Source organism: Cyanistes caeruleus, chromosome 7 (genome assembly GCF_971803275.1).
Source record: "Cyanistes caeruleus chromosome 7, bCyaCae1.hap1.1, whole genome shotgun sequence".
NCBI classification, from domain to species: domain Eukaryota; kingdom Metazoa; phylum Chordata; class Aves; order Passeriformes; family Paridae; genus Cyanistes; species Cyanistes caeruleus.
In genome coordinates, this window is record NC_141707.1 from 5368235 (window position 1) to 5438047 (window position 69813).

General features: G+C 50.1%; 2 protein-coding genes across 12 annotated transcripts; both read right to left on the minus strand.

The window, feature by feature from the left end:
- Positions 1-24431: 24431 nt before the first annotated feature.
- LOC147652140 (maestro heat-like repeat-containing protein family member 6) lies at positions 24432-32363 on the minus strand. 4 transcript variants are annotated; one of them, XM_086898315.1, is made up of 16 exons: positions 29754-32363; positions 29357-29421; positions 29087-29239; positions 28809-28916; positions 28584-28732; positions 28179-28326; positions 27785-27972; positions 27565-27702; positions 27161-27275; positions 26851-26988; positions 26442-26618; positions 26154-26309; positions 25901-26002; positions 25472-25574; positions 25131-25191; positions 24432-24819 (listed from the first exon to the last, which is right to left on the minus strand). In XM_086898315.1, the coding sequence occupies exons 1-15, from the start codon at positions 29869-29871 to the stop codon at positions 25133-25135; spliced, it is 1917 nt and encodes a 638-aa protein (XP_086754441.1). In that variant the 5' UTR covers positions 29872-32363; the 3' UTR covers positions 24432-24819; positions 25131-25132. The 4 variants fall into 4 exon arrangements, 2 of the variants coding, with proteins under 2 accessions (XP_086754441.1, XP_086754440.1); XM_086898314.1 differs by having other exon boundaries at positions 28809-28919; positions 29754-31861; XR_015289431.1 differs by having other exon boundaries at positions 25472-26002.
- Positions 32364-51300: 18937 nt separating this feature from the next.
- LOC111945211 (maestro heat-like repeat-containing protein family member 7) lies at positions 51301-60162 on the minus strand. 8 transcript variants are annotated; one of them, XM_086898316.1, is made up of 17 exons: positions 57144-60162; positions 56809-56979; positions 56436-56500; positions 56046-56318; positions 55848-55958; positions 55623-55771; positions 55218-55365; positions 54821-55011; positions 54601-54738; positions 54218-54332; positions 53908-54045; positions 53499-53675; positions 53210-53365; positions 52949-53050; positions 52526-52628; positions 52189-52245; positions 51301-51871 (listed from the first exon to the last, which is right to left on the minus strand). In XM_086898316.1, exons 2-16 carry the CDS (start codon positions 56924-56926, stop codon positions 52217-52219), a joined length of 2013 nt encoding a protein of 670 aa, XP_086754442.1. In that variant the 5' UTR covers positions 56927-56979; positions 57144-60162; the 3' UTR covers positions 51301-51871; positions 52189-52216. The 8 variants fall into 8 exon arrangements, with proteins under 8 accessions (XP_086754442.1, XP_086754443.1, XP_086754446.1 ...); XM_086898317.1 differs by having other exon boundaries at positions 56809-57017; positions 57144-58798; XM_086898320.1 differs by having other exon boundaries at positions 55848-55955; positions 57144-57854.
- Positions 60163-69813: the final 9651 nt, after the last annotated feature.

The window sequence follows — 69813 nt, forward strand, 5'->3', positions numbered from 1 at the left end:
CTAATGAAAAACTGCAGTATCTATTTTATAAGTTTTAGCCTTTTAGTTAAGTATAGTGTACCCTATATTTTACTGAAGTTTATAATATCTGCTTTTAAAACTTTTTATAATATAGATAAGTTAGGCAAAGTGTTTAGAGATAGATATATAGAAAATAACGTTAGAACTTTTTAAGACTAATACACCTTATATTCTAGCAAATTAGTTATGCATAGAGAGGGGGGAATATGTTGAAGCAGGGTCTAGCGCTCGGAAGATATTGGGATGTAAGGGAAAGATAGTAACCCCCCCCCCCCCATCTTTAGTGTAGTAATTAGCCCTGCAATTAGCCAGTAGCACCTAGCTGTGATGAAAGCAGATGGGAGTAACACAGGGACCCTAGGTTATAAAATGTCAAATTCTCCAGCAATAAACACCATTTGCCATCCATCACATTGATGTCTGTGTGCAGTGGACCGAGTGGCCTGGGTGTTGGTCACTGTGCTGGCTCCTGAACCAGGCAAAGGGTCTGCCTTGCTTTAAAAGACAACAACACAGTGCAGGAGAGAACGGCAGGAGGGGCCTGTGTGTCACAGCACTCTGGATTTGTGACCCTTCAATTCCGCAGAGATGCAGGTTTAGTGAAAAAGCAAAACTGTTTATTGATGGGATGCGACACAAAGGGATGAGCTGAGGTGCAAAAAAGGGGATGGGCAAGGTCTGAGGGCGGGGGGATGGAGCTGTGAAAAGGGATGGAAACCAGTGGGAAAAAGAAGGGATGGGCAGTGTCTGAGGGTTGGAGGCATGGAGCTATCAAAAGGGAAGGAGAATGGAGGGAAAAAGAAGGGATGGAAAGTGTTTGAGGGCCACAGGGAGGGAGGTATTCAAAAGGGAGGGAAACTGAAGGGAAAAAGAAGGGATGGGCAGTTTCTGAGGGCTGCAGGGACAGAACTATCTACAGGCAGGGGGAAAGGGCTGAAGCCATGCGAGCTTCCCACAGGCTCAGCTGTGCCAGTTGTCAGCTGTGCCTGGAGCTCCAGCTGGTCTCTTCTGGTTTCAGCATAGTCTCGTCTTCCATGGCATCTTATAGGAAGACTGGTTCTCCTAAAGCAGCAGACGAGCGAACTTCTGCTGTTCTTTCAATAAATGTCTGCTGAAAAACTGTGCTCCTCTGAGAAGGGTTGTCATCTCTTCTCAGGGCTTGAAGTGCTGCAAGAGAGGGGAACAGAGCCACGATCAGAGCCCGGATCTGTGGCAATTCTAGGAGAAAGTCCTGCCAGAGCCATGCCAGCCTGCTCTTGCTGTGGCCACGAGAGTGAAGAGGCCAACAGGATCAGCTGCAAGGTCCTGGTCACCCCACCCAAATCTGTCCCCCATGTCCCTGAAATCTCTCTGTGATATTCCCACACCACCAAGGTGTCCACACAGGGAGAGAAGCCGTCCGAAGCCGGGGCACGGACTGCAGCTCCCTTCCCGGGCACTGCAGATACCCCAGTGCCAGCCCCTCACTGCCAGCTCTCACTCACCCTCGATGAGGGCCTGCAGCTCTTCTTGCTACGCCCTCAGGTGCTCCCCGGCCATCCCTGGGAACACAGAGCCTGTCAGGGCCCTGGCAGCACAGCTCCCTGCCAGCGGCGCTGCCAGCCCTGGGGCCACACGGTCTCCCGCCCCGGCAGGGCTCAGCCCCAGCCCTTGCCGCATCCGGACTCAGCCCAAGGGCACGGCTGCCAGAGGCCGGCAGCAGCCCCGAGGGCAGCCGGGGCTCCAGGGCGCCGGGCCCGGGTGCCGCTGCCGGGACAGCAGCAGCCGGGGCCGGGGCCGAGCTGCGGCGGGGCGGGGAGGGAGCCCGGGCCCGTGGCTCACCGATGAACCTGATGGCTGCCTCTCGCAGGGACTCCTGTGGGCTGTCCACGTACGGCAGGGCCCGGCGCAGGTACTCGGCCGCTCGGCTCTCGTCCTGTGCCAGCTGCAGAGAGCGGCAGGAGGGAAGGGTCGGTGCGGGCTCTGCCCCTCGGCCGGACGCTGCCTGCGGCCAGCCCCGGCCTCCCGTGCCCGCCCAGCCCTGAGGCACCGGGCAGCAGCCACTGGGCTGGGGCTCTGGAGGGGGCAGAGGGCCGGCTGCTGCCCGGGGAGCCGCGCTGCCCCCCAGGCCCGCAGCCCCACTGGGCTGGGGCTCCATCGGCACCCGGCTCGTGGACACAGGAGCCTGGAGAAGAAGCCGTGCAGCCCAGGGAAGGGAGCGGTGTGTGGGGCACAGGCTGGCTCCCATGGGTGCAGCACTGGGCCACAGCTGCCAGCTCCACACACTGAGCACTGGGGGCAGGGAGTCTCTCAAATTTGGGCTTCTCCAGGCCGTTCTTACCAGACAGTCAGCAAACTTCCACAGCTCCTCCTTCATCACCAGCTGCTTGAGATTCCGCCTCTTGAGGAAGTCGGCCACACGGAGCAGCGTTTCCCGAGAGGCCTGGAGAGCAGCAGAGATGCAGAGATGGCACTGCAGCCAAGGGCACAGCACTCTTGTCTGGCTGACAGGGCCCAGAGGAAGCTGCAGCCTGGGAGGTTCCACGACAGGAGGAAGCCGATGCCCCTCCCAGGGATGCACCGGCATCACAGCAAACCTCACCTTTGCCACACGCCAGTTCTCATCATGGCAGTGGATGAAGAGTGGAAGCAGGCTCTGGTTCAAAATCTTCTCCAGAGGCTTCTTTCCCTCATCCACAACCAAGCCCATTGTCATGAAGAAGAGGTCAAGGGAGAGCAACTGCACATGGCTGTGGCCCTGGAGGAAAAGAAATGAAAAAGACCTTAATACCGATTCCTCCAAGCTCGTCTGGACAAAGGCCCAGAAATCTGTAAGACACAAAGTTTCTGGGCAGCAGCCAATGCCCATGGCTGGGGGCACAGAGCCTTACGTGATCAAAGAGCAGCATGAGTGCCTGAGCCAGCTTTGGAGCAGTGGTGCTGCATACCACGATGTCTTTATTCTTGAGCATATTGATGAACACACGGAGGGTCATGACAACCACATTTCCATCTGCATCACCCAGCAGGTCCTGAAGGCGTTGAGACAGGCTGCACATCCTTATGGCCTGTTTGGAACACAAGACTGTGCTGGGAAGCCCTGAACGGCTGCAGCGCCAAGACCGCCCTGGCACTGCAACCCCACCCTGCTGCTGCCGGGCCCAGAGGTCAAAGGCCTGTCCCAAAGCACTGAGGCCGGTGAGGCAGGAGAGCTGGGAGCAGCTGCCTCAGCTCCTGAAGCCCAGCCAGCCCAAGGGCCTGCTTTGCCCAGCACAGCTTCAGCCGCTGCCCCGTTCTCACCATCGAGGGATCCTTGCTGAGCACCACGAGGCCTCTGAGCGCCAGGCGACGCCTCTGCCTGCACTCGCTCTGCAGGTGCTTTGACACCATCTCAAGGATACCGTCACCGTATGTAGTCAAATCTAAGTACTCAAGGACCTGAAAGGCACAGGGCAGTGACAGCGGAGCCGGCTGGCAGGAGCCTGGAACTGCGCAGGGCTGGGCCCAGGCAGCAGCACAGGGCGCGGGCACCGTCCCAGGCAGCTGTGGCTATGCAAGGGGACAGGGCTGGCAGGCAGCTCCGCGAGGTAGTGCTGGCCATGGGGCTCACCTCCACAAGGAATGCCAGGGAGGACAGATCCCAGGGTGGCTTATCCCTGGCGAGTGCCTTGAGCAGGTGGATTGCAATGCGGGTACAGAAGGGGGCCAATCCATGGCACATCTCCCTGTCAGGGGGAAAACAGCACCAAGACTTGAGGTGTGGAGGGGCAAATCTCTGCCATGAATGACTCACAGAGATCTGGCCTTTCCCCAGCATCCTTGGAGGGATCATGGGTGCTTTGGGAGGTGGCTTCTTTTGGGCACCCTCCTCTATCAGCCGTTTCCAGTCTGCTCAGCCATCCCTCAGTGATGAGGCCTTCTGGCCATGACCATGGGGACTATGAGGGGCACAGGGCACACATTTCAGAGGCCGCGGGGGGAAGGGGCTCTTACCTGGCCAGCAGACCCACGGCATTGTGCTGGGTGTCAGCACAGAGGAGCGTGTCCCAGCCACCCTTGCGCTCCATAGCCATCACCTCTTTGGAGCACCCCAGTCGGCAGAGCAGAGCCTTCATGGCCTGCACTGCAAAGCTGTGTGCAGAGCAAAGGCCAGGTCACACTGGGTGCACTGGTGTCAGCCACAAGGGCATGGGAAGGACAGGAGGACTGGCACCTGTTGGGGTTGCTGGGAAGGTGGTGTTCCTCCTGGCATGCTCTCCAGAAGCTGTCAAATTCCTCTGGTGGCATCTGCTGTGTGGTGATGACAACTTGGAACAGCAGAGCCGCAAAAATGCGAGGGGTATAAATGACCATCGCCTCATGGCACTGAGGCATCTGGACCATCACCCAGAGCACCAGAGTTGCCTGCAAAAGAATCACACCAAGACAGCGCTCAGTGCCGAGGTGTCCGTGGGGCAGGGCCCGAGGGGAGATGCAGAGGGAGCAGTGGGCCCGGTGCCCCCTGAGCCTGCCCCTAGCCCAGGTTTCAGCCCGGTGCCTGAGGCAGGGAGAGGATGGAGAGTTCCTGGGGAAGCAAGCTGCAGGTGATCAAAGGTCAGCTCCAGAAACTCACACTCAAGGGAAAAACATCTTTGTTGTCCCCATCAGAGGTGCAGATGTTGCAAAGTGGCCAGTTCTCCATCACACAGAGCAGTATTGGCACCACTCTCTTCACTGCTGGTCCTGATGAGGCTATGGCTTGCCACATCACTGCAGCAGCTCTGTGGGATCAGAGCTCTGTGTCAGGGGTGTCTCAGTCACAGAGCCATGCTCTGTGTAGCTGTGGGGTCCCAGGTGATAGAGCCCCAGTGCCCTGAGGGGCAGGGAGGGAGCACTGGCAGCAGCCTCAGGAAACAGAGGGGCCCGAGGCTCCTGGACCTCTCTGCCTGTTGGGCAGAGCCCATTGGACAGGCTGTGCAGGGCAATGGGCCCTAAAGGCCGCTGAGCCCTGAGCTCTCAAGGCACGTGGGCCCCATACCTGTCACACGATGGGGCACAGCACAGGAGGGTCAGCACCACATCAATAGGGTCTTCTTCAGCCAGCCTCACTATGTCAGTTTGCTGACTGACATCCACAAGGACATGGGACACCAGACTCTGGTAAATGTTCCTCACAATAGCTGGCACCTGGAGGAGGCATGGGGAAGACTTGGAGCGCTGTCCAAGGCAGCAACTTCCCCAGCTTCCCCCAAGAAGTGCTTACCGTCCCATCACACTCTGCTGGCCTCAAAGGCTGAGGGGGCCCTGTGGATGTGGCTTGAAGGGGCACAGGATCCTGGGAGACCTCCAGTTCTGACCCCTGGCTGGCTACCTGCTGGTCAGAAGAAGCAGCTCTCTTGTCATCAATGTCAGAAGAAACACGAGCTTCCTTGAAATAATCCCATATGAGCTCTTGGCTTACAGTGGGAGTGGGTGTCCTGTCAGCATTTGCAATGCCCTGAGTCTCTCTGGTGTCATCATCTGGAATGGCCACGTCCTCAGTCTCTGCCATGTCAGCCTCTGCCCTGTCATTCTTCACTTCAGTCTCAGAAACTTCTGAGGGCTCAGCTGAATCTGGGCTGACATCAGGCTCTGCCTGGAACTCCTCCAGCCCAGAATCAGGCTCAGCTGTGCCCTCTGTTCCTGCTGTGGTGGTGTTCTTTCTATGCCCAATACTCAGGAATTTGCGGAACCTCTGTGCAGAATGAAGAAAGGACAGGGAAGAGGGGCATGTTCCAAGGAGTGCTCCATTTGCAGAGCTGGGCTGAGCAGTGACAGCAGGCCCAGCCCAGGTGGGGATGGCTGCAGGTACCTTCAGCGTTTTGCGGAAGCGGCCCTGGGCAGGCTCCTGCTCTTGTCTCTTGTCCATGGCTGCATCTGGAAAAGAGCAGCCAGAGCTGAGGGACTGCGGGAGAGGCCGGAGAACACAGCCCAGCCTTGCACTCCCTAGGCAGGGATAGCCCTGGGGTGGCTCAGGGAATGGAGCACGGCCACTGGCGGGGGTCAGCCCCAGCCCCTCTTCTCTCCTGTCCTTGGGCATGTCCACATGGGATGGGATGGGATGGGATGGGATGGGATGGGATGGGATGGGATGGGATGGGATGGGATGGGATGGGATGGGATGGGATGGGATGGGATGGGATGGGATCTTGCTGTCTGCAGCCATCAGCCCTGTGGCCCAGCTCTGCCACTCACCATCCTGCAGTGGTTGGAACTGCTCCAGCTCTTCAGGGTGTTCTGCTGAGGCAGCTCCACGGTCTGTGTTTCTGTTCCGTCGGAACACTTTGAACAGGTTGAGGAATCTGCCTGCCATGATGGAATCCTGCCTCAAAGGCACCTTAAAGCGAGATGCCTTGGGAAATCAAACTGAGAAAACAAACTGTGCAGTTGAGCCTTGAATGCACCTGTGAGAGAGAAGCCTCAGGAAGGCTACAGGACAGCAAGTCCTGCAGTCTGGTCTCGAGGGCTCCGGCCACAATGACTTGAGGCTCCTTGTAAATGACTGTGGTCACCAGGTCCCACAGTCTCACCTTGAGGACAGAGGTCAGAAGGATGGGAGATGCCTCAGAAAAGCTCCAGGTCACCGAGTACCGGAGTCTGGCCTTGAAGGCACCTGCAAAAGAAAAGTCTTGGGAAGGCCACGGGCCAGGAAGGCCCACAGTCTTGCCCCGCAGGCACCTGCAAAAGAAAAGCCTCGGGAAAGCCACGGGCCACCGAGGCCCGCAGTCTTGCCCCGCGGGGACCTGCAAAAGAAAACCCTCGGGAAAGCCACGGGCCACCAAGGCCCGCAGTCTTGCCACGAGGTCACCTGTAGAAGAAACGCCTTGGAAAATCTCCGGGTTAGACACAAACGAGTGCGCTGTGTGGGGGCTCCTCACAGCACCGCTCTGGCGCGTCCTGTCCCGTCGCGTGCACTGAGCACTGGGGCATGGCCCTGTCACCGCACTGGGACAGCCCCTATGTCACCATGTGTCACAAAGGGCCCTTGGACATCCTGTCTCTTTCCATTCCACGGTTACCATTCTGCACCATGTCACAAAGGGCCCGTGCACACACTGCCACCTGCCCCGGTTCCGCCCCCATCCCCCCCAAAGTGGCCCAGGTTGGAAGGAATCCCTTGCCCAAAGTGTCTAAGACAGGATCTTTAGGAACACCTCAAACCATCAGCAAACACTGCCCTGCTCTGCAGGCTCAGGGCAGCAGAAGGAGCCCCCAGGGCTGCCGACGCAGGCGCAGCAGGAAGGGCACGGGGCCTTGCACAGAATCTGTACAGGGGCCTGGCAGCACTGAAATCAGCAGGTGTGGCAGAGTCCCCACCGAGGCAGACCTGCCACCCCAGCCGAGCCCTGGCAGTGCTGGTGCCCTTCTCCTGCCCCAGAGACCTGTGCCCCTGGGGGGTTTCTGTGCCACAGGGCCAAAGCCAAAGCCCATGTGCATTGGGGGCTGGGCTCCTTCCTGCAGGGGTCTTGGCAGGAACATTTGGAACAACTGCTGGCAACTCTTAGTCTTGGTCAGATTAATTACATTAATTGGAATTATTTTCCCATTGAAGTCATTTCATGCACCTCAAAAAACATCTTTGTTGGGAAGGCACAGAAGGATCTGGCAGACTTCACCAATTAATTGGAGTGGCCGGAGAATGTGAAAGATGTGCAAGTTTGCTTCCCATCTCAAAGCAGCAAGTCCTTTGCCTTAACATCATCCTTTGAGAGTCACATTACAAAATATAACACTGCACAGAGGCTAAAAAAAGGCCATTCTTTGATTTGCAAACCTTTGCTTTTCTATGGAGGGATGATAATATCCTAATTCTCTGAAGGATTAAAGCTCTCAAGGAAACAAAGTCCACTCAGTATTACAAAAGTAGTCCAAACAATTGAGTCGACTGCAAAAAGGCTAATCCTCCCCCTGGTACAGATATCTAGGTGGCCAATAAATTTCAGCTCTCCCCTCTTCTTTTTTGCATGAGAACCAGGACCACTAACAGGAAAAGTCACACATATTCCTTATGTCCTCCATAAGCAAGGCTGTGCTAAACCACGGATGATGCTGTTAAACTGACTCAAATTCCAGCCTAGACCTCTCACTTCCAGGCAACTCCTTCCCCAACACACCCACCAATACCAACACCCCCCAAAACATGCTCACAGAACTCCTCAACACCCCACCAGGACCCCCAGCTGTTCCCATCCCTCCACAGACCTTTCCCACCCTCCAGCAGACCCCCTGGTTCCCTGCACATGCCGTGGCATGGCACTCAGCAGGATCTGCTCCAAGGCCTTCCACGGTAGCAAGCTCAGGCTGCCAGGCCAATGGTTCCTGGATCATCCTTCCCACTGACCCTTCCTGTGCACGGCTCTTCCATTTACACATTTGAGCTCAGCTTGGACTTCTCCCCTTAAGCAGGATTGCTGGGAAAGGATGGAGAGCAGCCTGGCAAGCTCTTTCTCCAGCTCCCTCTTTACTCTTGGGGCAGCTAGAACATTGCACAGGAAAGCAACTGGTGCCACAAGGAGTGGGTGACGTCAGGGGAGATCACTCAGGACTGCTGTATCCTGAGGGAACACCGCTGGGCTTGGCCTCTGGGTACCTGCACAAACGTCAAGTCAGCTGCCTTAGTTTCCAGGACAGCCCTGTGCGGGCCAGCATCCTGATGTGGATGCAGGACTGCTGCAAGGCGCTGCTGGGAGCCAGCAGGACAGGACTGGCTGTCTTGTTTACATGTTGAAAATGAGTGAGATTGTATTTAGCTAGAAATTTAGGGATCCCTGAATTTGATAAGGAGCTAAGCCATTATAAACTAAGAATTTATTTTTTTTTTATTCTGTATTTTAGCTAATTTTTAGCATTTGATTTTGTTTCAGTACAGCAAAGTACAGGCCCTTCTTTTGGTTTCGATGCTTTAGGGAATTGTTTCCCATCTGAAAGGAAGACTCTGTGAAGGCAGCGGTTGTCCGGGCCACAAATACAGGTCATGAAGAAACAAAAGACGTGGCCGAGGCCTCCTACATCCCACACTAAGGAGTCAGCCAAGGGAAGGAGCTTTTGGGAGTCGTGCCTGGGGGAGGAGGGACAGGCAGTGGGGTTATGGCTGTCTCTTAGCTGGGGGACACGGCTCAAAGGGCAGATGGTTGAGGTTTTGGTGTTGGACTGCTGCTGCCCAGAGGATCCACTGCTACTGCAGAACTTTTCCATCTCTGTGTCTCTTTAATGTGGGTGAGCCTCTGCTCCCAGGTGTGGCCATGTAACTGGGTCCTTTCAATACCCAATCACTCTGGGAGGGATCCTCACCATGTGCTTGGGTGCCTGAGGGGAAAACAGGGACCCCGACCACCTCTGTAAGGGAGCGTTTCAAGGCTGCTTGTGGGAGCCCAGCAGCTGCTGCTGTTGCCAGGGCATTACACAGGTGACAGCCAGGGAACACCCAAAAACAAAGCCCCCCTCCACCTTTTTTTTCTCCTTCCAGGGCTGCCCAGACCCTGCTGTTTCTGCTGCTGCTCTGGATTTTTAGTACACTTCTAGCTCAACATCTCTGGGTCTGCCCAGCCTCATGCTGCTCCTGCCACAGCTTTGAGCTCATTGCTAAACTGTTTGCCACCCCGGGCCTGCACTCCTCTGCAGTTCCATCCTGGCTTCTCCAGGTTCCTGCTATAGTCCATGTCACCAACTTTATATCGCCCCACATTTGGGTGCCTAAACGACTGCAGTGGGTCGACCCTGGCTGGGTGCCAGGTGTCCACTGTCGCTCTGTCACTGTCTTTCCCACTGGGACGGGGAAGAGAATAAGACAGAGAACAGCCAGCAGGGTGAGATAAGGCAGTTTTATTACAGTAAAATAAAGAACTAAGCAGAGATCTGTGCTTGCACGGGCTGAAGAGAAAAAAGTCACTCTCTACTTCCCATCTGATGTTTGGACATTTTCTGAAATGAAGGGCTTCAGCATGCGTAACGGGTCCTCCAGAAGGCAAACACTGAAAACTCAGAAATACCCGCCCCCTTCCTCCTCTCTCTCTTAGATTACCTCTCTGAGCTGCTGTCATAAGGTATGGAATATCCCTTTGGCTACTTTGGGTCAGTTGGCTTGGTTGTGTCCTCTCCCAGGATCTTGCCCACTCCCATCCCCTTTGATGTGGGAAGGAATGTCAGAGGGACAGCACTGCCAGGCAGTTGCCAAAACACTGGTCTGTTCTCAACACCCACCCAGGTACCAATGCATAGCACAGCACTGGAAGGGCTGTGAACTTTACCTTGGTCAGAACCCATACAGGTGCTATGGAAAGTTTTGGATTCTGGCATGTGAGTGCCCTTCTGCACCTCAGACCAGACCATCCTGACAAAACCCATTAAACGACCAGCAGAATTGCATATTCTAAAAACAGGGGAACCTACCTCAACCCCTCCATAGTCAGCTAAGAATATCTGCTGCTGCTACAAAAATTGACTACTTACCAACAAAACACAAACGTGCAGATGAAATGATCCCAGCCTCTGCAGAAAGGATTCTTAATGTGTTAAGACCTTTTCTGAGAGTGACCCCAGCTGAACTAAGAGATTGTTTAGTTGGGACATGACACAAAGTCCGGGAAGATGTAGTGCGCAGCGATGCTTTGAACAGCCTGCAAACCCCAGGAAAATCAATCCCAACATGGGGAAACCTCCTGTATCTCATGATGTCTCATTCACCGACACCTGAGCCAAACACATGAAGTTGTGTAAAGCTGAAGGTGGAGAGCTGTCACTGTGAAAACAGGAATGGAAACAGTAGAAGGAAATACAAAGGTAGAGGGGTAAGTGTGAGAAAGAAGCAAGGCTGAAAGTGCAGAAAATTGCTGGGAAGCCTGGAAGAAAGTAGATTACACATTATCTGAGAACAGGAAAGGCGTCCTGTTTCTTCCCAGCTTGCAAGCCTTGAGAAAAGTAACAAACTGTCAGGCTCATGGATTTATTAGAGGCCTGCAGCCGTGTTGCTTGTGAAGGACTGAAGAGATTGTCCCACTGTTGAACGCCGTCAGCTTCATGGGTGAGCCAGGAGCCCGGGCTGGCTCCCGGCCCCGCCGCAGCTCGGCCCCGGCCCCGGCTGCTGCTGTCCCGGCAGCGGCACCCGGGCCCGGCGCCCTGGAGCCCCGGCTGCCCTCGGGGCTGCTGCCGGCCTCTGGCAGCCGTGCCCTTGGGCTGAGTCAGGATGCGGCAAGGGCTGGGGCTGAGCCCTGCCGGGGCGGGAGGCCGTGTGGCCCCAGGGCTGGCAGCGCCGCTGGCAGGGAGCTGTGCTGCCAGGGCCCTGATAGGATCTGTGTTCCCAGGGACGGCCAGGAAGCACCTGAGGGCATAGCAGGAAGAGCTGCAGGCCCTCATCGAGGGTGAGTGAGAGCTGGCAGTGAGGGGCTGGCACTGGGGGAGCTGCAATCCGTGCGTGAGCTGCAGAGAGCTTCTGTCCTCGGGTGCACACCTTGGTGGTGTGGGAACATCACAGAGAGATTTCAGGGACATGGGGGGCGGATTTGGGTGGGGTGACCAGGACCTTGCAGCTGATCCTGTTGGCCTCTTCACTCTCGTGGCCACAGCAAGAGCAGGCTGGCATGGCCCTGGCAGGACTTTCTCCTAGAATTGCCACAGATCCGGGCTCTGATCGTGGCTCTGTTCCCCTCTCTTGCAGCACTTCAAGCCCTGAGAAGAGATGACAACCCTTCTCAGAGGAGCACAGTTTTTCAGCAGACATTTATTGAAAGAACAGCAGAAGTTCACTCATCTGCTGCTTTAGGAGAACCAGTCTTCCTATAAGATGCCATGGAAGACGAGACTATGCTGAAACCAGAAGAGACCAGCTGGAGCTCCAGGCACAGCTGACAACTGGCACAGCTGAGCCTGTGGGAAGCTCGCATGGCTTCAGCCCTTTCCCCCTGCCTGTAGATAGTTCTGTCCCTGCAGCCCTCAGAAACTGCCCATCCCTTCTTTTTCCCTTCAGTTTCCCTCCCTTTTGAATACCTCCCTCCCTGTGGCCCTCAGACACTTTCCATCCCTTCTTTTTCCCTCCATTCTCCTTCCCTTTTGATAGCTCCATGCCTCCAGCCCTCAGACACTGCCCATCCCTTCTTTTTCCCACTAGTTTCCATCCCTTTTCACAGCTCCATCCCCCCGCCCTCAGACCTTGCCCATCCCCTTTTTTGCCCCTCATCTCATCCCTTTGCGTCGCATCCCATCAATAAACAGTTTTGCCTTTTCACTAAACCTGCATCTCTGTGGAGTTGAAGGGTCACAAATCCAGAGCGCTGTGACACACAGGCCCCTCCTGCCGTTCTCTCCTGCACCGTGTTTTGTGCAGAGACGCAGAAGAACGAGTGCAGATCAGGCTGGAAAGGTCCCTGTGCTGAAGGCCCCGTTCCACAGCATTGTGGAGTTAAAGGTCTTGCTTAGCACCCTGAAGGCCTTGGATTTTGGAAGAGCCAAGCTGAGTGTGCCCTGAACCCGGCTGTGAAGTGTCGCACTATATTAGAAATGGAGAGATATATGACACAGACTCTCTGGCTGGGTTGATCAAGACAGAGATTTATTATTTTTGATCTTCATTTATAGACATCTTTGAGAATGTCCGAGTGGTAAAACTCTTACTGGGCATTAAACTTACACATCATTATCATTGGACAAGTGCAACGCCACCCCTTGACTGCTTCTTGCAAGTAAACAGCAAGGATCCTAAACAACACCTGCAAAGATTGTTGTCTTTCTCCACGGATTGTTTGGATTCTTCTTTATGCTTCCTCAGGCCAGAGTGAGAAGCTTGTGTGACCTAGTTCCACACAGGCTGTGTTCCCTGCTTGCTTTTTGCATTTAGCAGCCACAGCTCCTCTTTTTCCTTTTAGGGCAGAAAGGCAGCATTTGGAATGTCCTGCTAGGCCCCTGCAGGAAAGAGAACAAGCACAGCATCAGAGGTCCCTTTAGTAACTTGTTGATTACCAGATGGAACCTGAATTGGACACTGACTTAGAATGGTCAGGGAAGTTCTCTGGCACATGCTGTCGAATCCTTTATGCATTACCATCAAGTCCTGTTGTTCATTCTTGCAAGGAATCAGTTCAACTTGGCAACTTGGAGTTGATTTACTAAAATATGGGTATGATCTAGTATCAGTATCCAACTATAACGGAGAAAGACTCTTTAACTGATTACGGTTAAAAAGTGTGTGTTTATTGGCAGTGCTGGGCCGATGGGCAGGGTCACCCCTTAATACACAGGGCCCCGAGTACAGGTGAATAGAGGCTTTTATTTACCGAGATATTGAATATAAATACATATTCATAACTCAGTCACTCCTCACTCCCCGGTTCCTATGCCAATTAAGAAAGAAGCAATTAAGCATGCACAGTTTGTTCCTTGAAATGAGTTGATGGTCTTCTTATGGGAAGTGGTCACAAAAGGAGGAAGGAATATATTTCTTCCTTATTGTGACCTTTCTACCTTTTCAGTCCAAAGTGAACACAAGGTCGACAGACAATTAGTTATTGGCTAATGATTACCTCCTCATTCTAGTAGTGCCGCTCTATTAAATTTAACAGGGATTAGTTTTTTATTAGATTTAACAAAAATTACTTTTAATTAAGGTCTTAGCTTTTTGAATATCTTAAATTTTTCAAAGTTTATGCTTCATTCCCCACTTCCTCTTAAAAATGAGTGAATTCTTTTACTCAATATACAGACTCTTCATCCATCAAGGCTGTATGGCCAGCGTCTTTCAAGACTAAGCCATATGCTGTTGATAGCCATGTCAAAGCTGTCACATTTCATAATATCTTCCATTTCCAAACAAGCATTGCAATAGATAAAATCAAACTAATGCCTACTAAAATAAGCAAAACGACAATAGGGGGAATCAGGGTGTTAAGTATACCAGTTGCTGTTGGTGACCATCCAAAAAGCACATCCCACCACTGATGAGACAAGTGTTCTTCAAATCACTTAAAACTCTTTTGATTGTCTCAGTATCATGGTGTATAGTAATCAAGGTCTTTTTCCCTGCATCTTGAATTTCTTTTAGGATCTCTTTCAATTCTTGATGTTTTAACAATTGGGTGAGTAAGGCCAATTCAAAATTCATTCATTCATTCAAGGCAAATTCATTCCTATAGGCACAGGTGATATTTCTTGCACTGTTGCCAAATTTGCCTTTAGGTATTGCTGTGACACTGCAGGGGCTTGATAGGAAAAATCACAGCCTTCAATTTCAACAAAGTTACAAGCACACAAGTTAAACTGAGTTTCATTCCCTATTTGATTGTCTACCATTATGGTGGGACATGCTGTCCTGAGACAGACACAACCTTGTCCTACATATGCAAGCAAGGTGGTTTGGTTCACTGAATGCATTTCAAAGTGACAAGTGCTCTGATCTGTGTCTAAGCAAGTGTCTTTATCATCTGCCAAAATTCCTTCACATATGGACCCTAATTGTTTCCTCATAGAACAGGCTTTCGAATCGATGGTCCATCACTTTCCCTCAACCTCTCGTGCCAACAGAACAATTCTGTGTTCTGAAGGATATAACACTGCTTTCTCATGATTTCCTCCTCGGGCCACTACTGAATAGATTAAACTCACTGACACATCAGACATGGTCAGGACAAAGGCTGTCACCACACTTACCATAAAATCATAGGTGAAATTAACTAAAACCCACCAGGCTTGCAGTTCCCTTTCCGTATTGGAAGCATTGTCCCAAACAATTTGACGAATTTCAACAGGGAATATCCCCTCTCCTCCTTCTCTAATGACTGCAGCAGCCACTGAGTGCATCCACAGCAGTGCCTGTGTGCAGCCAAGAGCCAAAGAAATGTCTTTACTAGCTCTGCCTAGTGCCTTAATCATCCATTCATGGTCTCCTTCTTCTGTGTTTTCCCATTCGGGCAACGCTTTAGTCAGCTCCCAATGCTTCTTGCCCAACGCCAACAAGGACGATTGCAGAGGCTGCTGTAATTTGACTAACTCACTCCCTACTGTAGTCAGCTTATTCGTTAATAATTCTGATTCTACAGTGTTCAAAGCTCCTAATCCTGTCCAGTTAGCTCCTAATAGTCCAGTGAGGTCTCTTTTTCTTTTAGGAGACATATGTTTTTGAAGCCAATTGATCCAATCTATGAAAGAATTTTGAGAAACGGGACACGCTCTGGCCAAACAGCAGAGACATTTACTTGCATTCCCATTCTTATGCTTTTCAGAGACCATTTTACGTTTGTCAGCAGCCTTTGAACTCCTGTCTTTTTAATGGCATATGGTCCAATCTTTGTGATCATGGGTGTTATTTGTTGTTTTTCTTCTTTTTCTGAAATTTTTGGCACTTGGGTGCTCACAGTCTTTCTCAGCACTTTGGGGGTGGTTTTGGCCTTGCTTCCAAGGGCAACACATACCTGGGTGATATTAAAATCAATATCATACCTCTTCACTGAACCCCCTTCTATCTTCATTCTGAACTCAGGACACTTGGACAAGCATTTGTCACAACACTCAGGACCCATCCGGATGATTTTCATGGGCGGATGATGAGCCTCATGAAACCCATCTTGCACAAATTCGTACTCACGCCCCCAAACATTTCTCCCTTCCCACAAACTCACCTTTGTGACTTTTAGCATCATGCTCAAAGCTTTACGTGCATGAGGATTGTAAGCTTTTCCATAGCAGCCGTTTATCTCAGTTATATTGTGTCTACGTGGTGCTGTTCAATAGTAGCTGCGGCCAAAATGACAAAAAGTCCCAACTTTCCACATTATGTGCATAATGACTAAGAGTTTGTTTGCTCAGTGTTCTGAATGAGTTTCAGCTTCAACTCTTCTTCACCTGGTGTGACTTTCCAGATTCCTTTGGGGGCTTTCTTCACTTGGGAGTGATGAATCCAGGCTTTCTGTTCCCTGATCTTGATTGCAATGAAGGTGGTGAGGAGCAGCTGGAATGGTCCTTCCCACTGAGATTCTAGGGTCTTTTCTGCAAAAGACTTAACATACCCATAATCCCCAGGCTGTACATCATGCACTGGCCCATCTAATTCCCTGTTCTGGGCTCCAGCCACACACTTTCCAGTTTCCTGAAGTTGTTTATTCAAGGCCACCATGTAGCTGTACAAGGTTTCTTCCCCAACTTGAGTAGGTGTTGTTCCCTCTTGGACTGCATGTGGCCTCCCATACGATATTTCAAATGGACTTAGTTTCAATTTGAATTTCGGTTTTCTGTGGATTCTCAACAATGCCCGTGGAAGAGCTTGAGGCCAGGTTAAATTTGCTTCTTGTCCCAACCTCACGATGTGTTGCCTAATCAAATGGTTCATTTTTTCTACTTGGCCGCTTGATTGAGGATGATGTGGAGTATGCACTTCCAAATCTATTCCCAAATGGTGGCTGATTTGTTGTCCAATTTTTGAAATGAAGTGGGGCCCTCTATCTGAGGAAATGGTGGCTGGAGCTCCAAAACGTGGTATTAATTTTTGCAATCATGCTTTGGTTACCTCTTGAGCTTCAGCTGTCCTAGCAGGGAAAGTTTCTGGCCACCCTGAAAAGGTATCAGCACAAATAGATATTGATACCCCACTTTGCTGGGCAATTCTGTCAAGTCAATTTGCCATTGCTGCCCAGGTCCACAAACTTTCCCAATTTGTCCAGTTTTAGGTTTTGGGATATTCTTAGGATTAGTTTGGAGGCAAAGACTACATTGGTGAGTTACTTGTATCACCATACCTTGGAATTTTCTGGCTATAATTCTTTCTTTCAAGTAATTATATGGGGCATCTACTTGCCAATGTGTTTTCTCATGTTCTTTCTGTGCTAGTGCTCACAACAGGTAAGAAGGTACCACAAGTTTCCCTTCTGTTGTTATAGCCCAGCCCTCTTGATTGTAACTTGTGCCCTCTGCTTTAATAAGTTTTTTGACTTTTTTATTATACACTGGCTTACCTTTAATGGAAATTTTCCCATCCGGTATTAATGTTGCCTCAACTGCTTCTTTAAGTACCTTTGGCTGCATCTTTTGCCTCTCTATCCACCATTTCCTTCTTCCAATTCAGAGCTCACATTTTGGTGTGCTTTGATAAGCAGGATGGCCACCTTTTCAGGTAGCTCTACTGCATCTAACAGTCTCCGTATTTCTTGTGCATGTTTGATATTTTTCCCCTGTGAGTTCAACAGTCCTTTTTCTCTCCAAACAGCTCCGTGTGCATGGACTACCCCAAATGCGTACCTTGAGTCAATGGAGATGTTAATTTCTTTTCCTTTTGCCAGCTCCAAGACCCAGACTAAAGCTATTATTTCAGCTTTCTGTGCAGAGGTGTTTGTTGGGAATGATCCAGACTCTATTCCCTCTCAGCTTGTGGTAACTGCATACCCAGCGTGCCTCTTTCCATTGATAATGTAACTGCTTCCATCAGTGAACCAGGTCTCAGCATTCTCAAGAGGAGTATCCCTCAGCTCAGGGTGACTGGAGTAGGTGGCTTCGATGGTCTCCAGGCGGTCGTGGATCACCGGTTCTCCCATGCTCCCGCTGAGGAATGAAGCTGGGTTCGCAGTGTTAGTTACCACAATCTCAACATCATCCTGTTCTACCAATATGGCTTGATATTTCAGGAACCCCTGTGGGGAAAGCCAATGTCCCCCTTTTGCCTCCAGTACTGCAGATACTGTGTGGGACACTGGCACAGTCATCTTCTGGCCCAGGGTGAACTTGCATGTCTCTTGAAGATTGACTGCCACTGCTGCGACGGCTCGGAGGCATCCCGGCCACCCTTTGGCTGCCGTGGCCAGCTGCTTGGAGAGGTAGGCGACTGCTCTCCCGTATGGGCTGAGGCTCTGTGCCAGTATTCCCAGGGCCATCTCTTGTTTTTTGTGAGAAAACAGAAAGAATGGTTAACTCACTTCTGGAAGTCCCAGGGCCGGAGCTGACACGAGGGCCTTTTTCAGCTCATCAAAGGCTCGCCTTGTTTCTTTTGTCCATTGAAGATCCTTGACCCCCTCCGTAATCAAAGCATACAGAGGTTTAACAAGCAACCCATAGTTATAAATCCACAGCCTGCACCACCCTGTCATACCTAAAAAGGTTCTCAATTCCTTCACCATCTGGGGCTTCGGGGTTTGGCATATTGCTTCTTTACCATCTTGCCCCAAAGGTCTTTGTCCAGCACTCACTTCATATCCGAGATAAATAACTGTTTGTTTTACCATTTGGGCTTTCTTCTGGGATACTCCATACCCTTGCTGGACCAAGAAATTCAGAAGACTTACTGTCCAGTCCACACATGCCTCTTGGCTCCTGGTGGCTATTAAGAGATTGTGCACGTCCTGGAGTAGCTGTCCTTCTCCCGACGGGGGGTCCCATTCGCGAGCCGACCTCCAAAAATAGTAGGGGAATTCTTGTACCCTTGTGGCAGCACTGTCCATGTGAGCTGAGTTTTTCACCCAGTCTTGGGGTTTTCTCGTTCAAATGCAAAAATTTTCTGGCTGGCTTCATGGAGAGGGAGGCAAGAGAACGCATCCTTTAAATCGAATCATAAACCAGGATAATTCAGATGTGAAATGGGTTAACAAGGTATAGGGATTGGCAAGCACCGGATACAGATCCTCAGTTATCTTGTTAACAGCCCTCCAATCTTGTACTAACCTGTACGACCCATCTGGCTTCTTCTTCACTGGCAGAATAGGAGTGTTAAAATCAGATTGACACTCCTTCAATAGCCCTATTTGTGAAAAGGTTTCAATAATTGGGCTAGTTCCTTCTTTATCCTCCATCCTCAGGGGATATTGTTTGACCCTCACTGGATATATTTTCTCTTTCAACTTAATTTGGACCGGTGGTGCGTTCTTTGCTCTTCCTGGTGCATTAGAAGCCCATACCCCAGGAAATACTTCATCCATTATTTTCCTAAAATTTTCCTCTTCATTATCCCCTTTAATTTCTTTAGTTATTAGCATTAAACTTTATTAGCATCCCACATACTGTCAGTCTTTTACCTCCAAGCTAATTTCTCCATTTTGAAAAACTATTCTTGCTTCCAACTGCTTCAACAAATCTCTGCCTAAGATGGTAGATGGAGCATTTGGCATATATAGAAACTGATGAATTGCCCATTGTTTTCCCAATTTATACTTCAAAAGGTTTACAAAAATATGCTTTTTCAGATTGACCAGTTGTCCCCCTTACCATCACATAATCTTTTGTTACATGTGTAAGGGTTCAGGAACACACATAATCACAGAATGATTATATGAAGGTGCTTTATTGAAGAGCTCTGGGTGTCAGGGGTACACATACCCAAATCTGACCCATCTTGGTTTTGAAATTAACATGTTTTATACTCTATCGTTATATAACTTACATCTTAATTATTAAACTTCCATTGTTCTATTGTATGCATTGTTTTTACCCAAGCAAGGATTACTCATGATGACCCCCAGCCCCCTAACATTGTTTCTCATGTTCTTTAAACAATAATAATTTCTAATCACATCTAACAATTGTATCATTTTTCATATATTGATTACACTGGTGCAGTTTGACATGATCTTTAGCAAGCACAAGGCCTAACATTTCCCAGGGCCTACTTTTCTCGAGGCTTGCCAAGCCTAACTTTCTTTCCAAGTCCCTGAATTTTCTAAGATTTTAAAACCTTTTACTATCACAGGTATTAGAGCCTTATTCAACACTGAAAATGTTGCTCCTGTAGCTCTTAGAAATTCCACTTCTTTTTCTTTATTCCCTCAATTGGGAGCTATAACCAGAGGGTCCCCTAGGGTAGGGCACTCTGGTCCTCTTCAGTCTTCTTTAACATGAGCAACCTCCCACTTTCCTTTCCCATCATTTCTCCTCTGTTCATCACTTTTTCTTACTTCTGGGCACTGACTTTTGCAGTGTCCAGATTTCTTGCAAAATGCACTTTGATCCCTTCCCAGTTGGGGTGGTCCTCTGTCGTGGTTTTAAAACAGTAACTAAAAAATTACTTATTTCTTGCTGTGAGATATGGATTAGAGTAAGAGCAAAACAGGCTTAAAACTTTAAAAGGAATAAAGAAAGTTTATTAACAAACTACAAGAATAAGAACACCAGAATAAACTTCCAGAAAACCCTTTTTATCCCCTGCTACCCACCATTCTTTTGTTCACATGACAACATTGAGACAAAAACTTTGGAACTTTGGTGTTTAAAACAGTCCCAATTCCTGCTAGAGTCTTTTCATCAGTCTTTGAAAAGAAACAGAAGTCTTCTTCTGCTAATCTATGGAGTTTCCCACAAGAAGCTATTTCTGTTATAGCTTTCTATTTTTCTGATGCCGGCTGCCCAGAAATCTTGTCAACAGTTCACTCCTCCCATTTCACATCACTCTGATGTGTGTATGGGCCATGAGTCTAGGGATGTCATTTTAAGGATGAGTTATTCAAAGGCAAAAGTTCTCTTCATCTCTCTCTGTGAGCTTCTCTGGAAACAGTTTTCTCATTGTCTCTCAAGGCCTCAAATCTTCAACTATTACTCTATCTCACTCTGTTCCAGCACCTCGCTGTATCACAATTACTCCACCTTTTGCTCAAAATCCAAACTTTGAACACTCTATTCCTCCCTATATACTCTGTCATGAATTAAAGGAGTTTTTTCAAGACCCTATTGTCCATCTCCATAGCTTTAACAGAAAAATATTTCAGCTAATAAAGCATCTCCTTATTCTCTACCTTTTCTGAAGCTTAATTCTTTTCTTTACTGTCTCTGATAGTATATAAAGTCTATTTACATGTTGATTACTCTCCTTTTCTCTCTCTGGATAAAAGGATTAATCTGCAAGTCTCATCTGGGTGATGAAAGGGTTAAAATCTTGCCTTGCTTAAAAGGCTTTGTAGATGGTTCTGTGCTCTCTGACCGAGCAGGAGCTGGAGTTGTCTGCAATGGAAGATTCTCCATGGCTGCTCTGGAGAGTGTGGTCACTGTCTCAGCTTGCTGCAGGTCCAGAGCTTTTTTTCTTTTTTACTTGGCAGTCCCTGGTGAATTCAGTCACAGCAAAAACTGCAGCCGAACCAGGGACCAGCCTGGCCCGGCCATAGCCCGGGGCAAACCCCGCAGGCCCCATCTCCCGGCCGGGAGCCGCGGCAGGCCCAGCCCGGCCCCTGCCCGGGCTGCATGGTCTGGGCAGGGAACGGGAGGCCAGCTGGAGCTCTGTTACCTTTCACAGCCAGGAAACAAAGAGAACAAGAGAGCTCTGGCTTTACATCTTAAGGGGATGTTCACAGGTTGACTTAACTTTTTAATGGTCAAAACTGCAGTCAATTCTTAGAAATGACTGATAATTTGTCAGGAGAAAAGACTCCCATCAGCCACCAGCAGTTTCAACTTCCTTAGCTCCCAAAGCTATCTTAAAGGTAAAGCCACCCCATGACCTCCTCATTTTAGTGGACCTTGCTGACGTTTTTCTTTCTCCCCCTCCTTCACTAATGCCACCAATTTTCTCATCCCCTGTTTATATCCTTCTTCTCGATTGCTAAAGACCCTCCAGGCTTCATCCACCAGGGTTTCCAGATTCTGGCTCTCTGGGACTCCGATCTTCTGGAGCTTCCTCCTGATGTCCTCTGTGGATTGTCCTAAAAACAAATTTATTAGCTACTGCATTCCTTCACTCCATCCTGGGTCCAGGCTGGTATGTTTCCACATTGCATCGTGCAGTTGATCTAAAAATTCAGAAGGTGTTTGAGAAGGACTTTGTTTAATAGCATATAGAGCTGATTAATTTATAGTTCTGGGAATTGCTCTTTCCAGTCCTTTTACTGTTAATTTCTGATATCTTTGTAACTGTCTTAGTCCCCCTTGTTCATTGGGATTCCAGCCAGGATCTTGAAGGGGAAATACATCCTTAACATCCTCCTGTGTTGTCCTACAATCATCCTCAGCTAGGTCTTTAGCTACCTTTAAAACCATCCAGTCTATATAGTGGCCACCATTGTGTACAGAACTTAACAAGCTCCCTCTTGCTTTCTGCATCAGCATATCCCACTAGTTCTTTCCAATGTGTTAAAAGCCATCCCAAAGGACTACTCCTAGGAATTCCTTTACTCCCATTTGCTCCCATCCTGGAAGTTCTTTGTCTCACAATGTTTCTTTATCCCAGCTTCGGAGTTTCATTTTGTAATATTCAGGTACCCAATTATCTTGGGCATACTCAGCCCTAAGAATGTCAGTTAGTTTCTTTAGGGTCCCCAAAATTCCATTCTCTAATAACTCAAATATCTCACTGCTGCCATGGGTTACTTTACCAGTTCCTAGTAAGATTTTTATCGCTATCTGGGTGGCTTTATTTTCTTTATTCTCTTTTGTGTTACAAAGGAAACAGAGTCCCCACTTGGGGATCCTCCACCTAAATACCTTTCAGAGCCAAGGCTCCTGACAGACTGCACAGCAAAACACAATCCAAGGGTTACAATCACAACCTTTCTTTAAAAAGAAAAATTCTTTCTCCATGGCTCTCCAAGGCCCCTGATTCCTAGGCATGTAAGCTTAATTAAGAAACGGTAACAGTCAGCAGTTTAACTCCTGTCACTAGATGGTGGCATCTCCTCAAAAATGCTTATCACAACCCAACCACGGGGAGACGGGGAGATTTTATTAAAGGGGTTTCATACAATCAAACACACACCCCAATCACCCTGTCCTTTTCTAGCTGCTTGCAGTCGCCCAGAGCGAATCCACAGATTGGGATTCCCCACTCGCCCTGTGCTGATAGCACGTCTCAAACACGCACTTCCTCTGGCCTTTCAGGGCACGCACACACACGCAATTTATGTCTCATGCTACGCACATTACTGGCTCTGCCACTCAAGCCTCTCCTGGTTCCAAGCCTCTCCCATTTCAGAATGTTACAAATGAAATTCAGCCTCATTTTATCAATAGGGATTTTATTGAAAAATTTGTAAAATCGAATTATGGAAACAACCACAATCACTGTCAGCGTCGAACCCGGGATTGGCAATGGGTGAACTCTGAATCAGCCTCTGCCACACTGATTCCCACAAGTTCACAACTTGTCTTTGGGAGAGCGGTGTTTTATACAGGTTTTTTCAGCTTGAGGCTATGCAGTTTCAGTTTCTTTCTTTTTCTTGTGTTGTTACATATTCCTATTTGTGCTGCTGGACTGCTGATGAGTTTTCTGAGAAGGAGATGATGTTTGAGTGGTTTTTCAGGAAGAAGGCTTTGAGATGTAGAATCGTGGTGAGCTTTTTTTTTAGTCTGTGTAGTTTTTTTTGGGAAACCGACACAGAGATGTATGGTCCTGGAGAATCACATCAGGTCGGTATCAGGCGTTAATCACCAGGTCCTTAGAGCACTTATTTTGCTTGGGCTGGCCCAGCTCTTCTCATTATCTCTTATGATAAGTATTATCTTAATTTCTGGGTCATTCTCTTGCAAATTCCTGGATTTCCAGCAGTTGCTTTTGCAATCTTAAGTTGCTTGTGGTTTTTATTTTACATAAAACATGCATTTATACTTGATTTTCTATGTGTACAATAAAACACAAATTATCCCAACATATATTACACAACCATACGCTCCACTGCCCAAACCCTGTCCCTCTTCTCTTACCCACACTCAAACATGTGTCCATTTTTCACTCACACGTGCTCCAAACACCATGGGTTTTTGTGCTCTGGGCATCCCATCCTCATTGCCAAGAACATCATGGGTGCTGGAAGATGCCCGTGCACCAAATTGCAAAGCAACTCTTATTTTATTAGTTGCTGTTGCAAATAAAACCTACCAACCCCTGGATTGCTGAAAAGCCACGGGGCAGCGGCAGGAGATGGAGCATGGTGTTCCAATGGGAGGGGCAGGCAGGCCATGCACCTTCAGGACATGCCCTGCATCAAAAAGGCGTGCATTTAGTCCTTCTTGCCTCTCCTCTGCAGAACCAAGCCTCCTATCTTCTCCCCTGGAGTGGAATTTTCCCAGTCACCATGTCATCTCACCCTTGGCCAGTACATGAGGTAAGGTCACCATGCCAATAACAGCCTCATTGATACTGCTCCTCTTTCACAGGTTAACTTCCCATCAATTGATCAATCCATTGTTCCTCTTAAGGGTCAAATTCCTTGCAGTTAACCCATAAGGTTTCCTTCAAAGTCTGTTCTTCGCCATCCTGTTGACGTGCACAACAGAGGACAGAACACAGCAGGGCCTTAGACACAACTTTGGACCCTGACACACCCAGGCTCCTTGTCCCACTACTGGCCTTCAGTAACACCTTGAACTCCACAATGCTGTGGAGCCGGGCCTTCAGCACAGGGAACTTTCCAGCCTGATCTGCGCTCCTTCCTCTGCGTCTCTGCACAAAACACAGTGCAGGAGAGAACGGCAGGAGGGGCCTGTGTGTCACAGTGCTCTGGATTTGTGTCCCTTCAACTCCAGACAGATGCAGGTTAAGTGAAAAAGGCAAACTGTTTATTAATGCAAGGTGAAGCAAAGGGATGAGCTGGAAAGGGAAAGAAGGGGATGGGCATGGACTGAGGGCTGGAGGTAAGGAGCTGTCAAAAGGGAGGAAGAATAGAGGGAAAAAAGGGGATGGGCACAGTCTGAGGGCTGGAGGGAGCTATCTACAGGCTGGGAGAGGGCTGAAGCCCCGTGAAAATCCCACAGGCTCAGCTGTGCCAGTTGTCAGCTGTGCCTGGATCTCCAGCGGCACTGGGAGGTGGTGTCCTCTTCAGTGTCTCCTGCTGCTGTTCTTGGGACACTTGTTCACTGGCAAACCGAGCTTGGATATTCAGGTTGCTGTGGGATGGAGTGGTGTCTTTGTCGGGGCTTCAGTGGCTGGAAGAGAGAGGACAAGAGGCACGGTCAGGGCATGCATCTGCAGGGATCCTAGGAGACATTCCTGCCAAGGACATTCAACCTGGCTCTTGCAATGGCCACAAGAGTGAACCAGACAACAGGATCAGCCAGAAGGTGCTGGCCACAACTCCCACCCCTGTCCCTGAAATCTCTCTGCTCTCTGCCCACACCGCCCTCACCCAGACAGGGAACGAAGCACTCTGCAGCTGGGCCAGGGATTGCAGCTCCCATCCCAGGCATTGCAACTGCCCCCTGCCAGCCCCCAGTGCCAGCCCGCTGCTCTCACTCACCCTCACTGAGGGTCTGCAGCTCTTCCTTGTGCGCCCTTGTTCATGAATATCCTGGCCATCCCTGGGAACACAGAGCCTGTCAGGGCCCTGGCAGCACAGCTCCCTGCCAGCGGCGCTGCCAGCCCTGGGGCCACACGGCCTCCCGCCCCGGCAGGGCTCAGCCCCAGCCCTTGCCGCATCCGGACTCAGCCCAAGGGCACGGCTGCCAGAGGCCGGCAGCAGCCCCGAGAGCAGCCGGGGCTCCAGGGCGCCGGGCCCGGGTGTCGCTGCCGGGACAGCAGCAGCCGGGGCCGGGGCCGAGCTGGGGCGGGGAGGGGAGGGAGCCCGGGCTCGTGGCTCACCGATGAAGCTGACGGCCGCCTCTCGCAGGGACTCCTGTGGGCTGTCCAGGTATGGCCGAGCCCGGCTCAGGTGCTCGGCCGCTCGGCTCTCGTCCTGTGCCAGCTGCAGAGAGCGGCAGGAGGGAAGGGTCGGTGCGGGCTCTGCCTCTCGGCCGGGCGCTGCCTGCGGCCAGCCCCGGCCTCCCGTGCCCGCCCAGCCCTGAGGCACCGGGCAGCAGCCCCACTGGGCTGGGGCTCCATCGGCACCCGGCTCAGGGCCACAGGAGCCTGACGAGGAACCCGTGTGTCCCAGGGAAGGAAGCAGTGTGTGGGGCACAGGCTGGCTCCCCTGGGTGCAGCACTGGGCCACAGCTGCCAGCCCCACACACTGAGCCCCGGGGACAGGGAGCTTCTCCAGGCTGAGGCTGGGGTTTCCAGGCCGTCCTTTACCACACATTCGGTAATCTTCGACAGATCCTCTGTTGGCAGCACACACAGGAGCTCTGTGCTCTTTAGGAAGGTGGCAGCACAATGCAGTGTTTCCCGGGAGGCCTGGAGAGATGCAGAGATGCCATTGCTGCCCAGGGCACAGGAGTTGCATCCCTGTGCCAAGGCCAGGAGGAGGCCGCAGCCTGGGAGGCAGCAGGGCAGGAGGCAGCCCAGCCGCCTCCCAGTGGTCCACCAGCATCACACAAAACCTCACATCAGCCACGCGCTGGTTGTCATCGTGGCAGTGCAAAATGAGCGGGAGCAGGCTCTGCTTCACAATTCCCTCCATTGCATTTTTTCCCTCTTCCAGTACCAGGTTCATCGTATTGCGGAAGAGGTGAATGGAGAGCACCTGCACGTGGCTTTTGTCCTGGAGGAAGGAAGGAGGAAAAGATCTCAGCGCCAACTTCTCCAGCCCACCTGGGCAAAGGCCTGAAAATCCACAGGCCCAAAGTTTGTGTGGGCAGTAGCCAGTGCCCATGGCCGGGGCACAGAGCCTTACATGGTCAAAGAGGAGCACAAGTGGCTCAGCAAGCTTGGGGGCAGCAGTCCTTGATAAATGAAAACTTTTTCTCTTCAGCACATTCGTGAGCACTGATAGAGACATGCCGACCACTTCTCCGTCTGCGTCACTCAGCAGCTGCAGGAAGCTTTGACACAGGCGGCGTATAGGTGTGGCCTGTGTGGAACACAAGGATGTGCTAGGAAGCCCTGAACGGCTGCAGCGCCAAGACCGCCCTGGCACTGCAACCCCACCCTGCTGCTGCCGGGCCCAGAGGCCAAAGGCCTGTCCCAAAGCACTGAGGCAGGTGAGGCAGGAGAGCTGGGAGCAGCTGCCTCAGCTCCTGAAGCCCAGCCAGCCCAAGGGGCTGCTTTGCCCAGCACAGCTTCAGCCGCTGCCCTGTTCTCACCATCGAGGGTTCCTGGCTGAGCACCACGAGGCCTCTGAGCGCCAGGCGACGCCTCTGCCTGCACTCGCTCTGCAGGTGCTTTGATGTGATCTCAAGGACACAGTACCCACAGTCACTCAAGTTCAGGCAATCCAGGACCTGAAAGGCACAGGGCAGTGACAGAGGAGCCGGCTGGCAGGAGCCTGGAACTGCGCAGGGCTGGGCCCAGGCAGCAGCACAGGGCGCGGGCACCGTCCCAGGCAGCTGTGGCTATGCAAGGGGACAGGGCTGGCAGGCAGCTCCGCGAGGTAGTGCTGGCCATGGGGCTCACCTCCACAAGGAATGCCAGGGAGGACAGATCCCAAGGTGCCTCCTCCCTGATGAGCCTCCGGACAAATTGGTGTGCCACATGGTAACACAAGGGCGTCAAGTCACGGCGCATCACCCTGGAAGGGGGGAAATGGCACCAAGACACAGAGGTGGGGGGTGGGGGGAGGCCAAACCTCTCCCAGGGATGACTCATGGAGATCTGGCCTTTCCCCAGCATCCCTGGGGGGACCATGAGTGCTTTGGGACCATGGGGCTCCTTCTGGGCTAACCCTCCTCTCAGACTTCTCTAGTCTGCTCAGCCATCCCTCAATGGCAAAGCCCTCTGGCCAGGACCACAGGGACTGTGGTAGGGCACCCTGGGCACAGGGCACACATTTCAGAGGCAGTGGCGAGAAGGGGTCTCACCTGGCCAACAGACCCACAGCATAGTGCTGGGTGTCAGCACGGAGCAGCGTTTCCCAGCCACACTTGCGCTCCATGGCCATCAACTCGTTGTCATAGTGCAGAAAGCAGAGCAGAGCCTTCATGGCCTGCACTGCAAAGCTGTGTGCAGAGCAAAGGCCAGGTCACATTGTGTGCGCTGGTGTCAGCCACAAGGGCATGGGAGGGACAGGAGGACAGGCACCTGTTGGGTTTTCCGGGAAGGCGGTGTTGCTCCTGGCATTCTCTCCAGAAGTTATCAACTTCTGCTGGCATCAGCTGTGTGGTGGTGAAAACGTGCAACAGCAGAGCCGCAAAGAGAGAGTCGGAATAATGCATCATGGCCTCATGGCTCTGAGGCACTTGCATAATCACCCAGAGCACCAGAGTTGCCTGCAAAAGAATCACACCAAGACAGCGCTCAGTGCTAAGGCGTCCATGGGGCAGAGCCCGAGGGGAGATGCACGGGGAGCAGCGGGCCCGGTGCCCCCTGAGCCTGCCCCTAGCCCATGTTTCAGCCCAGCCTGAGGCAAGGAGAGGATGAAGAGCTGCTGGAGAAGCAACCTAGGGGACAGGCAAGGCCAGTTCCAGAAACTCACAGCCAGAGCAAAAACGTCCTTGTTGTCCTCATCAGAGGTGCAGATGCTGCAAAGTGGCCAGTTCTCCATCACATGGAGCAGAGTTGGCAGCACCTTCTCCATTGCTGGTCCTGATGAGGCTATGGCTTGCCACATCATGGCAGCAGCTCTGTGGGATCAGAGCTCTGTGTCAGGGGTGTCTCAGTCACAGAGCCATGCCCTGTGTAGCTGTGGGGTCCCAGGTGACAGAGCCCCAGTGCCCTGAGGGGCAGGGAGGGAGCACTGGCAGCAGCCTCAGGAAACAGAGGGGCCCGAGGCTCCTGGGCCTCTCTGCCTGTTGGGCAGAGCCCATTGGACAGGCTGTGCAGGGCGATGGGCCCTAAAGGCCACTGAGCCCTGAGCTCTCAAGGCACGTGGGCCCCATACCTGTCACACGATGGGGCACAGCGCAGGAGGGTCAGCACCACATCGTCCGGGTGTTCTTCAGCCAGCTTCACCATGTTAGTTGGCAGCCTGGCATCCACCGTAACGGAGCACATTAGATGCTGGTGGATGCTCCGTACAATAGCTGGCACCTAGAGTAGGAATGGGGAAGACTTGGAGCGCTGTCCAAGGCAGCAACTTCCCCAGCTTCTCCCAAGAAGTGCTTACCGTCCCATCACACTCTGCTGGCCTCAAAGGCTGAGGGGGCCCTGTGGATGTGGCTTGAAGGGGCACAGGATCCTGGGAGACCTCCAGTTCCGGCCCCTGGCTGGCTACCTGCTGGTCAGAAGGAACAGTCCCCTTTCAAAAAAATCCATATTAGGTGCACGACTCATGGTGGGAGGGGGCACAGTGTCAGTATTTGTGATGCCCTGAGTCTCTCTGGGGTTTGGAATGGCCATGTCCTCAATCAGTACCACATCAGAGTTTGCCCTGTCATCACTCACCACAGCGTCCGAGTCTTGCGAGGGCGCAGTTGAATCTGGGCTGACATCAGGCTCTGCCTGGAGCTCGGTCAGCCCGGAGTCAGGCTCAGCTGTGCCCTCAGTTCCTATGGGGCTGATCTTTCTATGCCGAATTGGCAGGAACTGGCGGAACCTCTGTGCAGAATGAAGAAAGGACAGGGAAGAGAGGCATGTTCCATGGAGTGCTGCAAATGCAGAGCTGGGCTGAGCAGTGACAGCAGGCCCAGCCCAGGTGGGGATGGCTGCAGGTACCTTCAGTGTTTTGCAGAAGCGGCCATGGGCAGGCTCCTGCTCTTGTCTCTTGTCCATGGCTGCATCTGGAAAAGAGCAGCCAGAGCTGAGGGACTGCGGGAGAGGCTGGAGAACACAGCCCAGCCTTGCACTCCCCAGGCAGGGACAGCCCTGGGGTGGCTCAGGGGATGGAGCACGGCCACTGGCGGGGGTCAGCCCCAGCCCCTCTTCTCTCCTGTCCTTGGGCATGTCCACATGGGATGGGATGGGATGGGATGGGATGGGATGGGATGGGATGGGATGGGATGGGATGGGATGGGATGGGATGGGATGGGATGGGATTGGGTGGGGTGGGGTGGGTTGGTGCAGGGCCCAGCTGGCTGCAGCTTCAGCCCTGCGGCCCAGCTCTGCCACTCACCATCCTGCCCTTGCTGGAACTGCTCCGGCTCTTCAGGGTGTTCTGCTGGGGCAGCTCCACGGTCTGTGCTTCTGTTCCGTCGGAACACCCTGAATAGCCTGAAGAATCTGCCCGCCATGACAAAATCGGGCCTTGGGAGCACCTTCTAAAGAGATGTTATCGGGAAGCTCCGGCTCACCAATTCCCACAATCTGCTCACAATGTGAGCTGTAGGAATTACGCCTTGGAAAAGCTCCGGGTCAGGCACTAACGAGTGGGCTGTGTGGGGGCTCCTCACAGCACCGCTCTGGTGTGTCCTGTCCCGTCGCATGCACCAGGCACTCTGGTGTGGTCTTGTCACCGCCAGCTCTTGTCCATTCTACCGTTCCATTCCACGGTTACCAGGCTGCGCCGTGTCACTAACGGCCCTTGCACACACTGCCACCTTCCTGGTTCTGCCCCATCCCCCCAGCGTGGCCTACGTTGGAAGGAATCCCTTGCCCAAAGTGTCTAAGACAGCCTGACAGGATCTTTAGGAACACCTCAAACCATCAGCAAACACTGCCCTGCTCTGCAGGCTCAGGGCAGCAGAAGGAGCCCCCAGGGCTGCCGACGCAGGCGCAGCAGGAAGGGCACGGGGCCTTGCACAGAATCTGTACAGGGGCCTGGCAGCACTGAAATCAGCAGGTGTGGCAGAATCCCCACCGAGGCAGACCTGCCACCCCAGCCGAGCCCTGGCAGTGCTGGTGCCCTTCTCCTGCCCCAGAGACCTGTGCCCCTGGGGGGTTTCTGTGCCAGAGGGCCAAAGCCAAAGCCCACGTGCATTGCGGGCTGGGCTCCTTCCTGTAGGGGTCTTGGCAGGAGCTCCTGGAGCTATTGCTGGCCACTCTTGCTATCTGTCAGATGATGTTGCTCCTTCCTGGAATGATGTTTTTCATGGAAGGGGTTTGCAGTAGCACAAATGTTCAAGGCCCCAGTTGCTGCGTGTCTGTCTGTGTTACAGCTGATGCAAGTCAAACATTTCCTCCAGACATAGAATCCTGCTTGAACAGTCACAGAGCTACATCTATTTTTCCATTATGTTTGTAATTTTAATTTTTTTTAAGTTTTCCAGAGCCTGCTGACTGTTTTCAAGGTTTTCTTTCTATCCCCAGTGCACATTCTCCAGAAATTGTGCTTTCACATCCTTTTGCATTTGTTAAAGTTACCTGCAGTGACCAGTCTATCAAAGTCCTGGGAAAACTTTAAACTTCAGGGTGAACCCAGACAAAATATTTATCTCCCACAACTGAAGCCATGAATTGCCAAGTACTGTCCCCAGTACACCTGTAGGTGTGCTGATGCCATTTCAAAGGGGTTGCCAGTGAAAACAAATTTTAATATTTTTGTAGTTTCCACATTGGAGTTAAAACCCCTGACTTGAAAAATCACATGTCAAAATTTTTAGGACTCTTACAAACCAAAGCTGTCATTTTCACCCTGCATTTTAGAGTCTCTGAACCGTCACACAAGGTTTTAGTTCTACACTAGTTTACACACTACAGAAAAAGTCCTTGGTGTTCGGCTATAACTTTACATCAGCATATATTCCTGATGATTATTTTAGGCAGGAGCAGCAAACTCAAGAATGAGCCAAACAGGCTGTTCCTGTGTTCTCACGTCCTGAGTCTCTCTCTCTCCGTGTCACGATGGCACCAAGGCCACTGCCTTGGGACACCGGAGTGTGGAAGGCGAGCCTGCCCTCAAGCACGGCCATCCAAGTCAGCCACGGGCACAGGCTGCAGCTGAAGCTGCCAAGCGTTGCTGTGAGGCTGGCAAGTCAAGAGAAAGCCATTGTGGCCAATTCTGCTGAGGCCTTTTGCCAAACCAAAGGCAGCTGTGCCCACAGCCTCCCCCTGTCTGGCAGCCGGCTGCTGCGGACGCCTCAGTTCGCAGGTGCCGACGCTGGGGCTGCTGCTGTTCCTGTGCACACTCTGCTGCTGTTTCTGTGGGCTCCAGAGCCGCTTGGGCAGCAGCCACTGGGCAGCCCTGCTGGAGGAGACACCGCCGCCCTCCCCATGGTGGCAGCAGCTCTGCGGGCCCCGAGCTCTGTGTCAGGGGGGCCTCGGTCACAGCAGCGTGGCCTGGGCAGCCGCGAGGGCCCGGCCTGGCCGCCAGCCCTGCCTCTGCCCACTGCCCCTTATGGCAGGCACCCAGTGGCCGTGGCCTGGCAGCACCCCCTGCCCTCCATGTCCCCAGCCAGCCCAGGCTGAGCACACCTCGGGCTGACCCCACCCTCCTGGAGGTGTACTGTCCCAGCCCCAAGGGCTTCTGCTGCAGGCCTGGCAGACATTTTGGGGAAGCGCCAGAACAGCCGGGTGTCAGGAACCAGGCGGCTGCCCGGGGGCTGCTTATGGCCTCTGACACCCAGTTCCTCAGCTCTTCCCACCACCCCGGCCCCTCAGGGGCCTCCTGTCCCCTTGGAGTCTCCTGACACCCACTCCCTCACACATCCCCCTTGTGCCTTCCCACGGCCTTGTCCCGTCAGGGCCTCCACAGCCCCTCATCCCTTCATGGCCTCCCAGCACCCTGTTCCCTCAGGGTCTCCCCCAGCGTGCCCCGCCATCAGCGCCACAGCCCCACAGGAGCTCCAGAGGAGCTGCATCAAGAGGCACCTGGGAGCCCTCAGCAACCCAGCCAGCACCACACGGGCACGAGGACACAGATGGCGCTTCCTGGCTGGGACAGGGCTTGTGCCTTCAGCAGAACCACCAAAGGCCAAGGGGTTTCTGGCCATTTTCTCTGCACCACTGCACACTCTGGCAGGTTGCTGAGCACGAGCACCCTTTTCCCTCTCTTCTCCGGTATCCTGCAGACCTTGGGCAGCAAAAGAAAGCTCTTGGGAGTCTGTATATTTAGAACCTATCCTATATTTACATAGTAAACAAAAACAAAAGTAAGGAAAGAACAATTTTGCAGAAAAATAAAATCCTGGCTGGCTCAGGTGGCCCCAGCAGACAGAGCCTCCCAGATCAGCTCTCAGCAGAGCTCCAGCAGCGCATCCAGTCAAGGCCTGAGAGATGAGACCGTGTCCTCTATGCCATGTGGAGCTGATCTTGCAGGTTTCCAAAGATGGAATATTGAGTTCTCTCTACTGCCTGGAGGATATAAAATTTTTGAATTGCCAGGCTTCTGATGGTGGGGCTGATGTTGTGTGCCATAATTCAAGGGCTGGAAGAGAGGAACAGAGCTGTTAGCATTCAGGAACACACATAATCACGGAATGATTATATGAAGGTGCTTTATTGAAGAGCTCTGGGTGTCAGGGGTACACATACCCAAAGCTGACCCGACTTGGTTTTGAAATCAACATGTTTTATACTCTATCATTATATAACTTACATCTTAATTATGAAACTTCCATTGTTCTATTGCATGCATTGTTTTTACCCAGGCATGGATTTCTTGTGATTCTCCCCAGCCTCCTAACATTGTTCCTCTTGTTCTATAAACAATAATTATTTTGAATCACATCTAACAATTTATCATCTACTGACTACACACGTGCAGTTTGACATGATCTTTAGCCTAACATTTCCCAGGGCCTACTTTTCCCAGGGCTTGCCAAGCCTACCTTTCTTTATAAGTCCCTGAATTTTCTAAGCTTTTAAAACCTTTTACTATCACAGGTATTAGAACCTTATTCAACACTGAAAATGTTGCTCCTGTATCTCTTAGAAATCCCACTTCTTTTTCTTTATTCCCTCGATTGGGAGCTATAACCAGAGGGTCACCTGGGGTAGGGCACTCCGGTCCTCTTCAGTCTTCTTTTACATGAGCAACCTCGCCCTTTCCTTTCCGATCATCTTTTCTCTGCTCATCTCCTTTTCTTACTTCTGGACACTGATTTTTCCAGTGTCCAAATCTCTTGCAAAATGCACATTGATCCCTTCCCAGTTGGGGTGGTCCTCGTTTTGGTGGACCTTGCTGACGTTTTTCTTTCTCCCCCTCCTTCACTAATGCCACCAGTTTTCTCATCCCCTGTTGTCCTGGGTTGCAGTATATTCTTTCACCATCCTCATGTACTGTTGAAACCAGGTGAGGCAGTGCTCCCTGCCTCCCCCCCCCCCCCCCCGGGCTACCTTCTGTTAATGGGCCCATCAATGCCCTGCCCCATGACTCATAGATAACTTCCCCCTGTATTGTCCCCTGTTAATGGGCCCACCACTGCCTTGCTGCATGACTCAGAGATAACTTCCTCCTGGACTGTTTTCTGTTAATGGCTCATCAAGGCCTTATCTCATGACTCACCATCCCATTGTGAGATGCTCCTCCCCGAGGGAGGAGCCAAGCATTCCATACTGGATATAAGCTGAGAATTCGAACACCACAGCAGCCCTTACTTACGGGACTTCCAGAGGACAGGAGCTACTGCTGGACTTTCAGCTGAAGACCAGACCCCCTTTCTTCCAGAGGATCACGCTTCAACAAGACCACCTCATCTGGACGACTACCATCACCCTAACAGGGTTCCAGGCTGTATTCTGACTCTGTCAGTGTTTTTGATATTATTGCATTTATTCTTTTTATCATTTTCCTATTAAATTATAATTCTGACTTGCGATCTCTCACTGGTTTGATTTCAAACTAGTACATATTTTGGCGCCCAACGTGGGGCATTAACCTGAGAGAAAGTCAGAATTGCAATTTCATATTAACAGAAACCTATCCACCATGGTGGTTGGCTTGTCTATATGGGTGCTGTATCTTGCTCTCTATATTTTCCCTCACATGGGGAACTACTTGCCTGTTGTATTGCTCCTGTTGAGACCAGGGAATGGTATGAGAATTGCTTTATTGGTTTATTATGCTTATGGCATGATAACCTGTGAGGCAATGAATACCATTCGGAATATATACTCAATTTTGTTTGCTTGTCCTAGTCTGGGCTGCTACATCTGGGACCTTCTCAACAATCGCACCCTGCCCTTGGTGGGAAGAGTGGAGAGTGGTTTCTTCCAGCCTTTCAGGTCAGGCACAGCAGTTTTTAAAAATATTGAGTTCTCTCTGGATGCCAAGGACAGCCTAGTCTTGCTGTTTTGTTTTCTCTGCATGGCCTGCACCATGTACACCATGCTTAGAAACAAAGCACTGTTTGGTGTGGTACAGCGTCTTCTTGAGGAGGAAGAGAAAAGAACCAAGAGCAGAGCAACAGCATCCATGACCACACAGACTGCCACAGAGGAGAAAGGAACCAAGAGCAAAGCCACAGCGTCCGTGTCTACGCAGACTGCCACAGAGGAGAAAGAAACCAAGAGCAAAGCAACAGCATCCGTGTCCACTCAGACTGCCACAGAGGAGAAAGGAACCAAGAGCAAAACAACAGCGTCCATGTCTACGCAGACTACCACAGAGGAGAAAGGAACCAAAAGGGCCATGAGCACCTCCACACAAACAGTCACCGAACCAGAGCAGCCTAAACCGGTAGAAGTTGCCCCCATTCAGAAAAAGAAATCAAAAAGCAAATCAGTCCGCATAGTGACTGATGAGGGTGAGGCAGGACCTTCACACGCAGCGGAGGAGACAGAACCAGAGATTATCACTCGCTCTCTATCCCTAGGTGAGCTGCGTGACCTGCGGAGGGAATTCACCCGCCAGACGAACGAGTCCATCCTAACCTGGCTGCTCCGCATCTGGGACGCTGCAGCAAACGACACCATCCTGGATGGAAGTGAGGCCAGGCAACTGGGATCGCTGTCCCGGGATGTGGTCATTGACCAGGGGATTGGGAGAACCCAAGAAACTCTCAGCCTCTGGAGGCGACTGCTGACAAGTGTAAGGGACAGATACCTCTGCAAAGAAGACCTCCAGGTGCACCAGGGAAAATGGAGCACAATGGAACAGGGTATCCGATGCCTGAGGGAGTTGGCTGTGCTGGAGATCATTTTTGCAGAAGATGAGAGATTTCCTAAGAGCCCAGATGGTGTCCAGTGCATGTCACAGATGTGGCTGAGATTTGCACGGCTTGGACCAGAGATGTACTCCCGTTACCTGGCAACACTGCAATGGAGGGAAGGTGAGGACAGGGTGGGTGTCCTGGCCAATAAACTAAGAATCTACGAGGACACTGTCACTGCCCCGTTTCGCACCCATGTCTCATCTGTGGAAACAAGGCTGGCTGAGCAAGTCCGGAGCTTGATTGAAGAGGGCCATCAGAAACTAAAAAAGGAACTTAAGGAAGAAATTTACCACGTCTCCCCAGAACCAACAAGAGTCTCTGCTATTAGGAGTAGGCATTCCCCAGCCAGGGAGAAAGGATACACTCCACGAGGTAACCTCTGGTTTTTTCTCCAGGAGCATGGAGAAGACATGAGGAAGTGGGATGGAAAACCCACCTCCTCCTTAGCAGCCCGGGTACGTGAACTAAAAAGAGGGACAACTACCACAAGGAGCTCATCTAGAGCCAGCGCCGCTCCGGTCTCTCGTGGCCAGAACATCAGAAGGTATAGAAATGATGATATGAGTGATCCTCTTGAAGGGACATCAAGAGCATATTCACCGGAGGAGAGCAACGTGCACCATGACCAGGATTAGAGGGTCCCTGCCTCTAGCCAGGTAGAGGAGAGGGACAACCGGATCTATTGGACAGTGTGGATCCGATGGCCTGGCACATCTGACCCACAAAGATATACGGCTTTGGTTGATACCGGCGCTCAATGCACTCTAATGCCATCAAGGTATGTGGGAGCGGAACCCATTTCTATTTCTGGGGTGACAGGGGGATCCCAGGAGCTCACGGTACTGGAAGCTGAAGTGAGTTTAACTGGGAATGAGTGGCAGAAACACCCCATCGTGACTGGTCCAGAGGCCCCATGCATCCTTGGCATAGATTACCTCAGGAACGGGTACTTCAAAGACCCAAAAGGTTATCGCTGGGCTTTTGGGATAGCTGCTCTAGAGACAGAAGGCATCAGACAACTGAGTACCTTGCCTGGTCTCTCAGACAACCCTTCTGCTGTGGGACTACTGAGAGTTGAAGAACAACAGGTACCAATTGCCAGAGCAACAGTGCACCGTCGGCAGTACCGCACCGACAGAGACTCTGTGGTCCCCATCCATACGATGATTCGTGAGCTGGAGAGCCAAGGGGTGGTCAGCAAGGCTCGTTCACCCTTTAACAGCCCCATATGGCCAGTGCGTAAGTCCAGTGGAGAATGGAGACTGACGGTGGATTACCGTGGACTGAATGAAGTCACGCCACCACTGAGTGCAGCCGTACCAGACATGCTGGAGCTTCAGTATGAGCTGGAATCCAAGGCAGCAAAGTGGTACGCGACCATTGATATTGCAAATGCGTTTTTCTCCATTCCTCTGGCAGCAGAGTGCAGGCCTCAGTTTGCCTTCACCTGGAGGGGTGTGCAGTATACCTGGAACCGATTGCCCCAGGGGTGGAAGCACAGTCCTACTATCTGCCATGGACTGATCCAGACTGTGCTAGAAAAGGGTGAGGCTCCAGAACACCTGCAGTACATTGATGACATCATTGTGTGGGGGAACACGGCAGCAGAAGTATTTGAGAAGGGACAGAAGATCATCCAGATTCTCCTGAAGGCTGGTTTTGCCATCAAGAGGAGCAAAGTCAAGGGACCTGCCCGGGAGATCCAGTTCCTGGGGGTAAAGTGGCAAGATGGACGGCGTCAGATTCCCACTGAAGTCATCAATAAGATCACTGCGATGTCTCCACCGACCAACAAGAAGGAAACACAAGCTTTCCTAGGTGCCATAGGCTTTTGGAGAATGCACATTCCTGAATATAGCCAGATTGTGAGCCCTCTCTACCTGGTTACCCGCAAGAAGAACAATTTCCATTGGGGCCCTGAACAGCAACAAGCTTTCGCCCAGATCAAGCAGGAAATCGCTCATGCGGTAGCCCTTGGTCCAGTCAGAACGGGGCCAGAAGTGAAAAACGTGCTCTACTCTGCAGCCGGGAACAATGGTCTGTCCTGGAGCCTTTGGCAGAAGGTGCCTGGTGAGACTCGGGGTCGACCACTGGGATTCTGGAGCCGAAGCTACAGAGGATCCAAGGCCAACTACACCCCAACAGAGAAGGAAATTTTGGCCGCCTATGAAGGAGTCCAAGCTGCCTCAGAGGTCATTGGTACTGAAGCGCAGCTGCTTCTGGCACCCCGACTGCCGGTGCTGGGGTGGATGTTCAAGGGAAAGATTCCTTCCACGCATCATGCCACCGATGCTACTTGGAGCAAATGGATTGCCCTCATTACACAGCGTGCCCGTATTGGAAACCTGAACCGCCCTGGGATTCTGGAAATTATAACAAACTGGCCTGAAGGTGAGACTTTTGGATTATCTTCTGAAGAAGAGGAGCAAGTGACACGTGCTGAGGAAGCCCCACCATATAATGAGCTACCGGAGAGTGAAAGACGATATGCCCTCTTCACCGATGGTTCCTGCCGAATTGTAAGCACTAACCGGAAATGGAAAGCTGCTGTATGGAGCCCCACACGACGAGTTGCACAAGCTACCGAGGGAGAGGGTGGATCGAGTCAGGTCGCAGAACTTAAAGCTGTCCAGCTGGCTTTAGATATTGCTGAAAGAGAGAAGTGGCCGAGGCTCTATCTCTACACTGACTCCTGGATGGTAGCTAATGCTCTGTGGGGATGGCTGGATCGCTGGAGAAAAGCCAACTGGCAGCGCAGAGGGAAACCCATCTGGGCCGCTGAGATTTGGCAGGACATCGCCGCTCGGGTGGAGAAGCTGATCGTGAAGGTTCGACACGTGGATGCTCATGTACCCAAAAGTCGGGCTAATGAAGAGCACCGTAACAATGAGCAGGTGGATCGAGCTGCCAAGGTGAAAATATCACAGGTGGATCTGGACTGGCAGCACAAGGGAGAATTATTTTTAGCTCGTTGGGCCCATGATGCCTCTGGTCATCAGGGACGAGATGCAACGTACCGATGGGCTCGTGAGCGAGGGGTGGACCTTACTATGGACAGCATCTCACAGGTTATCCACAACTGCGAGACCTGCGCTGCAATCAAACAGGCCAAGCGGGTGAAGCCTCTGTGGTACGGTGGAAGATGGTCCAAGTACAGGTATGGGGAAGCCTGGCAAATTGACTACATCACCCTTCCCCAAACCCGCCAAGGCAAGCGCTACGTGTTGACCATGGTGGAAGCAACCACTGGATGGCTGGAGACATACCCTGTGCCTCATGCTACTGCCCGGAACACCATCTTGGGCCTGGAAAAGCAAGTCCTTTGGAGACATGGCACCCCTGAGAGAATCGAGTCAGACAACGGGACGCATTTCAAGAACAGCCTCGTAAGTACTTGGGCCAGAGAACATGGAATTGAATGGATCTATCATATCCCTTATCATGCACCAGCTGCTGGGAAAGTTGAACGGTGCAATGGACTACTCAAGACTACCCTAAAAGCACTTGGTGGAGGAACCTTCAAAAATTGGGAAGTGAACTTAGCAAAGGCCACCTGGATGGTTAACACCAGAGGATCCATCAATCGAGCTGGTCCTGCCCAGTCTGAACCCTTGCACACGGTGGATGGAGATAAAGTCCCTGTGGTACAAATGAGAGGTATGTTAGGAAAGACTGTTTGGATTAATCCCACCTCAGGCAAGAGCAAACCTATCCGTGGGATTGTCTTCGCTCAAGGACCTGGTTGCACTTGGTGGGTAATGCGGAAAGATGGGGAAACCCGATGTGTGCCACAAGGAGACCTCATTTTAAGTGAGAACTGTGTGTAAGGTTCCATTGTATATATATATATATGTGTGTGTGTGTGTGGAGTTTAAGGAAGGTACTGATTTGGAATTATGTAGATGGTAATAGAATAAGGGGTGGATTATGTCCTGGGTTGCAGTATATTCTATCACCATCCTCATGTACTGTTGAAACCAGGTGAGGCAGTGCTCCCTGCCTCCCCCCCCCCCCCCCCGGGCTACCTTCTGTTAATGGGCCCATCAATGCCCTGCCCCATGACTCATAGATAACTTCCCCCTGTATTGTCCCCTGTTAATGGGCCCACCACTGCCTTGCTGCATGACTCAGAGATAACTTCCTCCTGGACTGTTTTCTGTTAATGGCTCATCAAGGCCTTATCTCATGACTCACCATCCCATTGTGAGATGCTCCTCCCCGAGGGAGGAGCCAAGCATTCCATACTGGATATAAGCTGAGAATTCGAACACCACAGCAGCCCTTACTTACGGGACTTCCAGAGGACAGGAGCTACTGCTGGACTTTCAGCTGAAGACCAGACCCCCTTTCTTCCAGAGGATCACGCTTCAACAAGACCACCTCATCTGGACAACTACCATCACCCTAACAGGGTTCCAGGCTGTATTCTGACTCTGTCAGTGTTTTTGATATTATTGCATTTATTCTTTTTATCATTTTCCTATTAAATTATAATTCTGACTTGCGATCTCTCACTGGTTTGATTTCAAACTAGTACACCTGTTTATATCCTTCTTCTCAATTGCTAAAGACCCTCCAGGCTCCATCCACCAGGGTTTCCAGATTCTGGCTCTCTGGGACTCCGATCTTCTGGAGCTTCCTCCTGATGTCCTCTGTGGATTGTCCTAAAAACAAATTTATTAGCTACTGCATTCCTTCACTCCATCCTGGGTCCAGGCTGGTATGTTTCCACATTGCATCGTGCAGTTGATCTAAAAATTCAGAAGGTGTTTGAGAAGGACTTTGTTTAATAGCATATAGAGCTGATTAATTTATAGTTCTGGGAATTGCTCTTTCCAGCCCTTTTACTGTTAATTTCTGATATCTTTGTAACTGTCTTAGTCCCCCTTGTTCATTGGGATTCCAGCCAGGATCTTGAAGGGGAAATACATCCTTAACATCCTCCTGTGTTGTCCTACAATCATCCTCAGCTAGGTCTTTAGCTACCTTTAAAACCATCCAGTCTATATAGTGGCCACCATTGTGTACAGAACTTAATAAGCTCCCTCTTGCTTTCTGCATCAGCATATCCCACTAGTTCTTTCCAATGTGTTAAAAGCCATCCCAAAGGACTACTCCTAGGAATTCCTTTACTCTCATTTGCTCCCATCCTGGAAGTTCTTTTTCTCACAATGTTTTTTTATCCCAACTTTGGAGTTTCACTTCGTAATATTCAGGTACCCAATTATCTTGGGCACACTCAACCCTAAGAATGTCAATTAGTTTTTTTAGGGTCCCCAAAATGCCATTCTCTAATAACTCAAATATCTCACTGCTGCCATGGGTTACTTTACCAGTTCCTAGTAAGATTTTTATCGCTATCTGGGTGGCTTTATTTTCTTTATTCCCTTTTGTGTTACAAAGGAAACAGACTCCCCACTTGGGGATCCTCCACCTAAATACCTTTCAGAGCCAAGGCTCTTGACAGACTACACAGCAAAACACAATCCAAGGGTTACAATCACAACCTTTCTTTAAAAAGAGAAATTCTTTCTCCCTGGCTCTCCAAGGCCCCTGATTCCTAGGCATGTAAGCTTAATTAAGAAACGGTAACAGTCAGCAGTTTAACTCCTGTCATTAGATGGTGGCATCTCCTCAAAAATGCTTATCACAACCCAACCACGGGGAGACGGGGAGATTTTATTAAAGGGGTTTAATACAATCAAACACACACCCCAATCACCCTGTCCTTTTCTAGCTGCTTGCAGTCACCCAGAGCGAATCCACAGATTGGGATTCCCCACTCGCCCTGTGCTGATAGCACGTCTCAAACACGCACTTCCTCTGGCCTTTCAGGGCACGCACACACACGCAATTTATGTCTCATGCTACGCACATTACTGGCTCTGCCACTCAAGCCTCTCCTGGTTCCAAGCCTCTCCCATTTCAGAATGTTACAAATGAAATTCAGCCTCATTTTATCAATAAGGATTTTATTGAAAAATTTGTAAAATCGAATTATGGAAAGAACTACAATCACTGTCAGCGTGAAGCCCGTGATCGGCGCTGGGTGAACTCTGAATCGGCCTTTGTCACACTGATTCTCCCAAGTTCACAACTTGTCTTTTGGAGAGCTGTGTTTTATACAGTTTTTTCATCTTGAGGCTATGCAGTTCCAGTTGCTTTCTTTTTCTTTTTTTTTGTTTTTGTGTTGTTAGATATTCCTATTTCTGCTGCTGGACTGCTGATGAGTTTTCTGAGAAGGAGATGAAGTTTGAGTGGTTTATCGGGAAGCAGGCTTTGAGATGTAGAATCGTGGTGAAGTTTTTTTTTTTAGTCTGTGTAGTTTTTTTATGGAAACCGACATTGAGATGCATGGTCCGAGAAAATCAGATCAAGTCAGCATCGAGCGTCAATCACCAAGTCAGTAGAGCACTTATCTTGCTTGAGTGGACCCTCCTCTACCCGATGTTACCTTAATTGCTGAGTCATTTTCTTGCAAATTCCTGGTTTTCCAGCAGCTGCTTTTGCAATCTCAAGTTGCTTCTGTTTTTCACAGAAAACCTGTTTGTATACTTGATTTTCTATGTGTACAATAAAACGCAAATTATACTAACACATATTACAAGAACAACCAGCCCAACAGCGCACCGGCTGCTGCAAATCACCTCTGCTGAGCCTCTCTCAGCTTGTGACACAAATCACTCTGCCCAGCCCCCCTCGGCCCTCGCCTAGCCACACAAATCCCCAGCAGCTAATACCGCTTCCTGCTACCTTTGTCACTCCACACTTTCAGCATAAATTCCTGGGACCCAAAATCAACCTTTACAACTCTCGCCAGGACCTTTCCTGTCCCTGAACCTGTGACCAAAACCACAAACTGCGACCTACCAGGCCGCTTTTTAATCACAAATCAAACAAAATGGGAGCCTCCATGGCTCCCAAAACACAGCAAACCAGCAATCCTGTTGTTACCACATTTTCACCTCAGGACACAAACTATTAACTCGCAGTGCGCTCCTGGCACTGCTTAAAACACAAACCACCGGCAGCTTACGCTGCTCCTCCTGCTCAAAACTTAAGAGCACACACTCTTAGGACAAATTTTTCTGTGGAAACATACAAACAAAACCACAAATACATTTGTTGCACGTAAGGATTAATTTTAATTTAGGCTTTAGCTTTTCTAATATCTTAAATTCTGCAAAGTTTATGTTTCAGCCTGAGAGAAGAACAAATTTCAGAGGACTGGGAGCACCTTTTGGATTGGCTGCAGGTAAAAAGACGGCACTCAGTTGCCAAAGATTTTTACAAAGAAGCTCTTGCCGACAGCTGGCCTGTCACCAAGGAAATGTGTAAAACTTGCATATCAGCCTGCAAGCAATGTCACAGATGACTGCAGAGCCATCCTTGAGAAGATGACCTATGCACTTAAGAAAGGGTAAAGGCTTATGGGATGCGTGGCAGGTGGATTATATTGGTCCCTTGAAGAAGTCAGGTGGTAAACACTTTGTGCTGGTAGGAGTGGAGATTATCCAAGGCCAAGCTTTGAAAAGAACTACAGGAGATAATACTGTCAAAGCATTGCAAGGGTGGTTTGGAATTTTCCCAAAACCACAAGAAATTAAATCTGATAACGGGTCCCACTTCACTGCCAAAATTGTACAAGACTGGGCAAATGGTGAAAGAATAAAATGGACTTTTCACACCCCTTACTGCCCTCAAGATAACGGGATTGTAGAAAGGACCAATGGTTTCCTGAAACAGCTCCTTAAACCATAGGAGGGAAGCCGGGCTCTTTGGCTAAGGGAAGCTGTAAAAAATGTAAATGACAGATGGGGATTAAACAGGTGTCCCAAAATCCCTGCCTTTTGTCCAAAAGCCCCAAGCATAATTCCCACTCTGTGAGGACCAAGTGACCCTAAGGATCCAGCACACTACCCTGGACAACCTGCCCTGGTGGACCTTCCTAGTGTAGGGCAAGTACCACTAGTACTAAAAACCTCTCCAAATAAATATGCATGGGTGCCCTCCGACACTCTGGGAAAAAAGCATTGGATCAACACAGGCTGGGTAATTCCATCATTTTAAGTTTCTGCCTTCTGGGGGCAGACTCTGTTGTGTTCACCTTCCACAGAAGAACACCGAGGGCCATGAAGACCAGATAAACCATGATAATACTAGTATTAAATAGTAAGTACTTACTATGGTAAGATACTTGTCTGCATCTTACCACAACACCATGGCCAAAACTCGGCTGAGTGGCCGTGGTCTGAAGCTACCATCAGGTACACCTGATGTGTTCTAGGATCCTACCCCAGAAGCCGTCACCCAAACCTAGTGACCGTAGTACTACACGACTCTTGAGGTACATACCGTCAAAATGACTGGGGTTGGGACCGAAATGATTGGCCCAGAGTGATAACTGGAACAATTGGTGAAGAAATTAAGGTAGGATGCAGAAAAGTGGAAAAGTCTCCTTATGAGAAAGCTTCCACCGTTGCAATCGTTGGAAATTTTCTAGAATCAGATGTGACAAGCAATTTGCACCCCAACATCATGGCAAAACTCTGCGCCACAGCAGTGTGGTCATGGAACAAACAATCCCCCCTCATACTGTGTTGTCATCAGAAAAATATTAGTTACTATACCCTGGACCCCTGTACCAACAAGGTGGAAATTACAAAGCTTTGTAAAAACCAATCTACTGACTGTTGGTATCATTTCACTTGAACCAAATCAACCTCTGTAACATGTAATTGGCAAAATGACCTGACATATCAGTCAGGTCTGAAAGGTTTAATTCATAGACTCAAAATCAATGCAGTGGCACTGAATGCAGTAATCACATACCATGGTGTAAGCACCCCCCAGTGCTGGATGACAAACATAATGTTTTCCCTCCCTTTATGGGAATGCAAGGTGATGATGTGACAATAACCTGAAAATTAATTGCTGAATCCTCATTGAACCTGTATACAGTTATGGCACAGGACCTCATGGCCATGTTCTGTTTTGTGAAATTCAAAATCAGAATTGTTGGCTAAAGCTAACTGACGTACAATTTTCCCATCAAATCGTGTGTGGGAAAAACAAAACCAAATACTGAGGAGAACTTGATGTCAATATTGTGACACCTACACCTACCACCACCCAATCTCCGGTTATACTGAGCCCGAGAAATTTTGAAATCGGGCCATGTATAATCAGAAAAACTGGCCAACAACAAATATTGTTTAATCCAGCGTGGTCTCTTAACCAAGTCAATTTGCTAATGCAAAACAATGTCTCAGAAGTTCAGCCAGCTTGTTCACCTTTTTTGCAAACTTCTTTTGAGAGGTGGACACCTGCTTGTGAAAGCGTAATCCTTCTAAGAAACGAATGACAAGATCATAACCTGTGCTGTGGGAACAGGACTGGGAAATTTGAATAGTATTGATTCAGAAGTGCAGATGAACAAACTGGCTAACACAAGTGGGGATGTAACCAAATTACAGCAACCACTGCAGTCATCCTTATCGGCTTGGGAACCCAACAGTGGTTACTATCAAACATATTACCAAATTGGGAAAAGGTAAATGAAAATGATCACAAATTGATAATTGATGCACTCGGTGCCACACAAAATAACATCTCTGTCGCTTCTTAGCTGCATTCAGGCTCAGTTGTGGATGCAGTCAGTTACTGCCTCAATTGTAAGAGAAGGCAAAGAAGGCACTTTTCCTGCTGAAAGTCAACAAATAATTTGGGACAATGCCACTGATTTGGAAAAAGAATTCCAATCCTGGTGGAACCTAGTAAATTTTACCTGTGACCCCAGCACAAACACAGCCACAGCCTTTGTACTGACTATACGGAATGCTTCAGCGCTTTCAATATTCCCTGTCATTGCATTAGGGCTGAATCATGATGGAGCTGCTCTCTATCCTTTGGAGCACAAGGAATGGGCTCATCAAATTGGTGAGAAGTGGCAAACTGTTGGTTTGGAAACTTCATTAATAATTAATTCACCGTTAATTTGGAAACTGTATTTTCCGGGAACAACAAGCGTTTATCTGTGAAAGTAATGCAACCAGAGCTCAAGATATTTGTTTGGACATGGAACAAAATATCTGCAACTCTGAAATCCATCGTACCGAGACTTCTGAAACTACTTGTGCATATAGGATGTGGATGTGCGTGTTTGAGAACTGCTTGTGATAGTGTACTTCTAGAAATCTTAGTAGTGTATACAAAAAAATCATTCAAATTTTTGCGTTTGTAATTTTACTAAGATTGCAGGAGGTGATTTTTCTTATATAGTCCCAGTTATTTCTTACCACCTTTTACAGTCCATTTACACACTGATCCACCATTTATTGCCTACCTCTATTGGGATGAACCTCACTCACGTAAAGCAACTGTTGCTTCAGCAGGATTTAATTGAAATTTTGGAAAAGTAAAAATAGGAAATTGTCCCTCGTGATAAAGAAATTGCCTGAAATTGTTTATTTGGGTTTTATTTGATTAATTGAAATTACTTATTCTTTGTAATAAGAAGTTGAATGTTTATTTTAATTGAAAATTGATTCTTTACTTTTGTCTTTCCCTTTTTCTTGCCCTTATCTTTTTCCTACTTTTCTTTTTCTGTCTGATTTTCTGTCTCTCTTTTCCAGGGTACCAACCTTTGAGGAGACCTGAAGACTTCGTAACAACACTACAAAGGAGCCCTCTTGACGCTGATCGTGAGTCACGGGGTGGTGTAAGAGACGGTCTGAAGTTTCCCTCATTTGCCTCACGAGCATGGCAAGAACAGAGACCGAGACCCTGAGGAGCCCAGGGGACTTTGTGCAGGGGTTCTGGCCTGGTTGAGGTGGATGCTTGCTAAGCCATTGTTTGAAGGGGTGCTCGACCTACAGCACAAGAGTGATTGTTTGCAGGTGTTTGCTGTGCTGCCACGGTACACTGCCTTCGTTCCTGCTGCTGAGCAGGGACTTGTGAGGAGCGGGGCCTGTTCAGTACCTCACACCTGCTTCCCACATCAACGGGTCACACCACAATAGCCTATACATCTCCCCACCTTTTGGCCAACTGCCCTCACCTTGGAACTTGAGACTCTAAAGGTGACTTTCCTAAGTTGCTTTTGGAGAGAGAGTTCCCCACGGAAGAAGACACTGGTGACCCCATCTTGTCCATTGGTAGCGATACCTCCCCCCCGTATTCTCTCTTTACTTTGCCTCTTTATTCCTCTCTCTCTCTCTCTCTCTCTTTCTCTCCTTCTCATCTATTGCATAACCCATGATGCTGGCACCAAAATAAAGATGCATTACTGCTGTTGTGATTTAAACTGAAATCCCTTGGTGTCCTTTTTGCACTCTGAGATCAAAGGAACCTCTCACAACGCCCACCTGTGTGAGCAGATTGTGACACATGTATATTTCAATGTGTGCACAAATGATGAATCAGACGATTTCTAGCATCTGTGTTGTTCATCAGGCCAGGGGAGATGTTAGGAAGGATGAGAATTTAACAGAAAACTTTCACAGATATGAATGCTTACCAGAAGGTTCTCTAGATATGAAAGCAAGCTTGGATATATAAAAAGACATTTGTAGGGCCACTTATTGCTGAAACTACTGAGAGAACAAAGGTTTAGTCGAGCTGGAAGGTTTAGAACAGAGGTTTAGTCAGTTAGAAGGAGGTTTTATGGCTGAAGTCCAACAGCTTTAAGTGGCCTTCAAACAAAGCATGTTTTCTACCAAGTGAAAAAGCATAGGCAGACAGAATGACGTTTTTTACCAAAGCAAAAAGAATTTTCCACTGCAAAACAACTTTCAGAGTTTACCATCTAATTACTAACTCAAATGATTAGGTAGTCACTAACATATATGGTAATTTCAGCAGTTTTGATAGGATATATGTACATGTAAAGGTATTGTGTATGATGCTGATTGGTTGTTATGCAATGATACACACAGCAAAAGAAAGAGATATAATGCACTGTAAGCAGAACTAAGTGGGCTTCAGGACTCAGGGCTTGCCTGTAGCCAGCAGCTGTAGGCTGACCCACGACCCCTTGCTGTAATCTAGTCGACAGAATAAACAGCATTCTAAAGAAGAGCCATCTGAAGTCCCCATCTCTCTGCTGGCTCTAAGAGTTCTGCCCTCTTCCTGATCCTGTGCAGGGATGGAGCATTGCTGTGCTTTCAGGAAGCTGTTCTAGAAAGCCTCAGGCGTTCCAAGCTCCTTTGCCCTCTGTGCATGCTTGCCACAGAATCCCTCACAGCCGGGTTCTGGGCATACTCAGCTTGGCTCTTCCAAAATCCAAGCCCTTCAAGGTGCTCAGCAAGACCTTTAACTCCACAATGCTGTGGAACTGGACCTTCAGCACAGGGACCTTTCCAGCCTGATCTGCGCTCCTTCTTCTGCGTCTCTGCACAAAACACGGTGTTGAAGCAGGGTCTAGCGCTTGGAAGATATCGGGTTGTAAGGGAAAGATAGTAACCCCCCTCCTCCACAGTGTATGGTAAGGCCCCCTGCAATTAGCCAATAGCACCTGGCTGTGATGAAAGCAGATGGGAGTAACACAGGGACCCTAGGTTATAAAATGTCAAATTCTCCAGCAATAAACACCATTTGCCATCCATCACATTGATGTCTGTGTGCAATGGACCGAGTGGCCTGGGTGTTGGTCACCGTGCTGGCTCCTGAACCAGGCAAGGGGTCTGCCTTGCTTTAAAAGACAACATTTGGTGCTGAAACCCGTGAGAATTCAAAAAGCGGATTCAAACCCAGAAAGCGAGGGTTGCCTGGAATACAGGAGCAGCGGTCAGGACCAGCTGGACTAGTCCTGGCGAGGGAGACGTCCCTGTGTCCAGAAGGAAGATGAAAGCCTTGATAAAGGTCAGATGGCAATTAAATTTGTCCTGGGGTGACTTTATGATACTGGTATCCCCAATCGTTTGGTTTATTAAGTTCTGCACCTTTAAGACTGTCTTTGAAAGCAAGAGAGGGAGAAAAAGAAGTGTGCAGTGTGTTAAGGAAAACATCACTCCCACACACCCCGCTTCTGGACTGTGGTGTCTGCAGCACGGACAGACAGCGGGACAGAGCTTCTCTCTGGCTTTTAGTTAGTTTTAGCTAGCTGAAGCAGAGGAGTTCCCTGGACCTTTGTTTTTTTTCCAGTTTACTTAGATCTGTGCAAGCCTGCTCTGGACTGAACCAAACCAAATCCAGCCAAACCCCAGGAGCTCACGCCTGTGGCCCACCGGGGCCTGGGCCTCGGCACTTTTCCAGCGCCAGAGGGACTGATAAGAACCTGAGCGAGCCGAGCTACACCACATGAGAAAACACTTTTCTTCCTAGACTTACCATCCCATCGAACAGCAAGGTGTTTTATTATTTAATATTACTCAATTTCTGTTAAATAAATAGCTATTTCCACTTCTCTCCACGGAATTTTTGTCCTTTTCCCGGACCCGTTGGTGGGGAGGGGCATTTCCCTGTGAAGATCCCCATTTGGAGTTTTCCTTCCTGATTTGCCCTAAACTAGGACAAATTGTAAACCTAATTCTTTTACTCTTGCTACTGCAAGGCTTTTGTATATTGGGGTCATAAATCAGCTAGTAAAGTTTATCCACCCTAAGGTGTGGGACAGATGTACTAAAACCCTTGCCAAAGAGATCTGGAGGGCGGCAAAAAACTGTCTGTTGGCCACCCCAAATTTTGGGGTCAGAGCGGCCACTCAGGCTTCACAGCCTCCACACAAGAGCAGCTCAGCTGAGCCAAAAGGGGCCCAAGAGGGCGACACGTCTCCTCAATCCCCAAATCCTTATCTGCTCTCAGAGAAACAGCGAAGAGCAGAAGTCTTTTGGAGAAAGTTAACAGAAGAAGCTAGGGGTGCCGTGGGAAAAGCCCGGAGGGAAACATCCTCCCTGGTGCCTAAAAATGGCGCTGAGCAAAAAGACATAAAGCGGGAAAGAAATATCCTTAGTGAAAACAAAGAACAAACGCTGGCATTGAGAGATGGACATGGTCAGGAGGTTGGAAAAGATAAGGAATGTGAAGAAGAAAGATGCGGGGGAAGTGTACGGAGGGAGAAAGATAGGAATGTAAAAGAATGTGAGGGAGAGAGGGGGAGCAGAAGGAGGAACAGAAGGTGGGGTGAAAGGCGGAGTGAAAGGTGGAGTGAAGGGAGGAGTGAAAGGTGGGGTGAAAGGCAGCGTGGAGGGTGGACTGAAGGGCGAGGAGAGCCAAGAGGGAGGGAACAGCCTGCCCACAGGGGTGGTAGGTGGGGCCGGAGCCCAACAGAAAGGTACGGGAAATGGGAAGTGGCTAGCCAGTCGAGCTCTGACTCCGATCGAGACGCTAGCGAGGAATGGTCGGAGGCTGAGTCCTCGGAAGAGAAAACAATAAAGATAAACAAGAATATCCCCCTCCACACTAAAAAAGAACAGAGAGTGGATACCCCTCTCACAGACTGGGGACAGATAAAAGCTCCATATGCCAGCTGGGTCCCTTCAGCTGCGCTAGCGTTCCCAGTCCAGGTGACAGAGGGGAGACAGAGAGTTCTCTCACCAATAAATCCTAAACGGCAAGGCTCCAGCCTGCAACAGCTGATAAGCACAAACGAGACAATGATGACCACATGCCTATCAGTTTATAACTTCGCTGTTTCTAACGATTTTTCTGTGCAAGTTGTGATTGTTCCCAGGGTCCTGTACCACCTGGATAAAGAGTTGAGCCTGCAAGCAGAGAGACCCACCCGGCTTCAGAAAACAGAACTGGTGACAGGTGTGACCATAGCGATGCTGCTTAACCTGGGAGCAACTGGTGCTGCCACAGGTGTCTCTGCCATCGTCACCCAACAACAGAGACTGTCTCAGCTACAAATGACAACTGATGAAGACTTGCAGATAATTGAAAAACCGTGTGTTTTAAATAAGCTTGTATCTTTTGTTTAGAGCCGACTAGAAAGAGTCAACATTCTGTTTGTAGAAAGGCAACAGATGCTCTAAAAATACACTTAGTCACTGCGTGTGCCTTATGCTTACTAATGAAAAACTGCAGTATCTATTTTATAAGTTTTAGCCTTTTAGTTAAGTATAGTGTACCCCATATTTTACTGAAGTTTATAATATCTGCTTTTAAAAACTTTTTATAATATAGATAAGTTAGGCAAAGTGTTTAGAGATAGATATATAGAAAATAACGTTAGAACTTTTTAAGACTAATACACCTTATATTCTAGCAAATTAGTTATGCATAGAGAGGGGGGAATATGTTGAAGTAGGGTCTAGCGCTCGGAAGATATTGGGATGTAAGGGAAAGATAGTAACCCCCCCCCCACCGTCATCTTTAGTGTAGTAATTAGCCCTGCAATTAGCCAATAGCACCTAGCTGTGATGAAAGCAGATGGGAGTAACACAGGGACCCTAGGTTATAAAATGTCAAATTCTCCAGCAATAAACACCATTTGCCATCCGTCACATTGATGTCTGTGTGCAGTGGACCGAGTGGTCTGGGTGTTGGTCACTGTGCTGGCTCCTGAACCAGGCAAAGGGTCTGCCTTGCTTTAAAAGACAACAACACAGTGCAGGAGAGAACAGCAGGAGGGGCCTGTGTGTCACAGCGCTCTGGATTTGTTACCCTTCAACTCCACAGAGATGCAGGTTTAGTGAAAAAGCAAAACTGTTTATTGATGGGATGCGAAGCAAAGGGATGAGCTGAGGTGCAAAAAAGGGGATGGGCAAGGTCTGAGGGCGGGGGGATGGAGCTGTGAAAAGGGATGGAAACTAGTGGGAAAAAGAAGGGATGGGCAGTGTCTGAGGGCTGGAGGCATGGAGCTATCAAAAGGGAAGGAGAATGGAGGGAAAAAGAAGGGATGGAAAGTGTTTGAGGGCCACAGGGAGGGAGGTATTCAAAAGGGAGGGAAACTGAAGGGAAAAAGAAGGGATGGGCAGTTTCTGAGGGCTGCAGGGACTGAACTATCTACAGGCGGGGGAAAGGGCTGAAGCCATGCGAGCTTCCCACAGGCTCAGCTGTGCCAGTTGTCAGCTGTGCCTGGAGCTCCAGCTGGTCTCTTCTGGTTTCAGCGTAGTCTCGTCTTCCATGGCATCTTATAGGAAGACTGGTTCTCCTAAAGCAGCAGACGAGCAAACTTCTGCTGTTCTTTCAATAAATGTCTGCTGAAAAACTGTGCTCCTCTGAGAAGGGTTGTCATCTCTTCTCAGGACTTGAAGTGCTGCAAGAGAGGGGAACAGAGCCACGATCAGAGCCCGGATCTGTGGCAATCCTAGGAGAAAGTCCTGCCAGAGCCATGCCAGCCTGCTCTTGCTGTGGCCACGAGAGTGAAGAGGCCAACAGGATCAGCTGCAAGGTCCTGGTCACCCCACCCAAATCCGCCCCCCATGTCCCTGAAATCTCTCTGTGATATTCCCACACAACCAAGTTGTCCACACAGGGAGAGAAGCCGTCCGAAGCCGGGGCACGGACTGCAGCTCCCTTCCCGGGCACTGCAGATACCCCAGTGCCAGCCCCTCACTGCCAGCTCTCACTCACCCTCGATGAGGGCCTGCAGCTCTTCCTGCTACGCCCTCAGGTGCTTCCTGGCCATCCCTGGGAACACAGAGCCTGTCAGGGCCCTGGCAGCACAGCTCCCTGCCAGCGGCGCTGCCAGCCCTGGGGCCACACGGCCTCCCGCCCCGGCAGGGCTCAGCCCCAGCCCTTGCCGCATCCTGACTCAGCCCAAGGGCACGGCTGCCAGAGGCCGGCAGCAGCCCCGAGGGCAGCCGGGGCTCCAGGGCGCCGGGCCCGGGTGCCGCTGCCGGGACAGCAGCAGCCGGGGCCGGGGCCGAGCTGCGGCGGGGCGGGGAGCCAGCCCGGGCTCGTGGCTCACCGATGAACCTGATGGCTGCCTCTCGCAGGGACTCCTGTGGGCTGTCCACGTACGGCAGGGCCCGGCGCAGGTACTCGGCTGCTCGGCACTCGTCCTGTGCCAGCTGCAGAGAGCGGCAGGAGGGAAGGGTCGGTGCGGGCTCTGCCTCTCGGCCGGGCGCTGCCTGCGGCCAGCCCCGGCCTCCCGTGCCCGCCCAGCCCTGAGGCACCGGGCAGCAGCCCTACAGGCCTGGGGCTCCATCGGCACCCGGCTCGGGGACACAGGAGCCTGGAGAAGAAGCCGTCCAGCCCAGGGAAGGGAGCGGTGTGTGGGGCACAGGCTGGCTCCCATGGGTGCAGCACTGGGCCACAGCTGCCAGCTCCACACACTGAGCACTGGGGGCAGGGAGCTTCTCAAATTTGGGCTTCTCCAGGCCGTTCTTACCAGACAGTCAGCAAACTTCCACAGCTCCTCCTTCATCACCAGCTGCTTGAGATTCCTCCTCTTGAGGAAGTCGGCCACACGGAGCAGCGTTTCCCGAGAGGCCTGGAGAGCAGCAGAGATGCAGAGATGGCACTGCAGCCAAGGGCACAGCACTCTTTTCTGGCTGACAGGGCCCAGAGGAAGCTGCAGCCTGGGAGGTTCCAGGACAGGAGGAAGCCGATGCCCCTCCCAGGGATGCACCGGCATCACAGCAAACCTCACCTTTGCCACACGCCAGTTCTCATCATGGCAGTGGATGAAGAGTGGAAGCAGGCTCTGGTTCAAAATCTTCTCCAGAGGCTTCTTTCCCTCATCCACAACCAAGCCCATTGTCATGAAGAAGAGGTCAAGGGAGAGCAACTGCACATGGCTGTGGCCCTGGAGGAAAAGAAATGAAAAAGACGTTAATACCAATTCCTCCAGGCTCGACTGGACAAAGGCCCAGAAATCTGTAAGACACAAAGTTTCTGGGCAGCAGCCAATGCCCATGGCTGGGGGCACAGAGCCTTACGTGATCAAAGAGCAGCATGAGTGCCTGAGCCAGCTTTGGAGCAGTGGTGCTGCATATCACAATGTCGTTATTCTTGAGCATATTGATGAACACACGGAGGGTCATGACAACCACATTTCCATCTGCATCACCCAGCCGGTCCTGAAGGCGTTGAGACAGGCTGCACATCCTTATGGCCTGTTTGGAACACAAGGCTGTGCTGGGAAGCCCTGAACGGCTGCAGCGCCAAGACCTCCCTGGCACTGCAACCCCACCCTGCTGCTGCCGGGCCCAGAGGCCAAAGGCCTGTCCCAAAGCACTGAGGCCGGTGAGGCAGGAGAGCTGGGAGCAGCTGCCTCAGCTCCTGAAGCCCAGCCAGCCCAAGGGGCTGCTTTGCCCAGCACAGCTTCAGCCACTGCCCCGTTCTCACCATCGAGGGATCCTTGCTGAGCACCACGAGGCCTCTGAGCGCCAGGCGACGCCTCTGCCTGCACTCGCTCTGCAGGTGCTTTGACACCATCTCAAGGATACCATCACCGTATGTAGTCAAATCTAAGTACTCGAGGACCTGAAAGGCACAGGGCAGTGACAGGGGAGCCGGCTGGCAGGAGCCTGGAACTGCACAGGGCTGGGCCCAGGCAGCAGCACAGGGCGCGGGCACCGTCCCAGGCAGCTGTGGCTATGCAAGGGGACAGGGCTGGCAGGCAGCTCAGCGAGGTAGTGCTGGCCATGGGGCTCACCTCCACAAGGAATGCCAGGGAGGACAGATCCCAGGGTGGCTTATCCCTGGCGAGTGCCTTGAGCAGGTGGATTGCAATGCGGGTACAGAAGGGGGCCAATCCATGGCACATCTCCCTGTCAGGGGGAAAACAGCACCAAGACTTGAGGTGTGGAGGGGCAAATCTCTGCCATGAATGACTCACAGAGATCTGGCCTTTCCCCAGCATCCTTGGAGGGATCATGGGTGCTTTGGGAGGTGGCTTCTTTTGGGCACCCTCCTCTATCAGCCGTTTCCAGTCTGCTCAGCCATCCCTCAGTGATGAGGCCTTCTGGCCATGACCATGGGGACTATGAGGGGCACAGGGCACACATTTCAGAGGCCGCGGGGGGAAGGGGCTGTTACCTGGCCAGCAGACCCACGGCATTGTGCTGGGTGTCAGCACAGAGGAGCGTGTCCCAGCCACCCTTGCGCTCCATAGCCATCACCTCTTTGGAGCACCCCAGTCGGCAGAGCAGTGCCTTCATGGCCTGCACTGCAAAGCTGTGTGCAGAGCAAAGCCCAGGTCACACTGGGTGCACTGGTGTCAGCCACAAGGGCATGGGAAGGACAGGAGGACTGGCACCTGTTGGGGTTGCTGGGAAGATGGTGTTCCTCCTGGCATGCTCTCCAGAAGCTGTCAAATTCCTCTGGTGGCATCTGCTGTGTGGTGATGACAACTTGGAACAGCAGAGCCGCAAAAATGCGAGGGGTATAAATGACCATCGCCTCATGGCACTGAGGCATCTGGACCATCACCCAGAGCACCAGAGTTGCCTGCAAAAGAATCACACCAAGACAGCGCTCAGTGCCGAGGTGTCCGTGGGGCAGGGCCCGAGGGGAGATGCAGAGGGAGCAGTGGGCCCGGTGCCCCCTGAGCCTGCCCCTAGCCCAGGTTTCAGCCCAGCCTGAGGCAGGGAGAGGATGGAGAGTTCCTGGGGAAGCAAGCTGCAGGTGATCAAAGGTCAGCTCCAGAAACTCACACTCAAGGGTAAAACATCTTTGTTGTCCCCATCAGAGGTGCAGATGTTGCAAAGTGGCCAGTTCTCCATCACACAGAGCAGTATTGGCACCACTTTCTTCACTGCTGGTCCTGATGAGGCTATGGCTTGCCACATCACTGCAGCAGCTCTGTGGGATCAGAGCTGTTTGTTAGGGGTGTCTCAGTCACAGAGCCATGCCCTGTGTAGCTGTGAGGTCCCAGGTGATAGAGCCCCAGTGCCCTGAGGGGCAGGGAGGGAACATTGGCAGCAGCCTCAGGAAACAGAGGGGCCCGAGGCTCCTGGACCTCTCTGCCTGTTGGGCAGAGCCCATTGGACAGGCTGTGCAGGGCAATGGGCCCTAAAGGCCGCTGAGCCCTGAGCTCTCAAGGCACGTGGGCCCCATACCTGTCACACGATGGGGCACAGCACAGGAGGGTCAGCACCACATCAATAGGGTCTTCTTCAGCCAGCCTCACTATGTCAGTTTGCTGACTGACATCCACAAGGACATGGGACACCAGACTCTGGTAAATGTTCCTCACAATAGCTGGCACCTGGAGGAGGCATGGGGAAGACTTGGAGCGCTGTCCAAGGCAGCAACTTCCCCAGCTTCTCCCAAGAAGTGCTTACTGTCCCATCACACTCTGCTGGCCTCAAAGGCTGAGGGGGCCCTGTGGATGTGGCTTGAAGGGGCACAGGATCCTGGGAGACCTCCAGTTCTGACCCCTGGCTGGCTACCTGCTGGTCAGAAGAAGCAGCTCTCTTGTCATCAATGTCAGAAGAAACACGAGCTTCCTTGAAATAATCCCATATGAGCTCTTGGCTTACAGTGGGAGTGGGTGTCCTGTCAGCATTTGCGATGCCCTGAGTCTCTCTGGTGTCATCATCTGGAATGGCCACGTCCTCAGTCTCTGCCATGTCAGCCTCTGCCCTGTCATTCTTCACTTCAGTCTCAGAAACTTCTGAGGGCTCAGCTGAATCTGGGCTGACATCAGGCTCTGCCTGGAGCTCCTCCAGCCCAGAGTCAGGCTCAGCTGTGCCCTCTGTTCCTGCTGTGGTGGTGTTCTTTCTATGCCCAATACTCAGGAATTTGCGGAACCTCTGTGCAGAATGAAGAAAGGACAGGGAAGAGGGGCATGTTCCAAGGAGTGCTCCATGTGCAGAGCTGGGCTGAGCAGTGACAGCAGGCCCAGCCCAGGTGGGGATGGCTGCAGGTACCTTCAGCGTTTTGCGGAAGCGGCCCTGGGCAGGCTCCTGCTCTTGTCTCTTGTCCATGGCTGCATCTGGAAAAGAGCAGCCAGAGCTGAGGGACTGCGGGAGAGGCCGGAGAACACAGCCCAGCCTTGCACTCCCCAGGCAGGGACAGCCCTGGGGTGGCTCAGGGGATGGAGCACGGTCACTGGCGGGGGTCAGCCCCAGCCCTTCTTCTGTCCTGTCCTTGGGCATGTCCACAGGGGATGGGATGGGATGGGATGGGATGGGATGGGATGGGATGGGATGGGATGGGATGGGATGGGATGGGATGGGATGGGATGGGATGGTTCCTAACTGGCTGCAGCCATCAGCCCTGTGGCCCAGCTCTGCCACTCACCATCCTGCAGTGGTTGGAACTGCTCCAGCTCTTCCGGCTGTTCTGCTGGGGCAGCTCCACGGTCTGTGTTTCTGTTCCGTCGGAACACTTTGAACAGGTTGAGGAATCTGTCTGCCATGATGGAATCCTGCCTCAAAGGCACCTTAAGGCGAGATGCCTTGGGAAATCAAACTGAGAAAACAAACTGTGCAGTTGAGCCTTGAATGCACCTGTGAGAGAGAAGCCTCAGGAAGGCTACAGGACAGCAAGTCCTGCAGTCTGGTCTCGAGGGCTCCGGCCACAATGACTTAAGGCTCCTTGTAAATGACTGTGGTCACCAGGTCCCACAGTCTCACCTTGAGGACAGAGGTCAGGAGGATGGGAGATGCCTCAGAAAAGCTCCAGGTCACCAAGTACCGGAGTCTGGCCTTGAAGGCACCTGCAAAAGAAAAGTCTTGGGAAGGCCACGGGCCAGGAAGGCCCACAGTCTTCCCCGCAGGCACCTGCAAAAGAAAAGCCTCGGGAAAGCCACGGGCCACCAAGGCCCGCAGTCTTGCCCCGCGGGGACCTGCAAAAGAAAAGCCTCGGGAAAGCCACGGGCCACCGAGGCCCGCAGTCTTGCCACGAGGTCACCTGTAGAAGAAACGCCTTGGAAAATCTCCGGGTTAGACACAAACGAGTGCGCTGTGTGGGGGCTCCTCACAGCACCGCTCTGGCGCGTCCTGTCCCGTCGCGTGCACTGAGCACTGGGGCATGGCCCTGTCACCGCACTGGGACAGCCCCTATGTCACCATGTGTCACAAAGGGCCCTTGGACACCCTGTCCCTTTCCATTCCACGGTTACCATTCTGCACCGTGTCACAAAGGGCCCTTGCAGACACTGCCACCTGCCCCGGTTCCGCCCCCATCCCCCCCAAAGTGGCCCAGGTTGGAAGGAATCCCTTGCCCAAAGTGTCTAAGACAGCCTGACAGGATCTTTAGGAACACCTCAAACCATCAGCAAACACTGCCCTGCTCTGCAGGCTCAGGGCAGCAGAAGGAGCCCCCAGGGCTGCCGACGCAGGCGCAGCAGGAAGGGCACGGGGCCTTGCACAGAATCTGTACAGGGGCCTGGCAGCACTGAAATCAGCAGGTGTGGCAGAGTCCCCACCGAGGCAGACCTGCCACCCCAGCCGAGCCCTGGCAGTGCTGGTGCCCTTCTCCTGCCCCAGAGACCTGTGCCCCTGGGGGGTTTCTGTGCCAGAGGGCCAAAGCCAAAGCCCATGTGCATTGGGGGCTGGGCTCCTTCCTGCAGGGGTCTTGGCAGGAACATTTGGAACAACTGCTGGCAACTCTTAGTCTTGGTCAGATTAATTACATTAATTGGAATTATTTTCCCATTGAAGTCATTTCATGCACCTCAAAAAACATCTTTGTTGGGACGGCACAGAAGGATCTGGCAGACTTCACCAATTAATTGGAGTGGCCGGAGAATGTGAAAGATGTGCAAGTTTGCTTCCCATCTCAAAGCAGCAAGTCCTTTGCCTTAACATCATCCTTTGAGAGTCACATTACAAAATATAACACTGCACAGAGGCTAAAAAAAGGCCATTCTTTGGTTTGCAAACCTTTGCTTTTCTATGGAGGGATGATAATATCCTAATTCTCTGAAGGATTAAAGCTCTCAAGGAATGACAGTCCACTCAGTATTACAAAAGTAGTCCAAACAATTGAGTCGATTGCAAAAAGGCTAATCCTCCCCCTGGTACAGATATCTAGGTGGCCAATAAATTTCAGCTCTCCCCTCTTCCTTTTTGCATGAGAACAAGGACCACTAACAGGAAAAGTCACACATATTCCTTATGTCCTCCATAAGCAAGGCTGTGCTAAACCACGGATCATGCTGTTAAACTGACTCAAATTCCAGCCTAGACCTCTCACTTCCAGGCAACTCCTTCCCCAACACACCCACCAATACCAACACCCCCCAAAACATGCTCACAGAACTCCTCAACACCCCACCAGGACCCCCAGCTGTTCCCATCCCTCCACAGAGCTTTCCCACCCCCCAGCAGAGCCCCTGGTTCCCTGCACATGCCGTGGCATGACACTCAGCAGGATCTGCTCCAAGGCCTTCCACGGTAGCAAGCTCAGGCTGCCAGGCCAATGGTTCCTGGATCATCCTTCCCACTGACCCTTCCTGTGCACGGCTCTTCCATTTACACATTTGAGCTCAGCTTGGACTTCTCCCCTTAAGCAGGATTGCTGGGAAAGGATGGAGAGCAGCCTGGCAAGCTCTTTCTCCAGCTCCCTCTTTACTCTTGGGGCAGCTAGAACATTGCACAGGAAAGCAACTGGTGCCACAAGGAGCGGGTGACGTCAGGGGAGATCACTCAGGACTGCTGTATCCTGAGGGAACACCGCTGGGCTTGGCCTCTGGGTACCTGCACAAACGTCAAGTCAGCTGCCTTAGTTTCCAGGACAGCCCTGTGCGGGCCAGCATCCTGATGTGGATGCAGGACTGCTGCAAGGCGCTGCTGGGAGCCAGCAGGACAGGACTGGCTGTCTTGTTTACATGTTGAAAATGAGTGAGATTGTATTTAGCTAGAAATTTAGGGATCCCTGAATTTGATAAGGAGCTGAGCCATTATAAACTAAGAATTTATTTTTTTTTTATTCTGTATTTTAGCTAATTTTTAGCATTTGATTTTGTTTCAGTACAGCAAAGTAGAGGCCCTTCTTTTGGTTTGGATTCTTTAGGGAATTGTTTCCCATCTGAAAGGAAGACTCTGTGAAGGCAGCGGTTGTCCGGGCCACAAATACAGGTCATGAAGAAACAATGTGTTTTAATGTGTTAAGACTTTTTCTGAGCGGGACCCCAACTTAACTAAGAGATTGTTTAGTTGGGAGATGACACAAAGTCCGGGAAGATGTAGTGCGCAGCGATGCTTTGAACAGCCTGCAAACCCCAGGAAAATCAATCCCAACATGGGGAAACCTCCTGTATCTCATGATGTCTCATTCACCGACACCTGAGCCAAACACATGAAGTTGTGTAAAGCTAAAGGTGGAGAGCTGTCACTGTGAAAACAGGAATGGAAACAGTAGAAGGAAATACAAAGGTAGAGGGGTAAGTGTGAGAAAGAAGCAAGGCTGAAACTGCAGAAGATTGCTGGGAAGCCTGGAAGAAAGTAGATTACACACTATCTGAGAACAGGAAAGGCGTCCTGTTTCTTCCCAGCTTGCAAGCCTTGAGAAAAGTAACAAACTGTCAGGCCCATGGATTTATTAGAGGCCTGCAGCCGTGTTGCTTGTGAAGGACTGAAGAGATTGTCCCACTGTTGAACGCCGTCAGCTTCATGGGTGAGCCAGGAGCCCGGGCTGGCTCCCGGCCCCGCCGCAGCTCGGCCCCGGCCCCGGCTGCTGCTGTCCCGGCAGCGGCACCCGGGCCCGGCGCCCTGGAGCCCCGGCTGCCCTCGGGGCTGCTGCCGGCCTCTGGCAGCCGTGCCCTTGGGCTGAGTCAGGATGCGGCAAGGGCTGGGGCTGAGCCCTGCCGGGGCGGGAGGCCGTGTGGCCCCAGGGCTGGCAGCGCCGCTGGCAGGGAGCTGTGCTGCCAGGGCCCTGACAGGCTCTGTGTTCCCAGGGATGGCCGGGGAGCACCTGAGGGCATAGCAAGAAGAGCTGCAGGCCCTCATCGAGGGTGAGTGAGAGCTGGCAGTGAGGGGCTGGCACTGGGGGAGCTGCAATCCGTGCGTGAGCTGCAGAGAGCTTCTGTCCTCGTGTGCACACCTTGGTGGTGTGGGAACATCACAGAGAGATTTCAGGGACATGGGGGGCGGATTTGGGTGGGGTGACCAGGACCTTGCAGCTGATCCTGTTGGCCTCTTCACTCTCATGGCCACATCAAGAGCAGGCTGGCATGGCTCTGGCAGGACTTTCTCCTAGGATTGCCACAGATCCGGGCTCTGATCGTGGCTCTGTTCCCCTCTCTTGCAGCACTTCAAGTCCTGAGAAGAGATGACAACCCTTCTCAGAGGAGCACAGTTTTTCAGCAGACATTTATTGAAAGAACAGCAGAAGTTCACTCGTCTGCTGCTTTAGGAGAACCAGTCTTCCTATAAGATGCCATGGAAGACGAGACTACGCTGAAACCAGAAGAGACCAGCTGGAGCTCCAGGCACAGCTGACAACTGGCACAGCTGAGCCTGTGGGAAGCTCGCATGGCTTCAGCCCTTTCCCCCTGCCTGTAGATAGTTCTGTCCCTGCAGCCCTCAGAAACTGCCCATCCCTTCTTTTTCCCTTCAGTTTCCCTCCCTTTTGAATACCTCCCTCCCTGTGGCCCTCAAACACTTTCCATCCCTTCTTTTTCCCTCCATTCTCCTTCCCTTTTGATAGCTCCATGCCTCCAGCCCTCAGACACTGCCCATCCCTTCTTTTTATCTCCATTTTCCCTCCCTTTTCACAGCTCCATCCCCCCGCCCTCAGACCTTGCCCATCCCCTTTTTTGCCCCTCTGCTCATCCCTTTGCTTCGCATCCCATCAATAAACAGTTTTGCTTTTTCACTAAACCTGCATCTCTTTGGAGTTGAAGGGTCACAAATCCAGAGCGCTGTGACACACAGGCCCCTCCTGCCGTTCTCTCCTGCACCGTGTTTTGTGCAGAGACACAGAGGAAGGAGCGCAGATCTGGCTGGAAAGGTCTCTGTGCTGAAGGCCCAGTTCCACAGCATTGTGGAGTTAAAGGTCTTGCTGAGCACCTTGAAGGCCTTGGATTTTGGAAGAGCCAAGCTGAGTATGCCCAGAACCCGGCTGTGAGGGATTCTGTGGCAAGCATGCACAGAGGGCAAAGGAGCTTGGAACGCCTGAGGCTTTCTAGAACAGCTTCCTGAAAGCACAGCAATGCTCCATCCCTGCACAGGATCAGGAAGAGGGCAGAACTCTTAGAGCCAGCAGAGAGATGGGGACTTCAGATGGCTCTTCTTTAGAATGCTGTTTATTCTGTCGACTAGATTACAGCAGGGGGTCGTGGGTCAGCCTACAGCTGCTGGCTATAGGCAAGCCCTGTGTCCTGAAGCCCACTTAGTTCTGCTTACAGTGCATTATATCTCTTTCTTTTGCTGTGTGTATCATTGCATAACAACCAATCAGCATCATACACAATACCTTTACATGTACATATATCCTATCAAAACTGCTGAAATTACCATATATGTTAGTGACTACCTAATCATTTGAGTTAGTAATTAGATGGTAAACTCTGAAAGTTGTTTTGCAGTGGAAAATTCTTTTTGCTTTGGTAAAAAACGTCATTCTGTCTGCCTATGCTTTTTCACTTGGTAGAAAACATGCTTTGTTTGAAGGCCACTTAAAGCTGTTGGACTTCAGCCATAAAACCTCCTTCTAACTGACTAAACCTCTGTTCTAAACCTTCCAGCTTGACTAAACCTTTGTTCTCTCGGTGGTTTCAGCAATAAGTGGCCCTACAAATGTCTTTTTATATATCCAAGCTTGCTTTCATATCTAGAGAACCTTCTGGTAAGCATTCATATCTGTGAAAGTTTTCTGTTAAATTCTCATCCTTCCTAACATCTCCCCTGGCCTGATGAACAACACAGATGCTAGAAATCGTCTGATTCATCATTTGTGCACACATTGAAGTATACATGTGTCACAATCTGCTCACACAGGCGGGCGTCGTGAGAGGTTCCTTTGATCTCAGAGTGCAAAAAGGACACCAAGGGATTTCAGTTTAAATCACAACAGCAATAATGCATCTTTATTTTGGTGCCAGCATCATGGGTTATGCAATAGATGAGAAGGAGAGAAAGAGAGAGAGAGAGAGAGAGAGAGGAATAAAGAGGCAAAGTAAAGAGAGAATACGGGGGGGAGGTATCGCTACCAATGGACAAGATGGGGTCGCCAGTGTCTTCTTCTGTTGGGAACTCTCTCTCCAAAAGCAACTTAGAAAAGTCACCTTTAGAGTCTCAAGTTCCAAGGTGAGGGCAGTTGGCCAAAAGGTGGGGAGATGTATAGGCTATTGTGGTGTGACCCGTTGCTGTGGGAAGCAGGTGTGAGGTACTGAACAGGCCCCGCTCCTCACAAGTCCCTGCTCAGCAGCAGGAACGAAGGCAGTGTACCGTGGCAGCACAGCAAACACCTGCAAACAATCACTCTTGTGCTGTAGGTCGAGCACCCCTTCAAACAATGGCTTAGCAAGCATCCACCTCAACCAGGCCAGAACCCCTGCACAAAGTCCCCTGGGCTCCTCAGGGTCTCGGTCTCTGTTCTTGCCATGCTCGTGAGGCAAATGAGGGAAACTTCAGACCGTCTCTTACACCACCCCGTGACTCGCGATCAGCGTCAAGAGGGCTCCTTTGTAGTGTTGTTACGAAGTCTTCAGGTCTCCTCAAAGGTTGGTACCCTGGAAAAGGGAGACAGAAAATCAGACAGAAAAAGAAAAGTAGAAAAAAGATAAGGGCAAGAAAAAAGGAAAGACAAATGTAAAGAATCATTTTTCAATTAAAATATACATTCACCTTCTTATTACAAAGAATAAGCAATTTCAATTCATCCAATCCAATCCAAATAAACAATTTCAGGCAATTTCTTTATCACGAGGGACAATTTCCTATTCTTACTTTTCCAAAATTTCAATTAAATCCTGCTGAAGCAACAGTTGCTTTACCTGAGTGAGGTTCATCCCAATAGAGGTAGGCAATAAATGGTGCATCAGTGTGTAAATGGACTGTAAAAGGTGGTAAGAAATAACTGGGACTACATAAGAAAAATCACCTCCTGCAATCTTAGTAAAATTACAAACACAAAAATTTGAATGATTTTTTTGTATTCACTACTAAGATTTCTAGAAGTACACTATCACAAGCAGTTCTCAAACATGCACATCCACGTCCTATATGCACAAGTAGTTTCAGAAGTCTCGGTAGGATGGATTTCAGAGTCGCAGGTATTTTGTTCCATGTCCAAACAAATATCTTGAGCTCTGGTTGCATTACTTTCACAGATAAACGCTTGTTGTTCCCGGAAAATACAGTTTCCAAATTAACGGTGAATTAATTATTAATGAAGTTTCCAAACCAACAGTTTGCCACTTCTCACCAATTTGATGAGCCCATTCCTTGTGCTCCAAAAGATAGAGAGCAGCTCCATCATGATTCAGCCCTAATGCAATGACAGGGAATATTGAAAGCGCTGAAGCATTCCGTATAGTCAGTACAAAGGCTGTGGCTGTGTTTGTGCTGGGGTCACAGGTAAAATTTACTAGGTTCCACCAGGATTGGAATTCTTTTTCCAAATCAGTGGCATTGTCCCAAATTATTTGCTGACTTTCAGTAGGAAAAGTGCCTTCTTTGCCTTCTCTTACAATTGAGGCAGTAACTGACTGCATCCACAATTGAGCCTGAATGCAGCTAAGAAGCGACAAAGAGATGTTATTTTGTGTGGCACCGAGTGCATCAATTATCAATTTGTGATCATTTACATTTACCTTTTCCCAATTTGGTAATATGTTTGATAGTAACCACTGTTGGGTTCCCAAAGCCGATAAGGATGACTGCAGTGGTTGCTGTAATTTGGTTACATCCCCACTTGTGTTAGCCAGTTTGTTCATCTGCACTTCTGAATCAATACTATTCAAATTTCCCAGTCCTGTTCCCACAGCACAGGTTATGATCTTGTCATTCGTTTCTTAGAAGGATTACGCTTTCACAAGCAGGTGTCCACCTCTCAAAAGAAGTTTGCAAAAAAGGTGAACAAGCTGGCTGAACTTCTGAGACATTGTTTTGCATTAGCAAATTGACTTGGTTAAGAGACCATGCCAGATTAAATAATATTTGTTGTTGGCCAGTTTTTCTGATTTCAAAATTAATAATTTCAAAATTTCTCGGGCTCAGTATAACCGAAGGTTGGGTGGTGGTAGGTGTAGGTGTTACAACATTGACATCAAGTTCTCCCCAGTATTTGGTTTTGTTTTTCCCACACACGATTTGATGGGAAAATTGTACATCAGTCAGCTTTAGCCAACAATTCTGATTTTGAATTTCACAAAACAGAACATGGCCATGAGGTCCCGTGCCATAACTGTATACAGGTTCAATGAGGATTCAGCAATTAATTTTCAGGTTATTGTCACATCATCACCTTGCATTCCCATAAAGGGAGGGAAAACATTATGTTTGTCATCCAGCACTGGGGGGTGCTTACACCATGGTATGTGATTACTGTACTCAGTGCCACTGCATTGATTTTGAGTCTATGAATTAGACCTTTCAGACCTGACTGATGTGTCAGGTCATTTTGCCAATTACATGTTACAGAGGTTGATTTGGTTCAGGTGAAATGATACCAACAGTCAGTAGATTGGTTTTTACAAAGCTTTGTAATTTCCACCTTGTTGGTACAGGGGTCCAGGGTATAGTAACTAATATTTTTCTGATGACAACACAGTATGAGGGGGGATTATTTGTTCCATGACCACACTGCTGTGGCGCAGAGTTTTGCCATGATGTTGGGTGCAAATTGCTTGTCACATCTGATTCTAGAAAATTTCCAACGATTGCAACGGTGGAAGCTTTCTCATAAGGAGACTTTTCCACTTTTCTGCATCCTACCTTAATTTCTTCACCAATTGTTCCAGTTATCACTCTGGGCCAATCTTTTCGGTCCCAACCCCAGTCATTTTGACGGTATGTACCTCAAGAGTCGTGTAGTACTACGGTCACTAGGTTTGGGTGACGGCTTCTGGGGTAGGATCCTAGAACACATCAGGTGTACCTGATGGTAGCTTCAGACCACGGCCACTCAGCCGAGTTTTGGCCATGGTGTTGTGGTAAGATGCAGACAAGTATCTTACCATAGTAAGTACTTACTATTTAATACTAGTATTATCATGGTTTATCTGGTCTTCATGGCCCTCGGTGTTCTTCTGTGGAAAGTGAACACAACAGAGTCTGCCCCCAAAAGGCAGAAACTTAAAATGATGGAATTACCCAGCATGTGTTGATCCAATGCTTTTTTCCCAGAGTGTCGGAGGGCACCCATGCATATTTATTTGGAGAGGTTTTTAGTACTAGTGGTACTTGCCCTACACTAGGAAGGTCCACCAGGGCAGGTTGTCCAGGGTAGTGTGCTGGATCCTTAGGGTCACTTGGTCCTCATAGAGTGGGAATTATGCTTGGGGCTTTTGGACAAAAGGCAGTGATTTTGGGACACCTGTTTAATCCCCATCTGTCATTTACATTTTTTACAGCTTCCCTTAGCCAAAGAGCCCAACTTCCCTCCTGTGGTTTAAGGAGCCACTTCAGGAAACCATTGGTTCTTTCTACAATCCCGTTATCTTGAGGGCAGTAAGGGGTGTGAAAAGTCCATTTTATTCTTTCACCATTTGCCCAATCCTGTACAATTTTGGCAGTGAAGTGGGACCCGTTATCAGATTTAATTTCTTGTGGTTTTGGGAAAATTCCAAACCACCCTTGCAATGCTTTGACAGTATTATCTCCTGTAGTTCTTTTCAAAGCTTGGCCTTGGACCAACCCACATATAATCTCCACTCCTACCAGCACAAAGTGTTTACCACTTGACTTCTTCAAGGGACCAATATAATCCACCTGCCACACATCCCATAAGCCTTTACCCTTTCTTAAGTGCGTAGGTCATCTTCTCAAGGATGGCTCTGCAGTCATCTGTGACATTGCTTGCAGGCTGATATGCAAGTTTTACACATTTCCTTGGTGACAGGCCAGCTGTCGGCAAGAGCTTCTTTGTCCAAATCTTTGGATCCTGGGTGCCGTCTTTACCTGCAGCCATTCCAAAAGGTGCTCCCAGTCCTCTGAAATTTGTTCTTCTTTCAGGCTGAAACATAAACTTTGAAGAATTTCAGATATTAGAAAAGCTAAAGCCTTAATTAAAATTAATCCTCGCTAAATCAAATTAAAATAGAAAGAGAGGCCCTACTAGAATGAGGAGCTAATCATTAGCCAATAACTAATTGTCTGTCAACCTTGTGTTTGTTCAGCTGGACTTGTAATGAGAAACGCAGAATCTTGTGAGGAACTTCAAGAACATAAGACAATTGCAAACCAGAAACTAATTGGAAACACAAAACTAGGAGCCTGGCCAGGGGTTCATTTGTCACTTTGGACTGAAAGGTAGAAAGGTCACAATGAAGAAGAGATATATATTCCTTCCTCCTTTTGTGACCACTTCCCATAATAAGACCACTGACCTATTTCAAGGAACAAACTGTGCATGCTTAATTGCTTCTTTCTTAACTGGCATAGGAAGCGGGGAGTGAGGAGTGACTGAGTTATGAATATGTATTTGTATTCAATACTTCTGTAAATATAAGTTTGTATTCACCTGCATTCAGGGCTGTGTGTATTAAGGGGTGACCCTGCCCATCGGCCCATCACTGCCTATAAACACACACTCTGTAACCCTAATCGGTTAGAGAGTCTTTGTCTGTCTCAGCTGGATACTAGATCACATCCATATTTTGGTAAATCATTTTGGCGGCTGCTGCAGGACTCTGCTCTCTCTAGCCCAGGGGCCAGCAGGGGTCCAGGACCCCCTCAGGTGCCCACCCGGAATGTTCTGGGAACATGGGGACTCCTGTGTCCTCACTGACAGCCCAAAGAAAGATCAGGAACTGCCAGAACTATGGAGAAAAGGTATGTTTAAAATTGAAACAGCTACCTTTGAGGTGGTGTACAGCATACGCAGGGTTAAAAGGCTGTTGATAAATAGATAAAATTGATAAATAAAAGAGACATCTTTACGTGCAACAAATGTATTTGTGGTTTTGTTTGGATGTTTCCACAGAAAAATTTGTTTTAAGAGTGTGAGCTCTTCAGTTTTGAGCAGGAGGAGCAGCGTAAGCTGCCGGTGGTTTGTGTTTTAAGCAGTGCCAGGAGCGCACTGGGAGTTAATAGTTTGTGTCTTGAGGTGAAAATGTGGTAACAACAGGATTGCTGGTTTGCTGTGTTTTGGGAGCCATGGAGGCTCCCATTTTGTTTGATTTGTGATTAAAAAGCGGCCTGGTAGGTCGCAGTTTGTGGTTTTGGTCACAGGTTCAGGGACAAGAAAGGTCCTGGCGAGAGCTGTAAAGGTTGATTTTGGGTCCCAGGAATTTATGCTGAAAGTGTGGAGTGACAAAGGTAGCAGGAAGCGGTATTAGCTGCTGGGGATTTGTGTGGCTAGGCGAGGGCCGAGGGGGGCTGGGCAGAGTGATTTGTGTCACAAGCTGAGAGAGGCTCAGCAGAGGTGATTTGCAGCAGCCGGTGCGCTGTTGGGCTGGTTGTTCTTGTAATATGTGTTAGTATAATTTGCGTTTTATTGTACACATAGAAAATCAAGTATACAAACAGGTTTTCTGTGAAAAACAGAAGCAACTTGAGATTGAAAAAGCAGCTGCTGGAAAACCAGGAATTTGCAAGAAAATGACTCAGCAATTAAGATAACACCGAGTAGAGGAGGGTCCACTCAAGCAAGATAAGTGCTCTAAGGACTTGGTGATTAACGCTTGATACCGACTGGATCTGATTTTCTTGGACCATGCATCTCAATGGCGGTTTCCATAAAGAAACTACACAGACTAAAAAAAATCTCACCACTCAAACTTCATCTCCTTCTCAGAAAACTCATCAGCAGTCCAGCAGGAGAAATATGAATATCTAACAACACAAAAAAAAAAAGAAAAGAAAGTAACTGAAACTGCATGGCCTTGTTATAAATTTGTATTGCGATATTGGCTTTTGCAGATGAATATTATATGTTAAATACTTTTTAGCTATGTATGTACTTTTTTCTTGTTAACAAGTCTTAAGCTTAAAAGAATTTCCTAGGTACAAGGCAAGGAAACCCCAGAGGGCAAGGACACTGGGCCCAAGCTGTTATCAGGAGAACAATAGAGCCCAAACTGTTATCAGCGGAAGATATGAAGGCCAGTTGCCCTCAAAAGGAAGGATGAGAGGCCCGGATGGTTATCTACCCTGGCCATTTGCAAAAGAAAGGAAACCAAACTCCAAAGTAATGCTCATCAGCAAGAATAATGATGACCAGCAAAAATAAATGCTGACCAGCAGAAAATAAAAATTGTACAAAAGCATGATCTAAGAAGGCGGAACCAGGTAGGGGACACTTTGAATATGCATTAAACCTTCACAGCAGGGGGTGATAAAAAGAGTGTTCCCAAGATACCAGGTGTGTTCCTGGCAAGCCGCCAGGGCACCCGGCCGTTTTAACCCTTTGCTTTATTTCTTTTGTCTCCTAATTGTCTTTTTGTTTATATTAAATTCTTTTTATAATTTATTAAGTGAATCTCGTTTTTAATAATTTGGCGGGGGGGGGGGGGGCTCGTCCGGGATAAGCACCTCACCTCTAGGACCACCGGCGATCCAGAACGGGGAAACAGGCGCGCCCCTGCTGAGTTCTCCTAGCGTGGGCTGGCGGCTGCAGGTCAAATTCCTGAGGACAAGAAGGAGAGGGATAAAGCAAAGGGGAAAAAGGCTCCCTAAAAACTGCAGTATTTTTGCTCCATAATTCTTGTGCACGAAGACCCAAAGAAGAAGACGGATTGTAAGTAATCTTTGGGGGAGCAGGAAGCGGGGGTTGCAAGATATCCCCGGGGTTACTGGGACTGGGTCTCAGGGGTGGGGTTAGCCCCTCGGGAAAGGGAGCCCAAGGTTTTCCTGGCACAATCCACTGGGAAAACAGAGTAAAATGTGGATTCTCTAAAACTTTGTCAAGTTGAGGATTAAATCCAAGAAATTTGGACTTAAAACTGCCAAATTGAGGAATAATCCAAGAAACTTGGGATATTTGACATATTACTGCGCCCATGGGCGTATATTAACAAGTAACTGGGAAGTAAAGAGCACCTTATTGTCTTGCTGTGACTGGGTGGAGTTGAATGAACAGATGTGAGAATGCGTAATTAGGTGTGATTGTTGCGTTAAAGTTTGTGGTTTTTTTGGAATTGTGTTGCTAAAGAGGAGAGGTTTCCTGTGCTGTCCTGGAGTAAGAGTGAACACG

What these genes read in the sequence shown, in the direction of transcription:
- LOC147652140 (XM_086898314.1), bottom strand. Translation starts at nt 29,871, where the DNA reads ATGGCGGGCAGATTCTTCAGGCTATTCAGGGTGTTCCGACGGAACAGA. An exon ending in GTTCCAGCAAGGGCAGGATG is followed by an intron (nt 29,422 to 29,753) that starts GTGAGTGGCAGA and finishes GCTCTTTTCCAG; the next exon opens with ATGCAGCCATGGACAAGAGA. An exon ending in CAGCAGAGTGTGATGGGACG is followed by an intron (nt 28,733 to 28,808) that starts GTAAGCACTTCT and finishes TTCCTACTCTAG; the next exon opens with GTGCCAGCTATTGTACGGAG.
- LOC111945211 (XM_086898316.1), bottom strand. Translation starts at nt 56,926, where the DNA reads ATGGCAGACAGATTCCTCAACCTGTTCAAAGTGTTCCGACGGAACAGA. An exon ending in AAGATGTTTTACCCTTGAGT is followed by an intron (nt 55,012 to 55,217) that starts GTGAGTTTCTGG and finishes ATTCTTTTGCAG; the next exon opens with GCAACTCTGGTGCTCTGGGT. An exon ending in CCCTGGCATTCCTTGTGGAG is followed by an intron (nt 54,046 to 54,217) that starts GTGAGCCCCATG and finishes TGTGCCTTTCAG; the next exon opens with GTCCTCGAGTACTTAGATTT.